Here is a 68,045-nt window from a genome sequence, read left to right as displayed (position 1 = left end):
ACGGACAGAGAGACACCAACGCGATCATAGCGACAGACACAGCAGCAGCAGCCTGCAATCATCTCAGGCACCATCATCAGCATTACCGCCACCATCATTACCACCACCATCATTACCGCCACACGGCAGTAGCAGCAGATGGCTCATGCACAGGGGCAGCTGCCACTGGGGGTGCCCCGAGGCTATAGGACCCACACAGCAGCTGACTCACACACAGGGACAGCTGCCTCTGGGGGTGCCCCCTAGGCTACGGCACCACACAGCAGCAGCAGACTCGCACACAGGGACAGCTGTCACTGGGGGTGCCCCCTAGGCTACGGCACCACACAGCAGCAGCACTCCCACACACGGACAGCTGTCACTGGGGGTACCTTTAGGCTATAGGATCCACACAGCAGCCTCGCACACAGGGACAGCTGCTACTTGGAGTGCCCCTAGGCTATAGGCACCACACAGCAGCAGACTCACACACAGGGACAGCTGTCACTGGGGGTGCCCCCTAGGCTACGGCACCACACAGCAGCAGCAGCAGACTCACACACAGGGACAGCTGTCACTGGGGGTGCCCCCTAGGCTACAGCACCCCACAGCAGCAGCAGACTCACACACAGGGACAGCTGCTGCTGGGGGTGCCCCCTAGGCTATAGGACCCACACAGCAGCAGCAGCAGACTCACAGGGACAGCTGCCACTGGGCGTGCCACAAGACCACACAGCAGCAGCTGACTCACAACACAGGGGCAGCTGCCGCTGGGGGTGCCCCCTATGCTACAGGACCACACAGCAGCAGCAGCAGACTCACACACAGGGACAGCTGCCCCCTCCCCGTGTGGCAGAGGAGGGGAACGCTGTAAAATTAAAGTGCAGTCCTCTCTAGTCACGTACACGCGCACGCACACACACACACCTGAGTTAAATTCCCGCTCGCCAGTATGGGTGGGAATCCAACGCGGGTCAGTGCCAGGTTCGTAGTAGTACCGGCACAGCGCAAACCACTACAGCACTCATGGAGACAGACACACACACAGAGATACACAGACACACACAACAACCGCCATTCGCCACTGGAGTGGAAAATATGGCATCTGTGCAGGACCGCCCTTTCCTGAAACCGCATTGGGGCTCCGCAAGCCTCTCCTGAGCGTGCCTGGCAAGGCGATGTTGAATAATCCTTGCCAGGACCTTTCCCGGCACACTGAGGAGTGAGATGCCCCTGTAGTTGTTACAGTCTGTGCGGTCCCCCTTCTTAAAGAGGGGGACCACCAGGGCATCATTCCAATCCTGCGGAACCCGTCCAGTGGTCCAGACTGTTGTTATGATGTCATATAGGGCAGTCTGTGCACAAACGCCACCCTCCCTCAGCATTTTGCTTGGGAGATCATCTCTGCCGGCTGCCTTTCCTGGTCTCAGACTCCGGATCGCCTTCAGTACTTCCTCAACAGATGGCACCTCAGCCAGCCACTCACAGGGGGGGACTTTGAGGCACCGAATATTTGAGGCACCGCAGCCTCAGCAGGGTCATCCCCACTTTGTGCCACGATGTTTTCCTGGCTGAGGGATTTTCCCTCCCCCAGGACCTCACAGAAATGCTCAGCAAATCTGCAAACCTGTTTCTGGGGGTCAGAGATTGGTTCACCGTTTTTTCCCCTAATGATGGTAATAGGTGTGGCGCTGCAGGTTACTTTTTGGATGGAGTTAAATAGAGATTTGTGATCACGGGCCACTGAGGCAGACTCCATCTCCTCAGCAACCCGCGACCACCACCCATCCTTGCAGCGCCTCACGGCTCTCCGAACCTCCGAGCGAAGGCTACGGTAAGCCTCCTCATTCTCTGACTTTGGATACTGTAGACAATTAGAATGGGCCTGTCGCTTTGTCTCAACTATCCTGAACACCTCCTCTGTCAGCCAGGGTCTCTGGGGAGGTCTGGACCGCACTCAAAGCAGCCATTGCAGCTGCATGAGTCACAGTCCTAAACCTCGCCCATTTACCCTCGACATCTGGAGGAGTGGGGGACGATGCCAAGCCCAGCCGCAAGCGATGACGAAATTCTCGATTGCAACTTTCATCAGATAATTGAGACCAGGCCACTTTAGGTTGGAATGGGGTCCTGGGTGTACACCCACCACCGGAGTGGAAGAATGGCAGGAGCATCTTACAGATGACTAGTCGATGGTCAGAGGGCAGATCAGCTCCACGGTAGGTCCTGGTGTCAAGGACATGGGCTCGCATCTGCTGGTCCGTCACTATGTAGTCCAGCAGATGTTCTTGCTTGGACCCGGCATGCATCCATGATGTTGTGTGGATGCGCCGATGCCGAAACAGCGTGTTTGTAATTACAAGCCCATGGGCTGCACAAAAATCTACCAGCCTCCTACCGAGACACACACAGAGATACACAGACTCACTCCCCACAGAGACACACAGACACGCAGAAACACAGACACATAAAACTCGCTCCCCACAGAGACACAGACACATAGACACACACAAAACTCGCTTCCCACAGACACACACAGACTTGCTCCCCACAGAGAGAGACAGACACACACAGAGACACACAAGATTCGCTCCCCATAGAGACACAGAGACTCGCTCCCCACAGACACAGACTCGCTCTCCACAGAGACACACGGAGACTTGCTCCGCACAGAGACACACACACAGAGAGACACACACAGAGACTCGCTCCCCACAGAGACACACACACAGACAGACACAGACACACACACACACAGAGACTCGCTCCCCACAGAGACACACGAAGACTTGCTCCGCACAGATACACAGACTTCCCACAGAGAGACACACACACAAGACTCGCTCCCCACAGAGACACACAGACACACACACAGAGAGACACAGACACACAGAGACACACACACACAGAGACACACACAGAGACTCGCTCCCCACAGAGACACACAGACACACACACAGATAGACACAGACACACACACAGACACACACAGAGAGACACAGACACACAGAGACTCGCTCCCCACAGAGACACACACACAGAGAGACACAGGCACTCGCTCCCCACAGAGAGACACACACACACAGAGACTCGCTCCCCACAGAGAGACACACACAGAGACTCGCTCCCCAGAGAGAGGCACACACACAGACACACACACAGACACGCACAGAGACTCGCTCCCCACAGAGAGAGACACACAGAGACTCGCTCCCCATAGAGACACACACAGACACACACAGAGACACACACAGAGACTCGCTCCCCACAGAGAGACACACACATAGACACTTTCTGCTGCTCCCACTTAAGAAGCCATCACAATCAAATAAATAACCCTCCCACCCACCCGCCCGATGCCCCGTCACACTACGTCAAGTATACTACCACTACTCACACCTCCCCCCGAAGCTACGAGACTACATCACGTCACCATCCCTACTCAACTCACCAGCTACCCCGACCCACCGACGCACACCACCACATCAAGTATACACTGGCCACACGCATCTTGTGGGGAGGGGTGGCGACGTGGATAATATTTACAAGTGGCAGGCGGGAATTGAGGAATCTGTGCGGCGTTTGAGAGGCGAGGGAGTTTCCGCCGCTTTGGGGTGATGTTCCAGGACGAGTGGGGGTGGTGGTGATGATGGCGATTGTGGTGATTGATGGTGGTGACGATGATGTTGATGGTGGTGATTGTGGTGACGATGGTGGTGATTATGATGGTGGTGATTGTGATGATGATGATGGTGATGATGATGATGGTGGTGATGATGGTGATGATGGTGGTGATGATGGTGGTGATGGGTTCAAATGGAACAGGCCCTGGCTAGCTCAGCTGATGCTCGTTAACCCCGAAACCCCCATATCGCTCAGGGGGCGGGGCCTAACAGTATAGGGGCGGGGCTAGCAGTTTAAGGGCGGACCTAAAGTTTGTGGGGGCGTGACTAGGATAGTTAGGGGGGTGGGGCTACTGTTTAGGGGAGGGGCTAGGGGAGTTGAGGGTGGGGCTAGTGTTTCAGGGAAGGGCCAGGGGAGTTGAGGGCGGGGTTAGGAGAGGGGCTCTGGGAGTTGAGGGTGGAGTCAGTGTTTGGGGGAGGGGCCGGGGGAGTTGAGGGCGGGGTTAGTGTTTGAGGGAGGGGCCAGGGGAGTCGAGGGCGGGGTTGGTGTTTGGGGGAGGAGCCATCGGGGTTAAGGGCGGGGTTAAGGGCAGGGTTAGTGTTTGGAGGCAGGGCCAGGGGAGTCTAGGGCGGGGTTAGTGTTTGGGGGAGGGGCCATCGGGGTTAAGGGCAGGGTTAGTGTTTGGAGGCAGGGCCAGGGGAGTCTAGGGCGGGGTTAGTGTTTGGGGGAGGGGCCATCGGGGTTAAGGGCGGGGTTAGTGTTTGGAGGCGGGGCCAGGGGAGTCTAGGGCGGGGTTAGTGTTTGGGGGAGTGGCCATCGGGGTTAAGGGCGGGGTTAGTGTTTGGAGGCGGGGCCAGGGGAGTCTAGGGCGGGATTAGTGTTTGGGGGAGTGGCCATCGGGGTTAAGGGCGGGGTTAGTGTTTGGAGGCGGGGCCAGGGGAGTCTAGGGCGGGGTTAGTGTTTGGGGGCGGGGTTAGGGGGGTTGGGGGAGGGGCCGCCTCAGGTGGAGAAGTCGCTGGAGCGACGGCGGCTGCCCATCTTGGACCTGGGGTGGGTGGGGGGGGTCACAGAGAGAGTTCAGAGGGGGCTAGACCACAGCGTGTCTCGTCACTGTTCTGGCGTGAGTCCACCCCCGTGAGTCTCTCACCGTTAGTCTCTCACCGTGAGTCTCTCACCGTGAGTCCACCCCCGTGAGTCTCCCCCCGTGAGTCCACCCCCGTGAGTCCACCCCCGTGAGTCTCTCACCGTGAGTCTCTCACCGTGAGTCTCCCCCCGTGAGTCTCTCACCGTGAGACTCTCCCCTGTGAGTCCACTCCCGTGAGTCTCCCACCGTGAGTCTCTCACCGTGAGTCTCTCACCGTGAGTCTCTCACCGTGAGTCTCTCACCGTGAGTCTCCCCCCGTGAGTCTCTCACCGTGAGTCTCTCACCGTGAGTCTCTCACCGTGAGTCCACCCCCGTGAGTCCACCCCCGTGAGTCTCTCCCCGTGAGTCTCTCACCGTGAGTCTCTCCCCGTGAGTCTCTCACCGTGAGTCACTCACCGTGAGTCTTTCACCGTGAGTCTCTCACCGTGAGTCTCTCACCGTGAGTCTCCCCCCATGAGTCTCTCACCGTGAGGCTCTCACCGTGAGACTCTCACTGTGAGTCTCTCACCGTGAGTCTCTCACCGTGAGTCTCTCACCGTGAGTCTCTCACCGTGAGTCTCTCCCCTGTGAGTCCACCCCCGTGAGTCTCTCACCGTGAGTCACTCACCGTGAGTCTCTCACCGTGAGTCTCTCCCCTGTGAGTCCACCCCCGTGAGTCTCTCACCGTGAGTCTCTCACCGTGAGTCTCTCCCCTGTGAGTCCACCCCCGTGAGTCTCTCACCGTGAGCCTCTCACCGTGAGTTTCTCCCCTGTGAGTCCACTCCCGTGAGTCTCCCACCGTGAGTCTCTCACCGTGAGTCTCTCACCGTGAGTCTCTCACCGTGAGTCTCCCCCCGTGAGTCTCTCACCGTGAGTCTCTCACCGTGAGTCTCTCACCGTGAGTCTCTCACCGTGAGTCCACCCCCGTGAGTCCACCCCCGTGAGTCTCTCACCGTGAGCCTCCCCCCGTGAGTCTCTCACCGTGAGTCACTCACCGTGAGTCTTTCACCGTGAGTCTCTCACCGTGAGTCTCTCACCGTGAGTCTCCCCCCGTGAGTCTCTCACCGTGAGTCTCTCACCGTGAGTCTCCCCCCGTGAGTCCACCCCCGTGAGTCTCTCACCGTGAGTCTCTCACCGTGAGTCTCTCACCGTGAGTCTCTCCCCTGTGAGTCCACCCCCGTGAGTCTCTCACCGTGAGTCTCTCACCGTGAGTCTCTCACCGTGAGTCTCTCCCCTGTGAGTCCACCCCCGTGAGTCTCTCACCGTGAGTCTCTCACCGTGAGTCTCTCCCCTGTGAGTCCACCCACGTGAGTCTCTCACCGTGAGTCTCTCACCGTGAGTCTCCCCCCGTGAGTCTCCCCCCGTGAGTCCCTCACCGTGAGTCTCTCACCGTGAGTCTCCCCCCGTGAGTCTCTCACCGTGAGGCTCTCACCGTGAGTCCACCCCCGTGAGTCTCTCACCGTGAGTCTCTCACCGTGAGTCTCTCACCGTGAGTCCACCCCCGTGAGTCTCCCCCCGTGAGCGCTCACCGTGAGTCTCTCACCGTGAGTCCACCCCCGTGAGTCTCTCACCGTGAGTCCACCCCTGTGAGTCTCTCACCGTGAGTCTCCCCCCGTGAGTCTCTCACCGTGAGTCTCTCACCGTGAGTCCACCCCCGTGAGTCTCTCACCGTGAGTCTCCCCCCGTGAGTCTCTCACCGTGAGTCTCCCACCGTGAGTCTCTCACCGTGAGACTCTCACTGTGAGTCTCCCACCGTGAGTCTCTCACCGTGAGACTCTCACTGTGAGTCTCTCACCGTGAGTCCACCCCCGTGAGTCCACCCCCGTGAGTCTCTCACCGTGAGTCTCCCCCCGTGAGACTCTCACCGTGAGTCTCCCCCCCCGTGAGTCTCTCACCGTGAGTCTCTCACCGTGAGTCCACCCCCGTGAGTCTCTCACCGTGAGTCTCTCACCGTGAGCCTCTCACCGTGAGTCCACCCCCGTGAGTCTCCCCCCGTGAGCTCTCACCGTGAGTCTCTCACCGTGAGTCCACCCCCGTGAGTCTCTCACCGTGAGTCCACCCCTGTGAGACTCTCACCGTGAGTCTCCCCCCGTGAGTCTCTCACCGTGAGACTCTCACCGTGAGACTCTCACTGTGAGTCTCCCACCGTGAGTCTCTCACCGTGAGACTCTCACTGTTAGTCTCTCACCGTGAGTCCACCCCCGTGAGTCCACCCCCGTGAGTCTCTCACCGTGAGTCTCCCCCCGTGAGTCTCTCACCGTGAGTCCCCCCCCCCGTGAGTCTCTCACCGTGAGTCTCTCACCGTGAGTCTCTCACCGTGAGTCTCTCACCGTGAGTCTCTCACCGTGAGTCTCTCACCGTGAGTCTCTCACCGTGAGTCTCTCACCGTGAGTCTCTCACCGTGAGTCTCTCACCGTGAGTCTCTCACCGTGAGTCTCTCACCGTGAGTCCACCCCCGTGAGTCTCTCACCGTGAGTCTCCCCCCGTGAGTCCCTCACCGTGAGTCTCTCACCGTGAGTCCACCCCCGTGAGTCTCTCACCGTGAGTCTCTCACCGTGAGTCCACCCCCGTGAGTCTCTCACCGTGAGTCTCTCACCGTGAGTCTCTCACCGTGAGTCCACCCCCGTGAGTCTCCCCCCGTGAGCTCTCACCGTGAGTCTCTCACCGTGAGTCCACCCCCGTGAGTCTCTCACCGTGAGTCCACCCCTGTGAGTCTCTCACCGTGAGTCTCCCCCCGTGAGTCTCTCACCGTGAGTCTCTCACCGTGAGTCCACCCCCGTGAGTCTCTCACCGTGAGTCTCCCCCCGTGAGTCTCTCACCGTGAGTCTCCCCCCGTGAGTCCACCCCCGTGAGTCTCTCACCGTGAGACCCTCACCGTGAGTCTCTCCCCGTGAGTCTCTCACCGTGAATCTCTCACCGTGAGTCTCTCCCCCGTGAGTCTCCCCCCGTGAGACTCTCCCCGTGAGTCTCTCCCCGTGAGTCCACCCCCGTGAGTCTCTCCCCGTGAGTCTCTCACCGTTAGTCCACCCCCCCCGTGAGTCCACCCCCGTGAGTCCACCCCCGTGAGTCCACCTGTAAGTCCCCCCGTGAGTCCACCCCCGTGAGTCCACCCCCGTGAGTCCACCTGTAAGTCCCCCCGTGATTCCACCCCCGTGAGTCCACCTGTAAGTCCCCCCGTGAGTCCACCCCCATGAGTCCACCCCCGTGAGTCCACCCCCCCCGTGAGTCCACCCCCGTGAGTTCACCCCCGTGAGGAGTCAACCTGTAAGTCCCCGCGGCCAGGGGGTTGAATGTGTAGAGCCAATCCTGCAGGTCACGGGAGCTGGAGGCCTGCAGCAGCAGCAGCCCGCGGTGCTGTGTGCAGAGCACAAACGTGAACGGGGTCTGGGTGGGGGGGGGTGAGGGGGGGTGAGGGGGGTGGGTGAGGGGGTGGGTGAGGGGGGGGGTGAGGGGGGGGGTGAGGGGGGGGGGTGAGGGGGGGGGGTGAGGGGGGGGGGGTGAGGGGGGGGGGTGAGGGGGGGGGGGTGAGGGGGGGGGGGTGAGGGGGGGGGGGTGAGGGGGGGGGTGAGGGGGGGGGTGAGGGGGGGGGTGAGGGGGGGGGTGAGGGGGGGGGTGAGGGGGGGGGTGAGGGGGGGGGGTGAGGGGGGGGGGTGAGGGGGGGGGGTGAGGGGGGGGGTGAGGGGGGGGGTGAGGGGGGGGGTGAGGGGGGGGGTGAGAAAACCATTACACTCCATCTTTCGCCAATCTCCCCTCTCCCTCACCTCTCTCTCCCCCTCCCCTCTCCCCCTCAACTCTCACCCCTCCCCCCCCACTCCACCCCTCCCCCCACCGTGCAGCCCGGAGGTCCAGGGCCCCACGCTCACAGCGGTCGCTCTCCGCGTTGGTGAGGAGCTCAAACGGCCACCGCACGCACAGCCAGCGGCGGGTCCAGACGCCCGCTGGGGACTCGTTCAGGGAGCCGCTCTTGGTCACCACGGTGGGTGGGTGGTGGGTGGGTGGTGGGGAGAGAGAGGTTCAGGTAGCCGCTCTTGGTCACCACGGTGGGTGGGTGGTGGGTGGGTGGTGGGGAGAGAGAGGTCCAGGTAGCCGCTCTTGGTCACCACGGGGCTGTGTGGATAAGTAAAGGTGCTTATGTCATGTAGGAAATGTGGCGGAAAGGCTGACGTAAATCCTATAGAAGTCTATGGGAGTAGCCAGTGAATGATTGCAATTTGTAGTGTGGATAGGTTAGGTAAGCCGTCCGTGCAGAACTCATTCAATGCAACTCAGTGACGTGCCCCCCTTGTGACGTCACCACGGCGCTTTGTATTGGCTAGGTGCATGCACTCTGAGGCCACGTGAAGTGTCAAAGGGTCGCTGCTGGCAGGTCACGTGACAGACCCAGCAGGTGCCATGGGTTGACTGCTGTGCCAGGCTAGGTGCAGGAGGAGGTCACGGGACAGACGCAGCGGGTGCCATGGGTTGTACTGCTGTGCCAGGCTAGGTGCATCTGACGACAAACACCTGGGCAGTTCACCACCATTGGTTCAAGCAGAGCCTGTCTCTTGCTTCTGCTGATGAGACACAGAGCTGGGCAGACTTCGAATACAGCAGCAGCAGCAGGCATCGTCAGGGTCGGGATGGAACCCACGACCTCCATGTACCAGGCGAGGTAGTTAACATCTCGTCAGGGTCGGGATCGAACCCACGACCTCCTGCGTACCAGGCGAGGTAGTCAACATCTCGTCAGGGTCGGGATCGAACCCACGACCTCCTGCGTACCAGGCGAGGTAGTCAACATCTGAACCCAAGTCACCTTAGACCCAGGCAGCAGCAACTCGCCACAACAAACACAATTGCAACGTTATGTTGAGTCCGCTTATTTATTAACAACAATCGATAATCAAACAAATGTCTAGATATATATGTACACATGATTACATTATAACTTATTTATAATATCTCTATCCTAACTCTTCACACGCGCGCGTGGCTAGGCAAGCTGTAGTCCATTGTGTGGTGAGTGTGGGTGGTGAGTGTGAGTGTTGTGTGGGTGGTGAGTGGGTGGTGAGTGTGGGTAGTGAGTGTGGGTGGTGAGTGTGGGTGGTGAGTGTGGTGAGTGTGAGTGTGGTGGGTGTGGTGAGTGTGGGTGGTGAGTGTGGTGAGTGTGAGTGTGGGTGGTGAGTGTGGGTGGTGAGTGTGGGTGGTGAGTGTGGGTGGTGAGTGTGGGTGGTGAGTGTGGTGAGTGTGGGTGGTGAGTGTGGGTGGTGAGTGTGAGTGTTGTGTGGGTGGTGAGTGTGGGTGGTGAGTGTGGGTGGTGAGTGTGGGTGGTGAGTGTGGGTGGTGAGTGTGGTGAGTGTGAGTGTGGTGGGTGTGGTGAGTGTGGGTGGTGAGTGTGGTGAGTGTGGGTGGTGAGTGTGGGTGGTGTGGGTGGTGAGTATGGTGAGTGTGGGTGGTGAGTGTGGTGAGTGTGGGTGGTGCGTGTGGGTGGTGCGTGTGGGTGGTGAGTGTGGTGAGTGTGGGTGGTGAGTGTGGTGAGTGTGAGTGTTGTGTGGGTGGTGAGTGTGGGTGGTGAGTGTGGGTGGTGAGTGTAGTGAGTGTGGGTGGTGAGTGTGGGTGGTGTGGGTGGTGAGTGTGGTGAGTCTGGTGAGTGTGGGTGGTAAGTATGGTGAGTGTGGGTGGTGAGTGTGGTAAGTGTGGTGAGTGTGGGTGGTGAGTGTGGTAAGTGTGGTGAGTGTGGGTGGTGAGTGTGGGTGGTGAGTGTGGTAAGTGTGGTGACGGTGGTGAGTGTGGGTGGTGAGTGTGGGTGGTGAGTGTGGTAAGTGTGGTGACGGTGGTGAGTGTGGGTGGTGAGTGTGGTAAGTGTGGTGACGGTGGTGAGTGTGGGTGGTGAGTGTGGTAAGTGTGGTGAGTGTGGGTGGTGAGTGTGGGTGGTGAGTGTGGTAAGTGTGGTGACGGTGGTGAGTGTGGTGTCCAGTCCAATCTCGGTATCAGTTCTGGCGTCCTCTCATCAGGCTTCTGCCACAGCTGGGCCCACGGTGGTGAGCGGTGATGATGACGATGGCGATGATGATGATGGTGATGACGGCGATGATGACGGCGATGGTGATTGGAGCTTCTCCTCCGGCTCCGCTCTGTGGAGAGAAGCAGCAGCACCACAGCAGCGCATCATCATCGTCATCATCGTCATCACCATCATCGTCGTCATCGTCATCATCGTCGTCATCGTCATCATCGTCATCATCACCGTGATGATATCGAGCCCACGACTTCCTGCGTACCAGGCAAGGGAGTTAACATCTCCTAGCCACCGTGATGATGATGAGAGAAAGAGAGAGACGCAGACTGCAAATATACAGCAGCAGCAGCAGCCAGGCATCGTCAGTCGGGATCGACCCCACGACCTCCTGCGTACCAGGCGAGGTAGTTAACATCTCATCAGGGTCAGGATTGAACCCACGACCTCCTGTGTACCAGGCGAGGTAGTTAACATCTCATCAGGGTCGGGATTGAACCCACAACCTCCTGCGTACCAGGCAAGGTACACAGAGAGAGAGGCTCACCGTGGCTCAGCAGCTGCAGAGCCCTGCACAGGAGTGGTGCCGCCGCTGCTGCTGATGGTGGTGGTGGCCCAGCTGGTGGTGTCGGCCCAGCTGGTGGTGGTGGCCCGGATGGTGGTGGTGGTGGTGGCCCAGCTGCTGGTGGTGGCCCAGTTGATGGTGATGGGCCGGATGTAGATGATGATGGGAGTGGTGGTGGCGGTGGTGGGGGAGGCCCTGCTGGTGGTGGCCTCGCTGGTGGTGGGGGTGGCCTCGCTGGCGGTGGGCGTGGCCTCGCTGGCGGTGGGTGTGGCCTCGCTGGCGGTGGGGGTGGCCTCGGTGTTGGTGGGGGTGGCCTCGCTGGTGGTGGGCGTGGCCTCGCTGGTAGTGGGGGTGGTCTCGATGGTGGTGGGGGTGGCCTCGTTGGTGGTGGGGGTGGACTCGGTGTGGGTGGGGGTGGCCTCGCTGGTGGTGGGGGTGGCCTCGGTGTGGGTGGCCTCGCTTGTGGTGGGGGTGGCCTCGGTGTGGGTGGGGGTGGCCTCGCTGGTGGTGGGGGTGGCCTAGGTGTGGGTGGCCCTACTGGTGGTGTGGGTGGCCCTGCTGGTGGTGAGGGTGGCCCTACTGGTGGTGGGGGGTTGCCCTGCTGGTGGTGGGGGTGGCCCTGCTGGTGGTGTGGGTGGCCCTGCTGGTGGTGGGGGTGGCCCTGCTGGCGGTGGGAGTGGCCCTGCTGGTGGTGGGCGTGGCCTTGCTGGCGGTGGGAGTGGCCTTGCTGGCGGTGGGAGTGGCCTTGCTGGCGGTGGGAGTGGCCCTGCTGGTGGTGGGAGTGGCCCTGCTGGCGGTGGGCGTGGCCCTGCTGGTGGTGGGGGTGGCCTTGCTAGCGGTGGGAGTGGCCTTGCTGGCGGTGGGCGTGGCCTTGCTGGCGGTGGGAGTGGCCCTGCTGGTGGTGGGCGTGGCCTTGCTGGCGGTGGGAGTGGCCTCGGTGTGGGTGGGGGTGGCCTCGGTGTGGGTGGGGGTGGCCTCGGTGGTGGTGGGGGTGGCCCTGCTGGCGGTGGGAGTGGCCTCGGTGTGGGTGGGGGTGGCCTCGGTGTGGGTGGGGGTGGCCTCGGTGTGGGTGGGGGTGGCCTCGGTGTGGGTGGGGGTGGCCTCGGTGGTGGTGGGGGTGGCCTCGCTGGTGGTGGGGGTGGCCTCGCTGGTGGTGGGGGTGGCCTCGCTGGTGGTGGGGGTGGCCTCGCTGGTGGTGGGGGTGGCCTCGCTGGTGGTGGGGGTGGCCTCGGTGTGGGTGGGGGTGGCCTCGGTGTGGGTGGGGGTGGCCTCGCTGGTGGTGGGGGTGGCCCTGCTGGTGGTGGGCGTGGCCCTGCTGGTGGTGGGAGTGGCCCTGCTGGTGGTGGGGGTGGCCCTGCTGGTGGTGGGCGTGGCCCTACTGGTGGTGGACGTGGCCCTGCTGGTGGTGGGCGTGGCCCTGCTGGTGGTGGGGGTGGCCTTGCTGGCGGTGGGAGTGGCCTTGCTGTCGGTGGGAGTGGCCCTGCTGGTGGTGGGCGTGGCCCTGCTGGTGGTGGGCGTGGCCCTGCTAGCGGTGGGCGTGGCCTTGTTGGCGGTGGGGGTGGCCCTGCTGGCGGTGGGAGTGGCCCTGCTGGTTGTGGGGGTGGCCCTGCTGGCGGTGGGAGTGGCCTTGCTGGCGTTGGGAGTGGCCTTGCTGGCGTTGGGAGTGGCCTTGCTGGCGGTGGGAGTGGCCCTGCTGGCGGTGGGCGTGGCCTTGCTGGCGGTGGGAGTGGCCTTGCTGGCGTTGGGAGTGGCCTTGCTGGCGTTGGGAGTGGCCTTGCTGGCGGTGGGAGTGGCCCTGCTGGCGGTGGGAGTGGCTTGCTGGCGGTGGGAGTGGCCTTGCTGGTGGTGGGCGTGGCCCTGCTGGTGGTGGGGGTGCTGCTCGTGGTGGTGGTGGTGGTGATGATGGTTTGGAGCCAGCTGTGAGCCAGCGCCTTCTTAGGCGTCATCCGGAGTTTCGGATCCCATCTGTTGGGAGGGACACGGGGAGGGAGGGAGGGAAGGAGGGAGGGAAGGAGGGAGGGGGGAGGCGCACAGGTGGTGAGAGGGGCATGGTGAGATGATTTGACAGTGCAACCGTTTCAATTCGGGCAGCAACAACAAAAAAATTCGTGTCCATTTGTGTTTGTGTTTCTCCCTTGCGATGGGACTTTGTAGGATGAACGCTGAGATTTATAAGGGGGCACGGGGGGTGACCGATGAGTTCTGAAATTGGGTCTGCAGCGAGGCAGGGCACCGATAAGCTGTTGACAGGTATGGGGTGGTGAGCGGGGGGGTGAGCGAGAGGGTGAGCGAGAGGGTGAGCGAGAGGGTGAGCGAGAGGGTGAGCGAGAGGGTGAGCGTGCTTCGTACTGCAGACAGCGGCTGACGAAGTCCACCAGCTGAGGGTGACGGCCCCACAGAGCGCGGTGCAGGGGGATACTTCCCGGTGGCCTCAGCTTGGACAGGTTGTCGGGGAGTCCCTCAGAGTCTCCAGAGAGACAGAGAGACAGAGAGACGCGCGCAGAGTCACCAACCACCACGTGGCCCACAGACCCCGCTCACCCACTTAACCACCCACCTTCCTATCCACCTACACACCCACTCACCCCACTTACACACCCCACTCATCCACTTAACCACCCACCTTCCTATCCACCTACACACCCACTCACCCACTTACGTACCCACTCACCCACTCACCCACTCACATACCCACTCACCCACTCACCCACAACCACCCACCTTCCTATCCACCTACACACCCACTCACCCACTTACATACCCACTCATCCACTTAACCACCCACCTTCCTATCCACCTACATACCCACTCACCCCACTTACATACCCGCTCATCCACTTAACCACCCACCTTCCTATCCACCTACACACCCACTCACCCCACTTACATACCCACTCACCCACTTAACCACCCACCTTCCTATCCACCTACACACCCACTCACCCACTTACATACCCACTCATCCACTTTATCCACTCACCTTCCTATCCACCTACACACCCACTCACCCCACTTACATACCCACTCACCCACTTAACCACCCACCTTCCTATCCACCTACACACCCACTCACCCCACTTACACACCCCGCTCATCCACTTAACCACCCACCTTCCTATCCACCTACACACCCACTCACCCACTTACATACCCACTCATCCACTTAACCACCCACCTTCCTATCCACCTACACACCCACTCACCCCACCTACATACACACTCACCCACCCTCTCACTCACCCACCCACCCACCCCTATAAGAGCCTCACTGCCACCACCCCCCCCACCCCACCTAACAAAACGGAATGGGTTACATCGCTAGCGTCAGCCTGCCCGAGCCCTTCAACTCACCAAAGTAATTTTTCCTGTAAGGGGCTTCGTCCACCATCTTCTTCGGGGGCATGCCCAGCATCTGCGCACGATTTCCGACGAAGACAAAAAGAGGAGGAGGTAGAGGAGGAGGAGGAGGAGGCGGGGGGGACAGTTACAGCCGGTGTAGCCTCAGCGGGCCCATTGGGGCAAGTGCCGTCAGTCAGCGGTGAGTAGTGGCGGAGGCAGCTCGTGTGGAGGCCAGCACTGTGGCCAAAGAACAGGTCCCTGCAGGGTGGGCTGGTAGGAACATTGGAATTTTGCGCAATTTTATTTTACACCCCAACAGCACGAGATTTCACTTTGTTAAAGTATTGAAAGGGGACGGACGGACGGACACATTAATCTATTGCAGGCTGGTACACTCAGTTTACAACTTCGTTCCTACCAGTATAACAATCCCCTCCCTCCTAGTCTTAGCCTTCTCTGATTGCTTGGGGAAAGTGCTGTTAGCAGCGAGCAGCACCTATGAAGGCCGGCACTGTGTACAAAGAGACATCAATTCCCCCGCTCCACGTATTAGCCTCATCTCATCGCTGGGGCAAGCGCTGCTAGTAGCGAGCGGCACCTATGAAGGCCGGAACGGCACACGAGGGGGTGGGTGCCCAGGGCCACGCCCGGCCACCTTTGTCTCCCCCAGTATAAAATGTTTACTACACACCGCTACGCCAGGTACTCGTTTGAGGCTGACTCAACCTATGATAGGCCCAGGACCAGTTCGGATATTCCTCGCTGGTGTTTGTGGCTATGGGAGGGAATACAACTCTATGAGTATGGTTCTCTATGGGTCTTTACGGGGTCTCTATGAGTATGGGTCTCTGTGCAGACCCACAGAGACCCGTACCCATAGAGACCTGCCCGCCCGCTCACCCACCATACAGACCCACCGTACCCACCCGCCATACCCACCGTACCCACCCGCCATACCCACCGTACCCACCCACCATACCCACCGTACCCACCCACCATACCCACCGTACCCATCCACCATACCCACCGTACCAACCCACCATACCCACCGTACCAACCCACCATACCCACCGTACCCACCCGCCATACCCACCGTACCCACCCACCATACCCACCGTACCCACCCACCATACCCACCGTACCCACCCACCGTACCCACCCACCCGCCCGTACCTCGATGCAGCGGTGCAGGTGGTCTTTGTAGGTCTGTGAATTGAAGAGCACCTTGCCGGTGGCCAACTCGGCCACAGTGCAGCCCAGGGCCCACATGTCCACGGCGCAGGTGACACGGTAGCCCAGCAGCAGCTCCGGGGCCATGTAGGGCAACGTCCCGCCCACGGTTTGGGCTGAGCAACAACAACAACAACAACGACGACGACGATGACTACAAAGTGGTCCCTCCGTCAACAGCGACGCGGGTGGAACAGTTTTTTCCTTCGGTCGGTTAAACGCGTGGTCGGCTTCTGCGACCAATACGTCACGGCGGATGGCGAGTGTTTTTTTTCGGGTTGGACCGCGTACTCTGGCTGCCCGCCCGCTGATGATGATGACGACGATGATGATGACGATGATGATGACGATGATGATGACGATGATGATGATGACGATGATGATGATGACGATGATGATGACGATGATGATGACGATGATGATGACGATGATGATGATGCTCGGCTGCAAGCGCTCGAATTGTAAACGTCGTAGCGGGTTTACAACTCCAGCGCACCGGTTAGCGCTGTGCAAGCGACGAATCGATTGGCCGCGTCCCGCCCGCGTGACGCTGAACCTCACCGGCCGGCTGCACTTTAGGTGTTCTGTCAGCTTAATGGACGCGACCTGGCTTGACTTTCTTAATTCCAATTCAAAACAACGTTTGCATTTCTAGATTTAAAGCTTTCGTGACTTGCAAGGATCCGTACTCTTTGGTTCTGTTCGGTAAAGTCACGTAGTAGGTAAAAAAATAAAACGACGAAAATCACGACGTTTCGGCCACAACACAAGCGGCCTTCATCAGGTGAAGGGATCAGGCTGTCTCGCGCCAACCGGTATGTGCACCCGCACGTACACCACCTCTATGCTAAGTCGGCCAATCAAATGCTAATTTGTTATGCTAATTCCTTTGTCAAGGCACCTTGTTTCCTCGCACACAGCTTAAAGGTCCGCGGTCTGAGCGTGGCTGTGTTCCACTCCAGCGCTGTCCTCCAGACAACCTGGTCCCTTCACTTGATGAAGGCCGCTTGTGTTGTGGCCGAAACGTCGTGATTTTTGTTGTTTTATTTTTTTTACCTACGTGACTTTACCGAATAGAACCAAAGAGTATGGATCCTTGCAGTCACGAAAGCTTCAAGTCTAGAATTACAAACGCAACGATGACGTTGACGCGAGATAACCCCCGAGCAATATATATATATAAAACTCCACGCACGCAAAAGCCCCACTCGCTCACTTTTATACTTCAGGTAGAAGCTGCATCCGAAGTCGTTGACCCTCACTTTGCCGTCCGCGGTGAGCAGAATGTTGTCCTGGAACAAAGAGCAGAGACGGGGGAAGGGATTCCACGCTCGGAGGTTACGGCAGGAGCGTCCAGCCAGCAGTGGGTCGATCACACAAGGTGACGCATTTACACCCACACGGGCAGCCCTCCCCGCCCGCCCCACCCCACCCCCCACCCCGACTTGTGACACGGGCCACGTGCCTGAGACCCGTTCGAAGTCAATGAAGAATTAAAGCTTTCGTGACCGTGTAAATCGCTCGTTGTTTGTTTCCGGTAAAGTCACGTGTGTAGGAATACCGTAAAATTATATTGAAATAAATCAATCGCGATGTTTCGACGCGCAGCACAAGCGATCCTCATCAGGTGTAAAGTAAAAAAAACAAATCACGGAGGTAAATACAACAAGAATATGAGAGACGAGAATTCAACAAACCTAGGAAAAAACATTACGTGAAGCACAACCAGTCAGGTCAACAACACAGTTAGACACTTACCTGGTGGACCACGAATTTCAGAAGAGTGTTAAATTTCGTGGTTCGCCAGGTAAGTGTCTAACTGTGTTGTTGGCCTGACTGGTCGTGCTTCTATTTAAAGCTTTCGTGACTGCAAGGATTCATCTTCTTTGGTTCTTTCGGTAAAGTCATGTAGAATGAGACTAAAATAATAAATTGATAAAATAAAATAACACAATAATATTCTCACGACGTTTCGGCCACAACGCAAGCGGCCGTCTTCAGGTGAAAGGTACGGACCCGTCGGGACGACAGAGCTTCAATGAACGATATTAAGATTCGTAGCGACTTCTCCCAACCAGCTTAAAAGTCGCTACGAATCTTAACATCGTTTATTGAAGCTCTGTCGTCCCGACAGGTCCGTACCTTTCACCTGAAGACGGCCGCTTGCGTTGTGGCCGAAACGTCGTGAGAATTTTATCGTGTTATTTTATTATTTTATTCTCATTCTACCTGGTGACTTTACCGAAAGAACCAAAGAAGATGGTTGTGCTTCGCGTGATTTTTTTCTTAGCTGTGTTGAATTCTCGTCTCTCATCTTCTTGTTGTATTTACCTCCGTGATTTGTTACTTTTTACACCTGATCAAGATCGCTTGTGTTGCCGTTCGAAGTCGTTTTAAGAAACCACAAAACCTATTTTTACTTCACTATCAGGGTGTAAGGGCCCGGCAGAGCTGCTGTGAAGCTCTTTCATCAGACACGACCTGGCCATCACGTAATGAGAGCAGCTCAACCAAGTGGCTGATATCATCATGTGCATCATCAGCAGCAGCATCATCATCGCATGGACATTTATCACAGCAGCCAAACACTCTAAACACGTGTTTCAACAGGCCCATAGAGACCCATACAGACCCACAGAGACACATACTGACCCACAGAGACCCATACTCATAGAGATCCATACAGACCCACAGAGACCCATACTCATAGAGACACATACAGACACACAGAGACCCATACAGACCCATACTCATAGAGACCCATACACACCCAGAGACCCATACTCATAGAGACCCATACAGACCTACAGAGACCCATACTCATAGAGACACATACAGACACACAGAGACCCATACTCATAGAGACCCATACACACCCAGAGACTCATACTCATAGAGACACATACAGACCTACAGAGACCCATACTCATAGAGACCCATAGACCCACAGAGACCCATACTCATAGAGACACATACAGACACACAGAGACCCATACTCATAGAGACCCATACACACCCAGAGACCCATACTCATAGAGACCCATACAGACCTACAGAGACCCATACTCATAGAGACCCATAGACCCACAGATACCCATACTCATAGAGACACATACAGAGACCCATACTCATAGAGACCCACAGAGACCCATACTCAGAGACCCACACAGAGACCCATACTCATAGAGACCCATACTCATAGAGACCCACAGAGACCCATACTCATAGAGACCCATACTCATAGAGACCCACAGAGACCCATACTCATAGAGACTCACACAGAGACCCATACTCATCGAGACCCACACAGAGACCCACAGACGGACGGGGCCCACGGTCGACCCCCCCGCGGGTCGACCGTGGGCCCCGGGGGTGGCCGCCTCCGCGCCAGCCGAGCGAGCGCCCCGGCGGGAGGTCGCCACCACCGCGGCCCGCCCCCCGCTCACCGGCTTGATGTCCGCGTGGACGACGCCCCGCCCCTTGGCGTACAGCAGGAAGTCAAGGATGGCCCCGGTGTACTCCCTCAGACGCCTCGGGTAGATCCGCCCGGCGCTCCCTTTTCTCACGACGTCTTTGAGGCTCCTCCTGAGGCCACAACGACAACAACGACGACGTTAAATAAAAACCCCTTTGCCGTTCCGATGACGTCCGCAGGGCCCCAAACGGACTGTACCACTTGGTTAGTTTTGCGGGGGGGTTGGGGGGGGGTGGTGTAAAGCCTCGTCGCTCCGCCGGTGTTCATCCGCGGCCTCGCCACGCCCCACTGCTTGCGCTGACGGAGCCAACGCCCACAAAACGACGTTGAGTATTTTACGACGGTGATTTCGTTAAATTTCTATTTGAAGCTTTCGTGACTGGCAGTGATTCATATTGTTGGTTCTTTCGGTAAAGTGACGTCGTGAGAGTTTTATTGTTTTACGTGTATATATATTTTTATAGTTTTTATTGTTTCCCTTTCAACGTGGTGACTTTACCGAAAGAACCAAGAATATAATGATTTAATGATTTTATTGTAATTTCAACTATTTTATAATTTTTTTATTTAAAGCTTTCATGACTGCAGTAATTCATATTCTTAGTTCTTTCGGTAAAGTCACGTTGAAGGGAAACAATAAAATAATAAAAAATATATAAAACAATTAAAAAAAAAATTTTAATACAATTATTTTTATACAATATTTTTTATTGTTTTATGTATATTTTATTATTTTATTGTTTCCCTTCAACGTGACTTTACCGAAAGAACTAAGAATAATTTATTATTTTGTCACCATCGTTTTATCGCTACGATTTCATCGCAATTTAATCAACGCATTATTTTCATTATTGCTTTATTATCAGCGTTTCACGATTTTGATTTCTACGAGCGGTATATTTTAATTTCATCACAATATCCTCGTTGCTGTTTTACAATTGTTCCGTCATTTTATTACCATCTTATCACGCGTTATTTTTTTGTGTTGCATCATTACCCACCTATTAATAATGTATCATTTCATAATTTTCTCACTAACCTTTCAGTGGAAATATTTTATTACTATATTATATATATTTAAAAAAAAAATTTGAACGTGTAATTCGTGGGGAGCGTTTCCGTTGAATCGCGAGGACTTCCTGCGTCCATCTAAACAAACTGTCAAATCGCTCTCCGTGGTGCTAACGTTTAAAAATAAATAAACACAAAGCGCCACTCCTTTAAAATGTTTCTTGCCGTTGGATTTCGCACCTGATGATGACTGCTTGCGTTGCGGTCGAAACGTCGTGGGAATTTTATTGTTTATATATATTTGATTATTTTCATTGTTTCCCTATGTAATTATTATTCTTGGTTCTTTCGGTTAAAGTCACCGCCACGTAGATACGTAAATACATGGTGGTGACTTTAACCGAAAGAACCAAGAATAATAATTTTATTGTTTTACAATAATTTTATTGTTTTACAATAATTTTATTGTTTTATATATTTTATATATTTTATTATTCCCCTATCTACGTGGCGGTGACTTTACCGAAAGAACCAAGAATAATAATTTAATTGTTTTACAATAATTTTATTGTTTTATATTTTTATTATTTTATTGTTTCCCTATCTACGTGACGGCGGTGGCTTTACCGAAAGAACCAAGAATAATAATTTTATTGTTTTATATTTTTATTATTTTTTTGCTTCCCCTATCTACGTGGCGGTGACTTTACCGAAACAACCAATAATATGAATAGCTGCAGTCGCGAAAGCTTTAAATAGAAAAATAAAAATAGTTTATAGTTTAGTGATTTTTCGATTTAAAGCTTTCGTGACTGCAGGGATTCATATTCTTGGTTCTTTTGGTAAAGTCACCACGTAGTAGAAGGGAAACAATAAAATAATAAAAATATAAAACAATAAAATTATTGTAAAACAATAAAATTATTATTCTTGGTTCTTTCGGTAAAGTCACCACCACGTAGATAAGGAAACAATAAAATAATAAAAATATAAAACAATTAAATTATTGTAAAACAATAAAATTATTATTCTTGGTTCTTTCGGTAAAGTCACCCCCGCGTAGTAGAAGGAAAACAATAAAATAATAAAAATATAAAACAATAAAATAATAAACAAAAACATGTAACGTACACTACACTATACACTACACTATACACTACACTACTACACACTACACTTTACACTACACACTACTATACACTACACTATACACTACACTATACACTACACTATACACTACACTCTACACTACTATACACTACACTATACACTACTATACACTACACTACTACACACTACACTTTACACTACACTACACACTACTATACACTACACTGTACACTACACTATACACTACTACACACTACACTACTACACACTACACTTTACACTACACTACACTGTACACTACACTATACACTACACTACACACTACACTATACACTACACACTACACTATACACTACACACTACTATACACTACACTCTACACTACACTACACACTACACTATACACACTACACTTTACACTACACTATACACTACACTATACACTACACTTTACACTACACACTAGTTTCAGTTTCATTTATTTTGGTATAGCCCCGTGAGCCATCCGGCTCTTGAATCGGGTGCAACCGCAACAAACAAAAACCAAAAACACGACCAAGAAAAACATCTTAAGGTGACTTTGTGTGTGTTGACTGTGCAAAACAGAAAATCCATGGGGAAAAAACAGCAAAAATATTCCAGAAAAAGCACCGTGCACACCACCAACGCTGCGTGCAAAAATCCCAGTGTGGGATGCAAAGTCAAACAACAACCACAAGACAACTTTAGATTAAGGCCGTCAGTCTAACGCCGTACTACAACAAAACAAACATGTCCAAACCAAAAAAAACGTTTACAAAATCACCAAAATAAAGTCATAAAAGCAATGTAACAGTGATCATAGAAACTGTGACCGAATTTTTTTACAATAAACTACATAAACAACATGTACCACCAAACCCTAGAGCCATAGCTGGCTGCATGAGTCACTCCACAATAGCAGGAGCATCGGTCGGAGTATCACATTTTAAAATGCACCTTTAAGATCAGCGCGCTAAATCAAAATACAGATAATACTTTGCAGCGGTCATCCGGAGCGAAACATTTTATTTTATTTTAGGCCACTGAATAGCAGTGGCAGCTAGGGGTGTACAACTCCTCTAGAGCAGTTTTGAGTGAAGATCTCATAAGCAGTGATTCAAGTTGCAGTTTATTGGCAGGGCCTTTGCATCGATAGCAAAGGCCCTTCCTCCAGTATTTGCACGGCAATAGGGAATGTGAAAGCTGGTAAATGAGCGAAGACCTTAGGTCAAATTTGTTCTTTGAAGCAGAGAGGAGATCCAGCAGGTAGTCTGCGGATTTTTTCGTAAGTACATCGTGAATGAATAATATCTGGTGCACAATCCGTCGAACATTAAGAGATGTTCAGTTTGACCCAATGTAGAGATCACAGTGGTGAGTCCTATACGGGCAGTTCAATGTCAATCTTAAGGCCGAGTGATAGATGGAATCAAGCTTCTTCAGTACAGTACTTGGGGCTGATTTATACACGATGTCACAGTAGTCAAGTAGAGGCGGTATGGTAGCTTTCATCAATTCCAAACGGAACATTGGCGGGTAAGCAGTGCCTGTGTCGATACAGAAAACCAATCTTTTATTTTTGTCTTTTTACCAATATAATCAATGTGCCCTTCAAAATTCAGTCTTGAATCCAGGATGACCCCAACGAATTGCCACGTTCTGTCTGCGTGACAACAAGCTGTAAACGTTGTGGGTTCACTCTTCAACACACCGGTGGGCTAAAGCAGTGAACGAATTTTGCCTTTTGTCAACGTGACACTTTATTTTTGCCGATTGGCCGTGTCGGGTGGTGGAGGGTTAACGACACGTTTATAAATAACGGCGATCTAATCCACAAAAAAACCTTCATCACTGAACCCTTACTAGTCGGCCGTGTCGGGTGGTGGCGGATTTCACGACACGACATTGATGCATTTACGCGATCCAACCCCCCCCAAAAAACAAACCAAACCTATTAAGGATGACATTGGCCGCGACAGCCCTGCGAGTGAAACTCATTCAAAGTGATAAATCGACGAATTGAGTTGCTTGATTAACCGTTAAATCAATATTAATTCCGAAATAAAGAAACCATCGAGCGGAGCAATGGACACGCACGTGGGTGGGCGGGGTGGGTGGGTGGGGTGGGTGGGGTGGGTGGGTGGGTGGGGGTAAGCGGAGGTTCGCGTACTTCAAGAGCTCGACGACGAGGCAATTGTGCCCGCGGAATTGGAACGTGTCGAGGACCCGGATGACTCCGTAGCGCTCATCGCTGGCCCTGCCCTGCAGCTCCTTGGCCATCTTCAGCTCCCTTCTCTGGCAGGCCGCTATCGAGGGGCTGTGGAGCGGGAGGTGGAAGGTCGCGAAATTGATGACGGTGACTCTGCGTGGGTGACTCTGTGTGGGTGACTCTGTGTGGGTGACTCTGCGTGGGTGACTCTGTGTGGGTGTCTCTGTGTGGGTGTCTCTGCGTGGGTGACTCTGTGTGGGTGTCTCTGTGGGTGTCTCTGTGTGGGTCCGGGTGTCTCTGTGGGTCCGGGTGTCTCTGTGGGTCTGGGTGTCTCTGTAGCTCTCTGTGGGTCTCTGTGTGGGTATCTTTGTGTGGGTATCTCTGTGTGGGTCTGGGTGTCTCTGTGGGTGTCTCTGTGTGGGTGTCTCTGTGGGTATCTCTGTGTGGGTGTCTCTGTGGGTCTCCATAGGTCTGTTGGTTACACTTCACGTAGCCTCAAGGTGCACATGGCCTGGCAGAAGCAACGTGGTGACGTCACCGCCACCTAGTGGCCAATGGCGATTGTTGTTGTTAGTTTGTAGTTAGCAATAGTGGTACGGCAGTTATTATTCTGTTGGTTAACTTTGATTCACAGCAGTAGTCTTACGGCAGGTTATTATTTAGTGAGTTAGTTGATATTTACCAGTAAGTTTTACGGCGGTAAAATTTTGTTTGTGAGTTTTATAGTTAGCAGCAGTTTTATGGCAGTTAGTATTTTGTTAGTTTATAGTTAGCAGCAGTTTTACAGCAGTTAGTATTTTGTTAGTTCATAGTTAGCAGCAGTTTTATGGCAGTTAGTATTGTGTTAGTTTATAGTTAGCAGCAGTTTTATGGCAGTAAGATTTTGTTAGTTTATAGTTAGCAGCAGTTTATGGCAGTTAGTATTTTGTTAGTTCATAGCAGCAGTTTTACAGCAGTTAGTATTTTGTTAGTTCATAGTTAGCAGCAGGTTTACGGCAGTTAGTATTTTATTAGTTTATAGTTAGCAGCAGTTTTACGGCAGTTAGTATTTTGTTAGTTTATAGTTAGCAGCAGTTTTACTGCAGTTTGCATTTTGTTAGTTTATAGTTAGCAGAAGTTTTATGTCAGTTAGTATTTTGTTAGTTTATAGTTAGCAGAAGTTTTTCGGCAGTTAGTATTTTGTTCGTTTATAGTTAGCGGCAGTTTTACGTCAGTTAGTATTTTGTTAGTTTATAGTTAGCAGAAGTTTTACGGCAGTTAGTATTTTGTCGGCGAGTCCACAGTTGGTGGCAGTTTCACGGCGGTGCCTCCGATCATTTGATGATTATTTCCCGAGAATCGCGGGCCACCGCGGAAGGCCCTCCCGGCTCACCGCGAGGCCATCGACAGCATCTTGACGGCCACGAGCGTTTTGGTTTTGTGGTCGAGGCACTGCAGCACCAGGCCCTGGCCTCCCTTGCCGATCTTCTTCTGCACCTCGTAGCGGTACTGGAGCTGTTCCTTGCGGACCTAGGGAGGCGGAGGAGGCGGAGGCCGGTGGTCAGAGCCGTCGCGAACGGAGCGCCTGACGCTCGGTGGTGGCGGCGACGGCGGCAGTCGGGGATTCCACGACCGCCATTCTCCACCACGAAGGTTTGTTTTTGCTCGGGTATCGGATCGCGGAAACGTTTAAATGTTGCGTTAAACTTGCCGAACGCTGCTTGACTTGAAGCTTTCGTGACTGCAGGAATTCACATTCTTGGGTCCGTCGGTAAAGCCACCACGTGGATAGGCTCAAAGGAAATAATCAAAGATAACGGAAAACTCCGACGTTTCCATCGCAACGCAAGCGGTCGTCTTCCCGTTACTTTTATTATTGTCTTTGAACCTATCTACGCGACTTTACCGACGGACCCAAGAAGGCCGAATGATGTTAAAACTTGGGGGGGGTTGTTCGCCTTTTTGCGTTTATCCATCTAACACTGGGTAGTGAGACGCTGGTAGTGAGACACTGGTGGTGAGACACTGGTAGTGAGACGCTGCTAGTGAGACACTGGTAGTGAGACACTGGTGGTGAGACACTGGGTAGTCAGACACTGTGTAATGAGACACTGGTGGTGAGACACTGGGTAGTGAGACACTGGTGGTGAGACACTGGGTAGTGAGACACTGGTGGTGAGACACTGGGTAGTGAGACACTGGGTAGTGAGCCACAGGTGGTGAGACACAGGTGGTGAGACACTGGATAGTGAGACACTGGGTAGTGAGACACTGGTGGTGAGACACTGGGTAGTGAGACACCGCTAGTGAGACACTGGGTAGTGAGACACTGGGTAGTGAGACACTGGTAGTGAGACACAGGTAGTGAGACACTGGGTAGTGAGACACTGGGTAGCGAGACACAGGGTAGTGAGACACTGGTAGTGAGACACTGGTGGTGAGACACTGGTGGTGAGACACTGGTAATGAGACACTGGGTAGTGAGACACTGGGAAGTGAGACACTGTGTGGTGAGACACTGGGTAGTGAGACACTGGTGGTGAGACACTGCTGGCGAGACAGGTAGTGAGACACTGGTAGTGAGACACTGGGTAGTGAGACACTGGGTAGTGAGACACTGTGTAATGAGACACTGGTGGTGAGACACTGGTGGTGAGACACTGGGTAGTGAGACACTGTGTAATGAGACACTGGTGGTGAGACACTGGTGGTGAGACACTGGGTAGTGAGACACTGGGTAGTGAGACACAGGTGGTGAGACACAGGTGGTGAGGCACTGGGTAGTGAGACACTGGGTAGTGAGACACTGGTGGTGAGACACTGGGTAGTGAGACACCGCTAGTGAGACACAGGTAGTGAGACACTGGGTAGTGAGACACTGGGTAGTGAGACACTGGTAGTGAGACACTGGTGGTGAGACACTGGTAATGAGACACTGGGTAGTGAGACACTGGGTAGTGAGACACTGGGTAGTGAGACACAGGGTAGTGAGACACTGGTGGTGAGACACTGGTGGTGAGACACTGGTAATGAGACACTGGGTAGTGAGACACTGGGTAGTGAGACACTGTGTGGTGAGACACTGGGTAGTGAGACACTGGTGGTGAGACACTGCTGGCGAGACACTGGTAGTGAGACACTGGGTAGTGAGACACTGGTAGTGAGCCACTGGGTAGTGAGACACTGGTAGTGAGACACTGGTAGTGAGACAATGGGTAGTGAGACACTGGTAGTGAGACACTGGGTAGTGAGACACTGGTAGTGAGACACTGGTAGTGAGACAATGGGTAGTGAGACACTGGTAGTGAGACACTGGTAGTGAGACATTGCTAGTGAGACACTGGTACTGAGACACTGGTGGTGATACACTGCTAGTGAGACACTGGGTAGTGAGACACTGGTAGTGAGACATTGCTAGTGAGACACTGGGTAGTGAGACACTGGTAGTGAGACACTGGGTAGTGAGATACTGGTAGTGAGACACTGGGTAGTGAGACACTGGTAGTGAGACAATGGGTAGTGAGACACTGGGTAGTGAGACACTGCTAGTGAGACACGGGTGGTGAGACACTGGTAGTGGGACAGGTTGTGAGACACTGGTAGTGAGACACTGGTGGTGAGACACTGGTGGTGAGACACTGGGTAGTGAGACACTGGTGGTGAGACACTCGGTAGTGAGACACTGTTAGTGAGACACTGGTAGTGAGACACTGGTAGTGAGACACTGGTGGTAAGACACTGCTAGTGAGACACTGGGTAGTGAGACACTGGTAGTGAGACACTGGTGGTGAGACACTGCTAGTGAGACACTGGGTAGTGAGACACTGGGTAGTCAGACACTGCTAGTGAGACACTAGGTAGTGAGACACTGGGTAGTGAGACACTGCTAGTGAGACACAGGTAGTGAGACACTGGGTAGTGAGACACTGGGTAGTGAGACACAGGTAGTGAGACACTGGGTAGTGAGACACTGGGTAGTGAGACACAGGTAGTGAGACACTGCTAGTGAGACACTGGGTAGTGAGACACTGGGTAGTGAGACACTGGGTAGTGAGACACTGGGTAGTGAGACACAGGTTGTGAGACTAGGGCCTAAAGAAGGACGCTCTCTCTGGTGCAGACCAATTAGTGTCAAAGGCAATGCCACTTATTACCAGAGCCTGTTTTTGTTTGCATGTTCACCACAAGGTTGTGTTTTTATTTACAGAAATGGTACAGCCTATTGTTATGCTGTTAAAGACCCCACCACTTGAACTGCCTATGTAGCTCTTCTATCTCAAAAGCGACCTGGCTATCGCAAACCGTAGCTCAACGAAGTGGCCTCATCATTACCACCGTGTGGCAATGATGAGGCCCGTGGGTTCTAAATGTGCGGTGACATCGTCTCTAAATGTCTCTAAGGAAAAACGACGGAGGGAGGACCCCGGCGGAAAGAAATCCACGCCACCCACGAGGAGAGAGATCGAGACGTAAACTCCGCATATGCAACAGCTAACAGCAGCGGCATCAGCGGGTGTCAGGGCCGGTATCGAACCCACGACCTCCTGCACACCGGGCGAGGGAGCTAACATCTTCTGGCCACCGCGGCCGACGTCCTCGTCGTCGTGAGTGGATTGGCCAAAGTTCGCGACAAAACGGTGCGAAATAACTTTAACGCGATGTGTGGCGGCGCCATAGATGGAGCAAGGGGCATCAAAGGGGACCTCCCCAGGTCGATCTGGACCAGTTGAAGACCGAAAGCCTAAGACCAGCAGCTAGACAGGAAGGCCCAAGCCCAGCTAGATAGGAGACCCCCCTAGCCCCCGCTGCCCTTAGCAGGGCCGGGGGACTTTGTGCGGCTCGGCCGTGAGACTCCGGGAACCCCTGGTCCCCTGACGTCCTCGTGAGGGCCGCGTCCAGTGGGTCAGTGGTCGGAACTCGGAACCGTGGCTAGGGCCGAGTTAGAACGGCCTCCCCCCTAGGCACCCATAGCCGGAGGACCCTGAGTGTAGCCCTGTGTTACAGGGCACGTTAGCCCGGAGGCAGTACCCTCACTAGACAGTGGTGTAGGAGGACCCTGAGTGTAGCCCTGTGTTACAGGGCACGTTAGCCCAGAGGCAGTACCCTCCCTAGACAGTGGTGTAGGAGGACCCTGAGTGTAGTTCTGTGTTATAGGGCACGTTAGCCCGGAGGCAGTACCTCCCTAGAGAGTGGTGTAGGAGGACCCTGAGTGTATCCCTGTGTTATAGGGCACGTTAGCCTGGAGGCAGTACCCTCCCTAGACAGTGGTGTAGGAGGACCCTGAGTGTAGTTCTGTGTTATAGGGCACGTTAGTCCAGAGGCAGTACCCACCCTAGACAGTGGTGTAGGAGGACCCTGAGTGTAGCCCTGTGTTATAGGGCACGTTAGCCCAGAGACAGTACCCTCCCTAGACAGTGGTGTAGGAGTACCCTGAGTGTAGTTCTGTGTTACAGGGCACGTTAGCCCGGAGGCAGTACCCTCCCTAGACAGTGGTGTAGGAGGACCCTGAGTGTAGCCCTGTGTTATAGGGCACGTTAGCCCGGAGGCAGTACCCTCCCTAGACAGTGGTGTAGGAGGACCCTGAGTGTAGTTCTGTGTTATAGGGCACGTTAGCCCAGAGGCAGTACCCTCCCTAGACAGTGGTGTAGGAGGACCCTGAGTGTAGCCCTGTGTTAGGGCACGTTAATCCTAGGTGTAGAGGACAGTAACCCTGAGTGTACTGGGACTGTACTGCCGAGCGAGGTGGTTTAATGAACAGTGTTGCCTCCAAGAACCGACTCCGACGTCTCCTGAATCCACAACACTACACGTGCACAGAGACCCAGATCCCGAGAGACCCACAGAGACCCACAGACACCCAGACCAATCAAGGCTCACACAGATCATTAGAGACCCACAGAGACCCCCAGAAACCCGTAGCACAAAACCTTAACCGACTGTCTGTGTCTGGTGGTGGTGGCAGGTTTAACCATTGCACATTTATACTCGTGCCTTCTAACCCAACAAAAAGCTCTGTGGGTGTCTAATGGTGTTTCTTTGGGTGCCTGAGTGGGTCTCAATGGGAGTGGGTCTCTGTGGATGTCTCTGTGGGTGTCTCTTTGGGTCTCTGTGGATCTCTGTGGGTGTCTCTGTGGGTGTCTCTGTGGGTGTCTCTGTGGCTGTCTCTTTGGGTCTCTGTGGGTCTCTATGGGTTTCTCTGTGGGTGTCTCTTTGGGTCTCTGTGGGTGTCTCTATGGGTGTCTATGGGTGTCTCTGTGGGTGTCTCTGTGGGTTTCTCTTTGGGTCTCTGTGGGTCTCTATCGATGTCTCTGTGGGTGTCTCTTTGGGTCTCTGTGGGTCTTTGTGGGTCTCTATGGGTGTCTCAATGGGAGTGGGTCTCTGTGGGTGTCTCTGTGGGTGTCTCTGTGGGTGTCTCCGTGGGTGTCTATGGGTGTCTCTGTGGGTCTCTGTGGGTCTCTGTGGGTGTCTCTGGGTGTCTCTGTGGGTCTCTGTGGGTGTCTCTGTGGGTGTCTCTGTGGGTCTCTGGGTGTCTCAATGGGAGTGGCTCTCTGTGGGTGTCTCTGTGGGTGTCTCTGTGGGTGTCTCTGTGGGTGTCTCTGTGGGTGTCTCTTTGGGTGTCTCTTTGGGTGTCTCTTTGGGTGTCTCTTTGGGTGTCTCTTTGGGTGTCTCTTTGGGTCTCTGTGGGTCTCTGTGGGTCTCTGTGGGTCTCTTTGGGTCTCTGTGGGTCTCTGTGGGTGTCTCAATGAGAGTGGGTCGCTGTGGGTGTCTCTGTGGGTGTCTCTGTGGGTCTCTATGGGTGTCTCAATGGGAGTGGGTCTCTGTGGGTGTCTCTGTGGGTGTCTCTGTGGGTATCTCTGTGGGTGTCTCTGTGTCTCTGTGAGCCTCACAGGGATGTAGTTGTTGTTATCGTCGTCGTAGCCGTCGTTGTTGTTGCCGCCCCGGGGTTTGCCGACCTTGTCCAAAGTGAAGAACCAAATTTGTTTCATGGCCGCCAGCTCCAGCTTTTGGCGATGACTCAGCTGAGGTCCAAAGAGTTCCAGGATCGCTAAACACGTGACAACAACAACAACAGCTTAAACTTTGAACTATCTCTGTTTTGTTTACATGCCAGGTAAGGCCCCCATGAAACATGACCATCATGACATCCCTCATGCAACATGGCCACAATGAAGTCCCCTTGCAAAATGGTCACAATGAAGTCCCCCATGCAACATGGCCACCATGACAACCCCCATGCAACATGGCCATCATGACATCCCTCATGCAACATGGCCGCAATGAAGTCCCCCTTGCAAAATGGCCACAATGAAGTCCCCCATGTAACATGGCCACCATGACGACCCCCATGTAACATGGCCGCTGTGATATCCCCCATGCAACATGGCCATCATGACATCCCTTATGCAACATTACTGCAATGATGTCCCCCTTGCAAAATGGCCACAATGAAGTCCCCCATGCAACATGGCCATCATGACATCCCTCATGCAACATGGCCGCAATGAAGTCCCCCTTGCAAAATGGCCGCAATGAAGTCCACCATGCAACATGGCCACTCTAACGACCCCCATGCATCATGGCCACCGTGAAATCCCCCACGTAACATGGCCATAGTGATGTCCCCCATGCAAAATGGCTGCCGTGACATCCCCCATGCAACGTGGCCATCGTGAAGACCCCTATGCAACATGGCCACCGTGAAGTCCCCCATGCAAAATGGCGGTAGTGACTTCCCCCCCATTCACCGTGGCCACGTTCCGCTCACTGCTGTTCTCACCTCGAGGCGATTTACAGCGGATAGGTCCGGTGCCGGCTGCGGACAGCGCGCTCCACGTGTTGCCACAGACTCCCTCCCTCCTTCTCGCTGCAGCTTGGCTCGTCTACACGCACACACACACACAAAAACAATATTGCAGTAGGCTCCTCTACACACACAGACTTCACGTGAACAGTAGGCGTTAGTGCCGGGGTCGAACCCACGACCTCCTGTATACAAAGTGAGGTTGTTAACATCTCCTAGCCACCGTGGTGCCACAGAGTAGTGTACGGGCATCACAAACACACTCACTACATCTGGCGGAGGATCGTTCCCAGGTTCGGATCGCGAGTGCGAGTTGCAAGTCGATGTCAAACAAATACATATTTCATGGAAGCTCGTTCGTAAGTGTGGGTGGTGTTCGTAAGTGAGGGTGGTGTTGGTAAGTGATGGTGGTGTTGGTAAGTGAGGGTGGTGTTGGTAAGTGATGGTGGTGTTGGTAAGTGAGGGTGGTGTTGGTAAGTGTGGGTGGTGTTGGTAAGTGTGGGTGGTGTTGGTAAGTGAGGGTGGTGTTGGTAAGTGTGGGTGGTGTTGGTAAGTGCTGGTGATGTTGGTAAGTGAGGGTGGTGTTGGTAAGTGTGGGTGGTGTTGGTAAGTGAGGGTGGTGTTGGTAAGTGTGGGTGGTGTTGGTAAGTACTGGTGGTGTTGGTAAGTGAGGGTGGTGTTGGTAAGTGTGGGTGGTGTTGGTAAGTATTGGCGGTGTTGGTAAGTGTGTGTGGTGTTGGTAAGTGCGGGTGGTGTTGGTAAGTGTGGGTGGTGTTGGTAAGTGTGGGTGGTGTTGGTAAGTGTGTGTGGTGTTGGTAAGTGAGGGTGGTGTTGGTAAGTGTGGGTGTTGTTGGTAAGTGAGGGTGGTGTTGGTAAGTGAGGGTGGTGTTGGTAAGTGTGGGTGGTGTTGGTAAGTGAGGGTGGTGTTGGTAAGTGAGGGTGGTGTTGGTAAGTGAGGGTGGTGTTGGTAAGTGAGGGTGGTGTTGGTAAGTGTGGGTGGTGTTGGTAAGTGTGGGTGGTGTTGGTAAGTGTGGGTGGTGTTGGTAAGTGTGGGTGGTGATCGTAAGTGAGGGTGGTGTTGGTAAGTGTGGGTGGTGTTGGTAAGTGAGGGTGGTGTTGGTAAGTGTGGGTGGTGGTCGTAAGTGAGGGTGGTGTTGGTAAGTGTGGGTGGTGTTGGTAAGTGAGGGTGGTGTTGGTAAGTGAGGGTGGTGTTGGTAAGTGTGGGTGGTGTTGGTGAGGGTGGTGTTGGTAAGTGCGGGTGGTGTCGGTATGTGAGGGTGGTGTTGGTAAGTGTGGGTGGTGTTGGTAAGTGCTGGTGATGTTGGTAAGTGAGGGTGGTGTTGGTAAGTGTGGGTGGTGTTGGTAAGTGAGGGTGGTGTTGATAAGTGTGGGTGGTGTTGGTAAGTACTGGTGGTGTTGGTAAGTGAGGGTGGTGTTGGTAAGTGTGGGTGGTGCTGGTAAGTATTGACGGTGTTGGTAAGTGTGTGTGGTGTTGGTAAGTGAGGGTGGTGTTGGTAAGTGTGGGTGTTGTTGGTAAGTGAGGGTGGTGTTGGTAAGTGAGGGTGGTGTTGGTAAGTGTGGGTGGTGTTGGTAAGTGTGGGTGGTGTTGGTAAGTGTGAGTACTGTTGGTAAGTGTGAGTGCTGTTGGTAAGTGTGGGTGGTGTTGGTAAGTGAGGGTGGTGATCGTAAGTGTGGGTGGTGTTGGTAAGTGAGGGTGGTGTTGGTAAGTGAGGGTGGTGTTGGTAAGTGTGGGTGGTGTTGGTAAGTGTGGGTGGTGTTGGTAAGTGAGGGTGGTGTTGGTAAGTGAGGGTGGTGTTGGTAAGTGTGGGTGGTGTTGGTGAGGGTGGTGTTGGTAAGTGCGGGTGGTGTCGGTATGTGAGGGTGGTGTTGGTAAGTCGAGTGTAGGGGCCCATGCGTTACCTGCATGGTGTTGATGCTCAGAGTGGCTTCGCTCACGCAGCAGTCCCCAAGGTCTCTGTGTGGGTGGGGGGGTGGAGATGATGTAGAGAGTCACAACACGAACTCACATCCTCACCACTGTCCCACATTCCCCCCACCAGGAACCCACCATTCTCACAACGAACCCCAATCCTCACCAGGAACTCCCAATACAGACTCACATCCTCACCACGAACTCACATGGACTCACATCCTCACCACGGACCCAACCTCACCACGAACCCACAACACGAACCCACACACCACGAACCCACAACACTCACCACGAACCCACAACACTCACCACGAACCCACAACACGGACCCACACACTCACCACGATCCCACAACACTCACCACGAACCCACAACACGGATCCACACACTCACCACGAACCCACAACACGGACCCACACACTCACCACGATCCCACACCACGAACCCACAACACGGACCCACAACACTCACCACGAACCCACAACACTCACCACGAACCCACAACACGGACCCACACACTCACCACGAACCCACAACACGGACCCACAACACTCACTACGAACCCACAGCACGGACCCACACACTCACCACGAACCCACAACACTCACCACGAACCCACAACACGGACCCACAACACTCACCACGAACCCACAACACTCACCACGAACCCACAACACGGACCCACACACACACCACGAACCCACAACACGGACCCACACACTCACCACGAACCCACAACACTCACCACGAACCCACAACACGGACCCACAACACTCACCACGAACCCACACACTCAGCACGAACCCACAACACTCACCACGAACCCACAACACGGACCCACACACTCACCACGAACCCACAACACTCACCACGAACCCACAACACGGACCCACACACTCACCACGAACCCAAAACACTCACCACGAACCCAAAACAGGGACCCACACACTCACCACGAACCCACAACACTCACCACGAACCCACAACACGGACCCACACACTCACCACAGACCCACAACACTCACCACGGACCCACAACACTCACACGAACGAACAACACGGACCCACAGCAATCACCACGAACCCACAACACGGACCTACACACTCACCAAGAACCCACAACACGGACCCACAACACTCACCACGAACCCACAACACGGACCCACACACTCACCACGGACCCACAACACTCACCACGGACCCACAACACTCACCACGAACCCACAACACGGACCCACAACACTCACCACGAACCCACAACACGGACCCACACACTCACCACGGACCCACAACACTCACCACGAACCCACAACACTCACCACGAACCCACAACACGAACCCACGACACTCACCACGGACCCACAACACGGACCCACAACACTCACCACGAACCAACAACACTCACCACGCACCCACAACACTCACCACGAACCCACAACACGGACCCACAACACTCACCACGAACCCACAACACGGACCCACACACTCACCACGGACCCACAACACTCACCACGGACCCACAACACTCACCACGAACCCACAACACGGACCCACAACACTCACCACGAACCCACAACACGGACCCACACACTCACCACGGACCCACAACACTCACCACGAACCCACAACACTCACCACGAACCCACAACACGAACCCACAACACTCACCACGGACCCACAACACGGACCCACAACACTCACCACGAACCAACAACACTCACCACGCACCCACAACACTCACCACGAACCCACAACACGGACCCACAACACTCACCACGAACCCACAACACTCACCACGAACCCACAACACGGACCCACACACACACCACGAACCCACAACACGGACCCACACACTCACCACGAACCCACAACACTCACCACGAACCCACAACACGGACCCACAACACTCACCACGAACCCACACACTCAGCACGAACCCACAACACTCACCACGAACCCACAACACGGACCCACACACTCACCACGAACCCACAACACTCACCACGCACCCACAACACTCACCACGAACCCACAACACGGACCCACACACTCACCACGAACCCACAACACTCACCACGAACCCACAACAGGGACCCACACACTCACCACGAACCCACAACACTCACCACGAACCCACAACACGGACCCACACACTCACCACAGACCCACAACACTCACAACGGACCCACAACACTCACACGAACCAACAACACGGACCCACAACACTCACCACGAACCCACAACACGGACCTACACACTCACCAAGAACCCACAACACGGACCCACAACACTCACCACGAACCCACAACACGGACCCACACACTCACCACGGACCCACAACACTCACCACGAACCCACAACACTCACCACGAACCCACAACACGAACCCACAACACTCACCACGGACCCACAACACGGACCCACAACACTCACCACGAACCAACAACACTCACCACGCACCCACAACACTCACCACGAACCCACAACACTCACCACGAACCCACAACACGAACCCACAACACTCACCACGGACCCACAACACGGACCCACACACTCACCACGAACCCACAACACTCACCACGCACCCACAACACTCACCACGAACCCACAACACGGACCCACACGCTCACCACGAACCCACAACACTCACCACGAACCCACAACAGGGACCCACACACTAACCACGAACCCACAACACTCACCACGAACCCACAGCACGGACCCAGACACTCACCACGAACCCACAACACTCACCACGAACCCACAACACTCACCACGAACCCACAACACGGACCTACACACTCACCAAGAACCCACAACACGGACCCACACACTCACCACGAACCCACAACACTCACCACGAACCCACAACACGGACCTACACACTCACCAAGAACCCACAACACGGATCCACACACTCACCACGAACCCACAACACTCACTACGAACCCACAACACGGACCCACAACACTCACCACGAACCCACAACACGGACCCACACGCTCACCACTAAACCCACAAAACTCACCTCGTCAAAAGTTTCTCTAGGATGGCTTCAACAGAAGTTGTTTGAAAAACGACGATGATGAAGCTGAGTCAGCTGACGTTTAAGAACCTGCCGACTCCTTCACGCCAGTCTCGTACCGAGGGAGCTCGTGATGATTGCAGCGTCACCGGTGATGTCAGAGTCCGAGTGACGTGACCACGCCCCCTTCAGCCACACCCCTCCGAGTGACGTGGCAATGCGAGACCACGCCCCCGGAAGCCGCCTTCCGCCCCGAGTCTATGGGCGCCCCCCCCCACCTCCACCCCCAACTTCTACTTCCGCTTCCGGTCGTGGCGAATTGCGGCGATGGCGGGAAAAATCTGAACCCTGACTGGGCCTCCTCGTGGTCGACTCAGCCTGAAGATGCCGACACGGGGCTCTGTGTGAGGTGAGTCTGTGGGTCTCTGTGTGTGTCTGTGTGTGGTGAGTTTGTGTGGTGAGTTTGTGTGGTGAGTCTGTGGGTCTCTGTGTGGTGAGTCTGTGGGTCTCTGTGTGGTGAGTCTGTGGGTCTCTGTGTGAGGTGAGTCTGTGGATGTCTGTGTGAGGTGAGTCTGTGGGTCTCTGTGTGGTGAGTCTGTGGGTCTCTGTGTGGTGAGTCTGTGGGTCTCTGTGTGGTGAGTCTGTGGGTCTCTGTGTAAGGTGAGTCTGTGGGTCTCTGTGTGAAGTGAGTCTGTGGGTGTCTGTGTGGTGAGTTTGTATTTATCTGTGAGGTGAGTCTGTGCGTCTTTGTGTGAGGTGAGTGTAGGTGTCTGTGTGTGGTGAGTCTGTGGGTCTCTGTGTGTGTCTGTGTGAGGTGAGTGTGTGTGTCTGTGTGAGGTGAGGGTGTGTGTCTGTGTGAGGTGAGTCAGTGGGTCTCTGTGTCGTTAGTCTGTGTGAGGTGAGTCTGTGGGTGTCTGTGTGAGGTGAGGGTGTGTGTCTGTGTGAGGTGAGTCTGGGTCTCTGTGTGAGGTGAGTTTGTGGGTCTCTCTGTGTGGTGAGTTTGTGGGTCTCTCTGTGTGGTGAGTCTGTGGGTCTCTGTGTGAGGTGAGTCTGTGGGTGTCTGTGTGAGCTGAGTCTGTTGGTGTCTGTGTGAGGTGAGTTTGTGGGTCTCTGTGTGTGGTGAGTCTGTGGGTCTCTGTGTGTGTCTGGGTGAGGTGAGTCTGTGGGTGTCTGTGAGGTCAGTCTGTGGGTGTCTGTGTGAGGTGAGTTTGTGGGTCTCTGTGTCGTGAGTCTGTGTGAGGTGAGTCTGTGGGTCTCTGTGTGAGGTGAGTCTGTGGGTGTCTGTGTGAGGTGAGTCTGTGGGTGTCTGTGTGAGGTGAGTTTGTGGGTCTCTGTGTGTAGTGAGTCTGTGGGTCTCTGTGTGTGTCTGTGTGAGGTGAGTTTGTGGGTGTCTGTGAGGTGAGTCTGTGGGTTTCTGTGTGAGGTGAGTTTGTGGGTTTCTGTGTAAGGTGAGTCTGTGGGTCTCTGTGTGAGGTGAGTCTGTTCGTGTCTGTGTGAGGTGAGTTTGTGGGTCTCTGTGTGGTGAGTCTGTGTGAGGTGAGTCTGTGGGTGTCTGTGTGAGGGGAGTCTGTGCGTCTCTGTGTGAGGTGAGTCTGTGGGTCTCTGTGTGGTGAGTCTGTGTGAGGTGAGTCTGTGGGTGTCTGTGTGAGGTGAGTGTGTGTGTCTGTGTAAGGTGAGTTTGTGGGTATCTGTGAGGTGAGTTTGTGGGTCTCTGTGTGTGTCTGTGTGAGGTGAGTCTGTTGTTCTCTATGTGGTAAGTCTGTGGGTCTGTGTGCGTGTGAGGTGAGTTTGTGGGTATCTGTGAGGTGAGTCTGTCGGTTTCTGTGTGAGGTGAGTTTGTCGGTTTCTGTGTAAGGTAAGTCTGTGGGTCTCTGTGTGAGGTGAGTCTGTGGGTGTCTGTGTGAGGTGAGTTTGTGGGTGTCTGTGTGGTGAGTTTGTAGGTATCTGTGAGGTGAGTCTGTGCGTCTTTGTGTGAGGTGAGTGTAGGTGTCTGTGTGGTGAGTCTGGGTCTCTGTGTGTGTCTGTGTGAGGTGAGTGTGTGTGTCTGTGTGAGGTGAGGGTGTGTGTCTGTGAGGTGAGTCTGTGGGTCTCTGTGTCGTTAGTCTGTGTGAGGTGAGTCTGTGGGTGTGTGTGTGAGGTGAGGGTGTGTGTCTGTGTGAGGTGAGTCTGGGTCTCTGTGTGAGGTGAGTTTGTGGGTCTCTCTGTGTGGTGAGTTTGTGGGTCTCTGTGTGTGGTGAGTCTGTGGGTCTCTGTGTGTGTCTGGGTGAGGTGAGTCTGTGGGTGTCTGTGAGGTGAGTCTGTGGGTGTCTGTGTGAGGTGAGTTTGTGGGTCTCTGTGTCGTGAGTCTGTGTGAGGTGAGTCTGTGGGTCTCTGTGTGAGGTGAGTCTGTGGGTGTCTGTGTGAGGTGAGTCTGTGGGTGTCTGTGTGAGGTGAGTTTGTGGGTCTCTGTGTGTGGTGAGTCTGTGGGTCTCTGTGTGTGTCTGTGTGAGGTGAGTTTGTGGGTGTCTGTGAGGTGAGTCTGTGGGTTTCTGTGTGAGGTGAGTTTGTGGGTTTCTGTGTAAGGTGAGTCTGTGGGTCTCTGTGTGAGGTGAGTCTGTGGGTGTCTGTGTGAGGTGAGTTTGTGGGTCTCTGTGTGGTGAGTCTGTGTGAGGTGAGTCTGTGGGTGTCTGTGTGAGGGGAGTCTGTGCGTCTCTGTGTGAGGTGAGTCTGTGGGTCTCTGTGTGGTGAGTCTGTGTGAGGTGAGTCTGTGGGTGTCTGTGTGAGGTGAGTGTGTGTGTCTGTGTAAGGTGAGTTTGTGGGTATTTGTGAGGTGAGTTTGTTGGTCTCTGTGTGTGTCTGTGTGAGGTGAGTCTGTTGTTCTCTATGTGGTAAGTCTGTGGGTCTGTGTGCATGTGAGGTGAGTTTGTGGGTATCTGTGAGGTGAGTCTGTCGGTTTCTGTGTGAGGTGAGTTTGTCGGTTTCTGTGTAAGGTGAGTCTGTGAGCCTCTGTGTGAGGTGAGTCTGTGGGTGTCTGTGTGAGGTGAGTTTGTGGGTGTCTGTGTGGTGAGTTTGTGGGTATCTGTGAGGTGAGTCTGTGCATCTTTGTGTGAGGTGAGTGTAGGTGTCTGTGTGTGGTGAGTCTGGGTCTCTGTGTGTGTCTGTGTGAGGTGAGTGTGTGTGTCTGTGTGAGGTGAGGGTGTGTGTCTGTGTGAGGTGAGTCTGGGTCTCTGTGTGAGGTGAGTTTGTGGGTCTCTCTGTGTGGTGAGTCTGTGGGTCTCTGTGTGTGTCTGTGTGAGGTGAGTGTGTGTGTCTGTGTGAGGTGAGTCTGGGTCTCTGTGTGACTGAGTTTGTGGGTTTCTGTGTAAGGTGAGTCTGTGGGTCTCTGTGTGAGGTGAGTGTGGGTGTCTGTGTGAGGTGAGTTTGTGGGTCTCTGTGTCGTGAGTCTGTGTGAGGTGAGTCTGTGGGTCTCTGTGTGAGGTGAGTCTGTGGGTGTCTGTGTGAGGTGAGTTTGTGGGTCTCTGTGTGGTGAGTCTGTGTGAGGTGAGTCTGTGGGTGTCTGCGTGAGGTGAGTTTGTGAGTCTCTGTGTGTGTCTGTGTGAGGTAAGTCTGTGGGTCTCTGTGTGGTGAGTCTGTGTGAGGTGAGTCTGTGGGTGTCTGTGTGAGTTGAGTGTGGGTGTATGTGTAAGGTGAGTTTGTGGGTATCTGTGAGGTGAGTTTGTGGGTCTCTGTGTGTGTCTGTGTGAGGTGAGTCTGTTGTTCTCTATGTGGTAAGTATGTGGGTCTGTGTGCATGTGAGGTGAGTTTGTGGGTCTCTGTGTGTGTCTGTGTGAGGTGAGTCTGTTGTTCTCTATGTGGTAAGTATGTGGGTCTGTGTGCATGTGAGGTGAGTTTGTGGGTATCTGTGAGGTGAGTCTGTCGGTTTCTGTGTGAGGTGAGTTTGTGGGTTTCTGTGTAAGGTGAGTCTGTGGGTCTCTGTGTGAGGTGAGTCTGTGGGTGTCTGTGTGAGGTGAGTTTGTGGGTGTCTGTGTGAAGGGAGTCTGTTTCTCTCTGTGTGAGGTGAGTGTGGGTGTCTGTGTGAGGTGAGTTTGTGGGTTTCTGTGTAAGGTGAGTCTGTGGGTCTCTGTGTGAGGTGAATCTGTGGGTCTCTGTGTGGTGAGTCTGTGTGAGGGTGAGTCTGTGGGTGTCTGTGTGAGGTGAGTGTGGGTGTCTGTGTAAGGTGAGTTTGTGGGTATCTGTGAGGTGAGTTTTTGGGTCTCTGTGTGTGTCTGTGTGAGGTAAGTCTGTTGTTCTCTATGTGGTAAGTCTGTGGGTCTGTGTGCGTGTGACGTGAGTTTGTCGGTTTCTGTGTGAGGTGAGTTTGTGGGTGTCTGTGTGAGGGGAGTCTTTGGGTCTCTGTGTGGTGAGTTTGTGGGTCTCTGTGTGAGGCGAGTCTGTGGATCTCTGTGTGTGTCTGTGTGAGATGAGTCTGTGGGTCTCTGTGTGTGTCTGTGTGTGGTGAGTCTGTGTGTCTCTGTGTGAGGTGAGTCTGTGGGTGTCTGCGTGAAGTGAGTGTGGGTAAATGTGTGAGGTGTGTTTGTGGGTCTCTGTGTGGTGTGTTTGTGGGTCTCTGTGTGGTGTGTTTGTGGGTCTCTGTGTGATGAGTGTGTGGGTCTCTGTGTGTGTCTGTGTATGATGAGTCTGTGGGTGTCTGTGTGAGGTGAGTCTGTGGGTCTCTGTGTGAGGTGAGTATGTGGTTCTCTGTGTGAGGTGGGTCTGTGGGTCTCTGTGTTTGTGTGTGTGAGGTGAGTCTGTGGGTCTCTGTGTGTGTCTGTGTGTGGTGAGTCTGTGGGTCTCTGTTTGTGGTGAGTCTGTGGGTCTCTGTGTGGTGAGTTTGTGTGTATGTGTGTGGCGAGTGTGTGGGTCTCTGTGTGATGAGTCTGTGGGTGTGTGTGTGAGGTGATTGTGGATCTCTGTGTGAGGTGAGTTTGTGGGTCTCTTTGTCTTCAGCAGAAGTTGTTTGAAAGGCGACGATGATGAAGCTGAAGCAGCTGAAGTTTGAGAAGCTGCCGTCTCCTTCATGTCTCGTACTCTGAGGAAGCACGTGGTGATTGCGACGTCACCGGTGATATCACAGTGCGAGGGACGTGACCACGCCCCCTTCAGCCACGCCCCTCCAAGTGACGTGACAGTGCGAGTCCACACCCCCGGAAGCCGCCTCCCGCCCCTCCTTTTTGGGCGTCCCCTCCACTTCCACCCCCAGCTTCGACTTGCGCTTCCGGTCGGGGCGAATGGTGGCGATGGCGGGAAAATTCTGAACCCTGTCTGGGGCTCCTCGAGGTCGACTCAGCCTGAAGATGCCGATACGAGGTTCTGTGTGAGGTGAGTTTGTGGGTGTCTGTGTGAGGTGATTCTGTGGGTCTCTGTGTGTGTCTGTGTGAGATGAGTCTGTGTGTGTCTGTGTGAGGTGAGTCTGTGCGTGTCTGTGAGGTGATTCTGTGGGTTTCTGTGTGAGTTGAGTCTGTGGGTCTCTGTGTGAGGTGAGTCTGTGGGTCTCTTTGTGAGGTGAGTTTGTGGGTGTCTGTGTGAGGGGAGTCTGTGCGTCTCTGTGTGAGGTGAGTGTGGGTGTCTGTGTGAGGGGAGTCTGTGCGTCTCTGTGTGAGGTGAGTGTGGGTGTCTGTGTGAGGTGAGTCTGTGGTTCTCTATGTGGTGAGTCTGTGGGTCTCTGTGTGAGGTGAGTCTGTGGGTTTCTGTGTCGTAAGTCTGTGTGAGGTGAGTCTGTGGGTGTCTGTGTGAGGTGTGTGTTGGTGTCACTGTAAGGTGAGTTTGTGGGTATCTGTGAGGTGAGTTTGTGGGTCTCTGTGAGGTGAGTCTGTCGGTTTCTGTGTGAGGTGAGTTTGTGGGTTTCTGTGTAAGGTGATTCTGTGGGTCTCTGTGTGAGGTGAGTCTGTGGGTGTCTGTGCGAGGTGAGTTTGTGGGTGTCTGTGTGAGGGGAGTCTGTGGGTCTCTGTGTGGTGAGTTTGTGTGTCTGTGTGAGGTGAGTTTGTGGGTTTCTGTGTAAGGTGAATCTGTGTATCTCTGTGTGAGGTGAGTCTGTGTGTGTCTCTGTTAGGTGAATCTGTGGTTCTCTATGTGGTGAGTCTGTGGGTCTCTGTGTAAGGTGAGTCTGTGGGTCTCTGTGTGGTGAGTCTGTGTGAGGTGAGTCTGTGGGTGTCTGTGTGAGGTGAGTGTGTGTGTCTGTGTGAGGTGAGTGTGTGTGTCTGTGTGAGGTGAATTTGTGGGTCTCTGTGTGTGGTGAGTCTGTTGGTCTCTGTGTGTGTCTGTGTGAGGTGAGTCTGTGGGTCTCTGTGAGGTGAGTCTGTGGGTCTCTTTGTGAGGTGAGTTTGTGGGTATCTGTGAGGTGAGTCTGTGCGTCTCTGTGTGAGGTGAGTGTGGGTGTTTTGTGTGAGGTGAGTCTGTGGGTCTCTTTGACTCCAGCAGAAGTTGTTTGAAAGGCGACGATGATGAAACTGAAGCAGCTGAAGTTTGAGAAGCTGCCGTCTCCTTCACGTCTCGTACTCTGAGGAAGCACGTGGTGATTGCGACGTCACCGGTGATGTCACAGTGCGAGGGACGTGACCACGCCCCCTTCAGCCACGCCCCTCCGAGTGACGTGACAGTGCGAGACCACACCCCCGGAAGCCGCCTCCCGCCCCTCCTTTTTGGGCGTCCCCCCCACCTCCACCCCCAGCTTCGACTTCCGCTTCCGGTCGGGGCGAATGGCGGCGATGGCGGGAAAATTCTGAACCCTGTCTGGGGCTCCTCGAGGTCGACTCAGCCTGAAGATGCCGATACGGGGCTCTGTGTGAGGTGAGTTTGTGGGTGTCTGTGTGAGGTGATTCTGTGGGTCTCTGTTTGTGTCTGTGTGAGATGAGTCTGTGTGTGTCTGTGTGAGGTGAGTCTGTGGGTCTCTGTGTGTGTCTGTGTGAAGTGAGTCTGTGGGTGTCTGTGTGTGGTAAGTCTGGGTCTCTGTGTGTGTCTGTGTGAGGTGAGTTTGTGGGTATCTGTGAGGTGAGTCTGTCGGTTTCTGGGTGAGGTGAGTTTGTGGGTTTCTGTGTAAGGTGAGTCTGTGGGTGTCTGTGTGAGGTGAGTCTGTGGGTTTCTGTGTGGTAAGTCTGTGTGAGGTGAGTCTGTGGGTGTCTGTGTGAGGTGAGTTTGTGGGTGTCTGTGTGAGGGGAGTCTGTGGGTCTCTGTGTGGTGAGTTTGTGTGTCTGTGTGAGGTGAGTTTGTGGGTATCTGTGAGGTGAGTCTGTGCGTCTCTGTGTGAGGTGAGTGTGGGTGTCTGTGTGAGGTGAGTTTGTGGGTTTCTGTGTAAGGTGAATCTGTGTATCTCTGTGTGAGGTGAGTCTGTGTGTGTCTGTGTGAGGTGAGTCTGTGGTTCTCTATGTGGTGAGTCTGTGGGTCTCTGTGTAAGGTGAGTCTGTGGGTCTCTGTGTGGTGAGTCTGTGTGAGGTGAGTCTGTGGGTGTCTGTGTGAGGTGAGTGTGTGTGTCTGTGTGAGGTGAGTGTGTGTGTCTGTGTGAGGTGAATTTGTGGATCTCTGTGTGTGGTGAATCTGTTGGTCTCTGTGTGTGTCTTGTGTGAGGTGAGTCTGTGGGTGTCTGTGAGGTGAGTCTGTGGGTCTCTGTGAGGTGAGTCTGTGGGTCTCTTTGTGAAGTGAGTTTTGTGGGTATCTGTGAGGTGAGTCTGTGCATCTCTGTGTGAGGTGAGTGTGGGTGTTTTGTGTGAGGTGAGTCTGTCGTTCTCTATGTGGTGAGTCTGTGTGTGATGAGTCTGTGCGTCTCTGTGTGTGGTGAGTCTGTGGGTCTCTGTGTGATTTGAGTGTGGGTGTCTGTGTGTGGTGAGTCTTTGGGTCTCTGTGTGAGGTGAGTCTGTGGGTCTCTGTGTGAGGTGAGTCTGTGGGTCTCTGTGTGGTGAGTCTGTGGGTCCCTATGTGGTGAGTCTGTGGGTCTGTGTGTGTGTGTGTGAGGTGAGTCTGTTGGTCTCTGTGTGAGGTGAGTGTGGGTGTCTGTGTGAGGTGAGTCTGTGGTTTCGCTATGTGGTGAGTCTGTGGGTCTCTGTGTGGTGAGTTTGTGGGTCTCTGTGTGGTGAGTCTGTGTGTGTCTGTGTGTGGTGAGTCTGTGGGTCTCTGTGTGAGGTGAGTCTGTGGGTCTCTGTGTGGTGAGTTTGTGGGTCTCTGTGTTTGTCTGTGTGAGGTGAGTCTGTGGGTATCTGTGTGTGTCTGTGTGTGGTGAGTCTGTGGGTCTTTGTGTGTGTCTGTGTGTGGTGAGTCTGTGGGTGTCTGTGTGTTGAGTGTTGGTAAATGTGTGAAGTGTGTTTGTGGGTCTCTGTGTGGTGAGTCTGTGGGTCTCTGTGTGAGGTGAGTCTGTGGATCTCTGTGTGTGTCTTTGTGTGGTGATTCTGTGTGTCTCTGTGCGAGGTGAGTCACTGGGTGTCTGTGTCAAGTGAGTGTGGGTGTCTGTGTGTGGTGAGTCTGTGGGTGTCTGTGTGTGATGAGTTTGTGGGTCTCTGTGTGTGGTGAGTCTGTGGGTCTCTGTGTGGTGAGTTTGTGGGTCTCTGTGTGGTGAGTCTGTGTGTGTCTGTGTGTGGTGAGTCTGTGGGTCTCTGTGTGAGGTGAGTCTGTGGGTCTCTGTGTGGTGAGTTTGTGGGTCTCTGTGTTTGTCTGTGTGAGGTGAGTCTGTGGGTATCTGTGTTTGTCTGTGTGTGGTGAGTCTGTGGGTCTTTGTGTGTGTCTGTGTGTGGTGAGTCTGTGGGTCTCTGTGTGAGGTGAGTCTGTGGGTCTCAGTGTGATGAGTCTGGGTCTCTGTGTGAGGTGGGTCTCTGTATTTGTCTCTGTGAGGTGGGTCTGTTGGTCTCTGTGTGTGTCTGTGTGTGGTGAGTCTGTGCGTCTCTGTGTGAGGTGAGTCTGTGGGTGTCTGTGTGAGTTGAGTTTGGGTAATTGTCTGAGGTGTGTTTGTGGGTCTCAGTGTGATGAGTCTGGGTCTCTGTGTGAGGTGAGTCTTTGTGTGTGTCTGTGTGTGGTGAGTCTGTGGGTCTCTGTGTTTGTCTGTGTGAGGTGAGTCTGTGGGTCGCTGTGTTTCTGTGTGTGTTGAGTCTGCGCGTCTCTGTGTGTGGTGAGTCTGTGGGTGTCTGTGTGATTTGAGTGTGGGTGTCTGTGTGTGGTGAGTCTGTGGGTCTGTGTTTGTCTGTGAGTTGAGTATGTGGTTCTCTGTGTGATGAGTCTGTGGATGTCTGTGTGAGTTGAGTTTGGGTAAATCTGTGAGGCAAATTTGTGGGTCTCTGTGTGGTAAGTCTGTGGGTCTCTGTGTGAGGTGAGTCTGTGGGTCTCTGTGTGATGAGTATGTTGGTTTCTGTGTGATGAGTGTGTGGGTCTCTGTGTGTGTCTGTGTATGATGAGTCTGTGGATGTCTGTGTGAGGTGAGTCTGCGGTTCTCTGTGTGAGGTGGGTCTGTGGGTCTCTGTGTTTGTCTGTGTGAGGTGAGTCTGTGGGTCTCTGTGTGGTGAGTCTGTGGGTCTCTGTGTGAGGTTAGTCAGTGGGTCTCTGTTTTAGTTGAGTTTGTGGGTCTCTGTGTGTGTCTGTGTGAGGTGAGTTTGTGGGTCTCTTTGTGTGTCTGTGTGAGGTGAGTCTGTGGGTCTCTGTGTGAGGTGAGTCTGTGGGTCTCTGTGTTTGTCTGTGTGTGGTGAGTCTGTGGGTCTCTGTTTGTGGTGAGTCTCTGGGTGTCTGTGTGAGGTAAGTGTGGGTGTCTGTGTGTTGTGAGTCTGTGGGTCTCAGTGTGATGAGTCTGGGTCTCTGTGTGAGGTGGCTCTCTGTATTTGTCTCTGTGAGGTAGGTCTGTTGGTCTCTGTGTGTGTCTGTGTGTGGTGAGTCTGTGCATCTCTGTGTGAGGTGAGTCTGTGGGTGTCTGTGTGAGTTGAGTTTGGGTAAATGTCTGAGGTGTGTTTGTGGGTCTCAGTGTGATGAGTCTGGGTCTCTGTGTGAGGTGAGTCTTTGTGTGTGTCTGTGTGTGGTGAGTCTGTGGGTCTCTGTGTTTGTCTGTGTGAGGTGAGTCTGTGGGTCGCTGTGTTTCTGTGTGTGTTGAGTCTGCGCGTCGCTGTGTGTGGTGAGTCTGTGGGTGTCTGTGTGATTTGAGTGTGGGTGTCTGTGTGGTGAGTCTGTGGGTCTCTGTGTTTGTCTGTGAGTTGAGTATGTGGTTCTCTGTGTGATGAGTCTGTGGATGTCTGTGTGAGTTGAGTTTGGGTGAATCTGTGAGGCAAATTTGTGGGTCTCTGTGTGGTGAGTCTGTGGGTCTCTGTGTGAGGTGAGTCTGTGGGTCTCTGTGTGATGAGTATGTTGGTCTCTGTGTGATGTGTGTGTGGGTCTCTGTGTGTGTCTGTGTATGATGAGTCTGTGGATGTCTGTGTGAGGTGAGTCTGCGGTTCTCTGTGTGAGGTGGGTCTGTGGGTCTCTGTGTTTGTCTGTGTGAGGTGATTTTGTGGGTCTCTTTGTGTGTCTGTGTGAGGTGAGTCTGTGGGTCTCTGTGTGGTGAGTCTGTGTGTGTCTGTGTGTGGTGAGTCTGTGGGTCTCTGTGTGAGGTGAGTCTGTGGGTCTCTGTGTGGTGAGTTTGTGGGTCTCTGTGTTTGTCTGTGTGAGGTGAGTCTGTGGGTATCTGTGTTTGTCTGTGTGTGGTGAGTCTGTGGGTCTTTGTGTGTGTCTGTGTGTGGTGAGTCTGTGGGTGTCTGTGAGTTGAGTGTTCGTAAATGTGTGAAGTGTGTTTGTGGGTCTCTGTGTGGTGAGTCTGTGGGTCTCTGTGTGAGGTGAGTCTGTGGGTCTCAGTGTGATGAGTCTGGGTCTCTGTGTGAGGTGGGTCTCTGTATTTGTCTCTGTGAGGTGGGTCTGTTGGTCTCTGTGTGTGTCTGTGTGTGGTGAATCTGTGCGTCTCTGTGTGAGGTGAGTCTGTGGGTGTCTGTGTGAGTTGAGTTTGGGTAATTGTCTGAGGTGTGTTTGTGGGTCTCAGTGTGATGAGTCTGGGTCTCTGTGTGAGGTGAGTCTTTGTGTGTGTCTGTGTGTGGTGAGTCTGTGGGTCTCTGTGTTTGTCTGTGTGAGGTGAGTCTGTGGGTCGCTGTGTTTCTGTGTGTGTTGAGTCTGCGCGTCTCTGTGTGTGGTGAGTCTGTGGGTGTCTGTGTGATTTGAGTGTGGGTGTCTGTGTGTGGTGAGTCTGTGGGTCTGTGTTTGTCTGTGAGTTGAGTATGTGGTTCTCTGTGTGATGAGTCTGTGGATGTCTGTGTGAGTTGAGTTTGGGTAAATCTGTGAGGCAAATTTGTGGGTCTCTGTGTGGTAAGTCTGTGGGTCTCTGTGTGAGGTGAGTCTGTGGGTCTCTGTGTGATGAGTATGTTGGTTTCTGTGTGATGAGTGTGTGGGTCTCTGTGTGTGTCTGTGTATGATGAGTCTGTGGATGTCTGTGTGAGGTGAGTCTGCGGTTCTCTGTGTGAGGTGGGTCTGTGGGTCTCTGTGTTTGTCTGTGTGAGGTGAGTCTGTGGGTCTCTGTGTGGTGAGTCTGTGGGTCTCTGTGTGAGGTTAGTCAGTGGGTCTCTGTTTTAGTTGAGTTTGTGGGTCTCTGTGTGTGTCTGTGTGAGGTGAGTTTGTGGGTCTCTTTGTGTGTCTGTGTGAGGTGAGTCTGTGGGTCTCTGTGTGAGGTGAGTCTGTGGGTCTCTGTGTTTGTCTGTGTGTGGTGAGTCTGTGGGTCTCTGTTTGTGGTGAGTCTCTGGGTGTCTGTGTGAGGTAAGTGTGGGTGTCTGTGTGTTGTGAGTCTGTGGGTCTCAGTGTGATGAGTCTGGGTCTCTGTGTGAGGTGGCTCTCTGTATTTGTCTCTGTGAGGTAGGTCTGTTGGTCTCTGTGTGTGTCTGTGTGTGGTGAGTCTGTGCATCTCTGTGTGAGGTGAGTCTGTGGGTGTCTGTGTGAGTTGAGTTTGGGTAAATGTCTGAGGTGTGTTTGTGGGTCTCAGTGTGATGAGTCTGGGTCTCTGTGTGAGGTGAGTCTTTGTGTGTGTCTGTGTGTGGTGAGTCTGTGGGTCTCTGTGTTTGTCTGTGTGAGGTGAGTCTGTGGGTCGCTGTGTTTCTGTGTGTGTTGAGTCTGCGCGTCGCTGTGTGTGGTGAGTCTGTGGGTCTCTGTGTTTGTCTGTGAGTTGAGTATGTGGTTCTCTGTGTGATGAGTCTGTGGATGTCTGTGTGAGTTGAGTTTGGGTGAATCTGTGAGGCAAATTTGTGGGTCTCTGTGTGGTGAGTCTGTGGGTCTCTGTGTGAGGTGAGTCTGTGGGTCTCTGTGTGATGAGTATGTTGGTCTCTGTGTGATGTGTGTGTGGGTCTCTGTGTGTGTCTGTGTATGATGAGTCTGTGGATGTCTGTGTGAGGTGAGTCTGCGGTTCTCTGTGTGAGGTGGGTCTGTGGGTCTCTGTGTTTGTCTGTGTGAGGTGATTTTGTGGGTCTCTTTGTGTGTCTGTGTGAGGTGAGTCTGTGGGTCTCTGTGTGAGGTGAGTCTGTGGGTCTCTGTGTTTGTCTGTGTGTGGTGAGTCTGTGGGTCTCTGTTTGTGGTGAGTCTCTGGGTGTCTGTGTGAGGTAAGTGTGGGTGTCTGTGTGTGGTGAGTCTGTGGGTCTCTGTGTGAGGTGAGTCTGTGGGTCTCTGTGTGTGTCTGTGTGAGGTGAGTCTGTGGGTCTCTGTGTGTGTCTGCGTGTGGTGAGTCTGGGTATCTTTGTGTGGTGAGTCTGTGGGTGTTTGTGTGTTCTGAGTCTGTGGGTGTCCGTGTGTGGTGAATCTGTGTGTCTCTCTGTGAGGTGAATCTGTGGGTCTCTGTGTGAGGTGAGTCTGTGGATCTCTGTGTGTGTCTTTGTGTGGTGATTCTGTGTGTCTCTGTGCGAGGTGAGTCACTGGGTGTCTGTGTCAAGTGAGTGTGGGTGTCTGTGTGTGGTGAGTCTGTGGGTGTCTGTGTGAGTTGAGTTTGGGTAAATGTGTGAGGTGTGTTTGTGGGTCTCCGCGTGGTGAGTCTGTGAGTCTCTGTCTAAGGTGAGTCTGTGGGTCTCTGTGTGAGGTGAGTCCGTGGGTCTCTGTGTGAGGTGAGTCTGTGGGTCTCTGTGTGAGGTGTGTATGTGGTTCTCTGTTTGAGGTTGGTCTGTTGGTCTCTGTGTGTGCTGAGTCTGTGGGTCTCTGTGTGATGAGTATGTGGGTCTCTGTGTGATGAGTGTGTGGGTCTCTGTGTGTGTCTGTGTATGATGAGTCTGTGGATGTCTGTGTGAGGTGAGTCTGCGGTTCTCTGTGTGAGGTGGGTCTGTGGGTCTCTGTGTTTGTCTGTGTGAGGTGATTTTGTGGGTCTCTTTGTGTGTCTGTGTGAGGTGAGTCTGTGGGTCTCTGTGTGAGGTGAGTCTGTGGGTCTCTGTGTTTGTCTGTGTGTGGTGAGTCTGTGGGTCTCTGTTTGTGGTGAGTCTCTGGGTGTCTGTGTGAGGTAAGTGTGGGTGTCTGTGTGTGGTGAGTCTGTGGGTCTCTGTGTGAGGTGAATCTGTGGGTCTCTGTGTGTGTCTGTGTGAGGTGAGTCTGTGGGTCTCTGTGTGTGTCTGCGTGTGGTGAGTCTGGGTATCTTTGTGTGGTGAGTCTGTGGGTGTTTCTGTGTTCTGAGTCTGTGGGTGTCCGTGTGTGGTGAATCTGTGTGTCTCTCTGTGAGGTGAATCTGTGGGTCTCTGTGTGAGGTGAGTCTGTGGATCTCTGTGTGTGTCTTTGTGTGGTGATTCTGTGTGTCTCTGTGCGAGGTGAGTCACTGGGTGTCTGTGTCAAGTGAGTGTGGGTGTCTGTGTGTGGTGAGTCTGTGGGTGTCTGTGTGAGTTGAGTTTGGGTAAATGTGTGAGGTGTGTTTGTGGGTCTCCGTGTGGTGAGTCTGTGAGTCTCTGTCTAAGGTGAGTCTGTGGGTCTCTGTGTGAGGTGAGTCCGTGGGTCTCTGTGTGAGGTGAGTCTGTGGGTCTCTGTGTGAGGTGTGTATGTGGTTCTCTGTTTGAGGTTGGTCTGTTGGTCTCTGTGTGTGCTGAGTCTGTGGGTCTCTGTGTGATGAGTATGTGGGTCTCTGTGTGATGAGTGTGTGGGTCTCTGTGTGTGTCTGTGTATGATGAGTCTGTGGATGTCTGTGTGAGGTGAGTCTGCGGTTCTCTGTGTGAGGTGGGTCTGTGGGTCTCTGTGTTTGTCTGTGTGCGGTGAGTCTGTGGGTCTCTGTGTGGCGAGTCTGTGGGTCTCTGTGTGATGAGTATGTGGGTCTCTGTGTGATGAGTGTGTGGGTCTCTGTGTGTGTCTGTGTATGATGAGTCTGTGGATGTCTGTGTGAGGTGAGTCTGCGGTTCTCTGTGTGAGGTGGGTCTGTGGGTCTCTGTGTTTGTCTGTGTGAGGTGAGTCTGTGGGTCTCTGTGTGGTGAGTCTGTGGGTCTCTGTGTGAGGTTAATCAGTGGGTCTCTGTTTGAGTTGAGTTTGTGGGTCTCTGTGTGTGTCTGTGTGAGGTGAGTTTGTGGGTCTCTTTGTGTGTCTGTGTGAGGTGAGTCTGTGGGTCTCTGTGTGAGGTGAGTCTGTGGGTCTCTGTGTTTGTCTGTGTGTGGTGAGTCTGTGGGTCTCTGTTTGTGGTGAGTCTCTGGGTGTCTGTGTGAGGTAAGTGTGGGTGTCTGTGTGTGGTGAGTCTGTGGGTCTCTGTGTGAGGTGAGTCTGTGGGTCTCTGTGTGTGTCTGTGTGAGGTGAGTCTGTGGGTCTCTGTGTGTGTCTGCGTGTGGTGAGTCTGGGTATCTTTGTGTGGTGAGTCTGTGGGTGTCTGTGTGTTCTGAGTCTGTGGGTGTCTGTGTGTGGTGAGTCTGTGTGTCTCTCTGTGAGGTGAATCTGTGGGTCTCTGTGTGAGGTGAGTCTGTGGATCTCTGTGTGTGTCTTTGTGTGGTGATTCTGTGTGTCTCTGTGCGAGGTGAGTCACTGGGTGTCTGTGTCAAGTGAATGTGGGTGTCTGTGTGTGGTGAGTCTGTGGGTGTCTGTGTGAGTTGAGTTTGGGTAAATGTGTGAGGTGTGTTTGTGGGTCTCCGTGTGGTGAGTCTGTGAGTCTCTGTGTAAGGTGAGTCTGTGGGTCTCTGTGTGAGGTGAGTCTGTGGGTCTCTGTGTGAGGTGAGTCTGTGGGTCTCTGTGTGAGGTGTGTATGTGGTTCTCTGTTTGAGGTGGGTCTGTTGGTCTCTGTGTGTGCTGAGTCTGTGGGTCTCTGTGTGATTAGTCTGTGGGTCTCTGTGTGGCGAGTCTGTGGGTCTGTGTGTGTATGTGTGTGGTGAGTCTGTGGGTGTCTGTTTGAGTTGAGTTTGGATAAATGTGTGAGGTGTGTTTGTGGGTCTCTGTGTGGCGAGTCTGTGAGTCTCTGTGTAAGGTGAGTCTGTGGGTCTCTGTGTGAGGTGAGTCTGTGGGTCTCTGTGTGAGGTGAGTATGTGGCTCTCTGTGTGAGGTGGGTCTGTTGGTCTCTGTTTGTCTGTGTGAGGTGAGTCGGTGGGTCTCTGTGTGGTGAGTCTGTGCGTCTCTGTGTGAGGTGAGTCTGTGGGTGTCTGTGAGTTGAGTTTGGGTAAATGTGTGAGGTGTGTTTGTGGGTCTCTGTGTGGTGAGTCTGTGTGTGTCTGTGTGTGGTGAGTCTGTGGGTTTCTGTGTGATGAGTCTGTGGGTTTCTGTGTGATGAGTCTGTGGGTCTCTGTGTGATGAGTTTGTGGGTCTCTGTGTGTGTCTGTGTATGATGAGTCTGTGGGTGTCTGTTTGAGGTGAGTGTGGGTCTCTGTGTGACGTGAGTCTGTGGGTCTCTGTGTGAGGTGTGTATGTGGTTCTCTGTGTGAGGTGGGTCTGTTGGCCTCTGTGTTTGTTTGTGTGAGGTGAGTCTGTGGGTCTCTGTGTGTGTCTGTGTGTGGTGAGTCTGTGGGTCTCTGTGTGTGTATGTGTGTGGTGAGTCTGTGGGTCTCTGTGTGTGTATGTGTATGGTGAGTCTGTGGGTGTCTGTGTGAGTTGAGTTTGGGTAAATGTGTGATGTCTGTTTGTGGGTCTCTGTGTGGTGAGTCTGTGGGTCTCTGTGTGAGGTGAGTCTGTGGGTCTCTGTGTGTGTCTGTGTATGATGAGTCTGTGGCTGTCTGTGTGAGGTGAGTCTGTGGGTCTCTGTGTGAGGTGAGTCTGTGGGTGTCTGTGAGTTGAGTTTGGGTAAATGTGTGCGGTGTGTTTGTGGGTCTCTGTGTGGTTAGTCTGTGTGTGTCTGTGTGTGGTGAGTCTGTGGGTCTCTGTGTGTGTATGTGTGTGGTGAGTCTGTGGGTGTCTGTGTGAGTTGAGTTTGGGTAAATGTGTGAGGTGTGTTTGTGGGTCTCTGTGTGGTGAGTCTGTGGGTCTCTGTGTGTGGTGAGTCTGTGGGTCTCTGTGTGTGTATGTGTGTGGTGAGTCTGTGGGTGTCTGTGTGAGTTGAGTTTGGGTAAATGTGTGAGGTGTGTTTGTGGGTCTCTGTGTGGTGAGTCTGTGCATCTCTGTATGAGGTGAGTCTGTGGGTGTCTGTGTGAGTTCAGTTTGGGTAAATGTGTCTGAGGTGTGTTTGTGGGTCTCTGTGTGGTGAGTCTGTGGGTCTCTGTGTGAGGTGAGTCTGTGGGTGTCTGTGAGTTGAGTTTGGGTAAATGTGTGAGGTGTGTTTGTGGGTCTCTGTGTGGTGAGTCTGTGTGTGTCTGTGTGTGGTGAGTCTGTGGGTTTCTGTGTGATGAGTCTGTGGGTCTCTGTGTGAGGTGTGTATGTGGTTCTCTGTGTGAGGTGGGTCTGTTGGCCTCTGTGTTTGTTTGTGTGAGGTGAGTCTGTGGGTCTCTGTGTGTGTCTGTGTGTGGTGAGTCTGTGGGTCTCTGTGTGTGTATGTGTGTGGTGAGTCTGTGGGTCTCTGTGTGTGTCTGTGTATGATGAGTCTGTGGCTGTCTGTGTGAGGTGAGTCTGTGGGTCTCTGTGTGTGTCTGTGTGTGTCTGTGTGTGGTGAGTCTGTGCGTCTCTGTGTTAGGTGAGTCTGTGGGTGTCTGTGTGAGTTCAGTTTGGGTAAATGTCTGAGGTGTGTTTGTGGGTCTCTGTGTGGTGAGTCTGTGGGTCTCTGTGTGAGGTGAGTCTGTGGGTGTCTGTTTGAGGTGAGTGTGGGTCTCTGTGTGACGTGAGTCTGTGGGTCTCTGTGTGAGGTGTGTATGTGGTTCTCTGTGTGAGGTGGGTCTGTTGGCCTCTGTGTTTGTTTGTGTGAGGTGAGTCTGTGGGTCTCTGTGTGTGTCTGTGTGTGGTGAGTCTGTGGGTCTCTGTGTGTGTATGTGTGTGGTGAGTCTGTGGGTCTCTGTGTGTGTATGTGTATGGTGAGTCTGTGGGTGTCTGTGTGAGTTGAGTTTGGGTAAATGTGTGATGTCTGTTTGTGGGTCTCTGTGTGGTGAGTCTGTGGGTCTCTGTGTGAGGTGAGTCTGTGGGTCTCTGTGTGTGTCTGTGTATGATGAGTCTGTGGCTGTCTGTGTGAGGTGAGTCTGTGGGTCTCTGTGTGTGTCTGTGTGTGTCTGTGTGTGGTGAGTCTGTGCGTCTCTGTGTTAGGTGAGTCTGTGGGTGTCTGTGTGAGTTCAGTTTGGGTAAATGTCTGAGGTGTGTTTGTGGGTCTCTGTGTGGTGAGTCTGTGGGTCTCTGTGTGAGGTGAGTCTGTGGGTGTCTGTGAGTTGAGTTTGGGTAAATGTGTGCGGTGTGTTTGTGGGTCTCTGTGTGGTTAGTCTGTGTGTGTCTGTGTGTGGTGAGTCTGTGGGTCTCTGTGTGTGTATGTGTGTGGTGAGTCTGTGGGTCTCTGTGTGTGTATGTGTATGGTGAGTCTGTGGGTGTCTGTGTGAGTTGAGTTTGGGTAAATGTGTGATGTCTGTTTGTGGGTCTCTGTGTGGTGAGTCTGTGGGTCTCTGTGTGAGGTGAGTCTGTGGGTCTCTGTGTGTGTCTGTGTATGATGAGTCTGTGGCTGTCTGTGTGAGGTGAGTCTGTGGGTCTCTGTGTGAGGTGAGTCTGTGGGTGTCTGTGAGTTGAGTTTGGGTAAATGTGTGCGGTGTGTTTGTGGGTCTCTGTGTGGTTAGTCTGTGTGTGTCTGTGTGTGGTGAGTCTGTGGGTCTCTGTGTGTGTATGTGTGTGGTGAGTCTGTGGGTGTCTGTGTGAGTTGAGTTTGGGTAAATGTGTGAGGTGTGTTTGTGGGTCTCTGTGTGGTGAGTCTGTGGGTCTCTGTGTGTGGTGAGTCTGTGGGTCTCTGTGTGTGTATGTGTGTGGTGAGTCTGTGGGTGTCTGTGTGAGTTGAGTTTGGGTAAATGTGTGAGGTGTGTTTGTGGGTCTCTGTGTGGTGAGTCTGTGCATCTCTGTATGAGGTGAGTCTGTGGGTGTCTGTGTGAGTTCAGTTTGGGTAAATGTGTCTGAGGTGTGTTTGTGGGTCTCTGTGTGGTGAGTCTGTGGGTCTCTGTGTGAGGTGAGTCTGTGGGTGTCTGTGAGTTGAGTTTGGGTAAATGTGTGAGGTGTGTTTGTGGGTCTCTGTGTGGTGAGTCTGTGTGTGTCTGTGTGTGGTGAGTCTGTGGGTTTCTGTGTGATGAGTCTGTGGGTCTCTGTGTGAGGTGTGTATGTGGTTCTCTGTGTGAGGTGGGTCTGTTGGCCTCTGTGTTTGTTTGTGTGAGGTGAGTCTGTGGGTCTCTGTGTGTGTCTGTGTGTGGTGAGTCTGTGGGTCTCTGTGTGTGTATGTGTGTGGTGAGTCTGTGGGTCTCTGTGTGTGTCTGTGTATGATGAGTCTGTGGCTGTCTGTGTGAGGTGAGTCTGTGGGTCTCTGTGTGTGTCTGTGTGTGTCTGTGTGTGGTGAGTCTGTGCGTCTCTGTGTTAGGTGAGTCTGTGGGTGTCTGTGTGAGTTCAGTTTGGGTAAATGTCTGAGGTGTGTTTGTGGGTCTCTGTGTGGTGAGTCTGTGGGTCTCTGTGTGAGGTGAGTCTGTGGGTGTCTGTGAGTTGAGTTTGGGTAAATGTGTGCGGTGTGTTTGTGGGTCTCTGTGTGGTTAGTCTGTGTGTGTCTGTGTGTGGTGAGTCTGTGGGTCTCTGTGTGTGTATGTGTGTGGTGAGTCTGTGGGTGTCTGTGTGAGTTGAGTTTGGGTAAATGTGTGAGGTGTGTTTGTGGGTCTCTGTGTGGTGAGTCTGTGGGTCTCTGTGTGAGGTGAGTCTGTGGGTCTCTGTGTGTGTCTGTGTATGATGAGTCTGTGGCTGTCTGTGTGAGGTGAGTCTGTGGATCTCTGTGTGTGTCTGTGTGTGTCTGTGTGTGGTGAGTCTGTGCGTCTCTGTGTGAGGTGAGTCTGTGGGTGTCTGTGTGAGTTCAGTTTGGGTAAATGTGTCTGAGGTGTGTTTGTGGGTCTCTGTGTGGTGAGTCTGTGGGTCTCTGTGTGAGGTGAGTCTGTGGGTGTCTGTGAGTTGAGTTTGGGTAAATGTGTGAGGTGTGTTTGTGGGTCTCTGTGTGGTGAGTCTGTGGGTCTCTGTGTGAGGTTAATCAGTGGGTCTCTGTTTGAGTTGAGTTTGTGGGTCTCTGTGTGTGTCTGTGTGAGGTGAGTTTGTGGGTCTCTTTGTGTGTCTGTGTGAGGTGAGTCTGTGGGTCTCTGTGTGAGGTGAGTCTGTGGGTCTCTGTGTTTGTCTGTGTGTGGTGAGTCTGTGGGTCTCTGTTTGTGGTGAGTCTCTGGGTGTCTGTGTGAGGTAAGTGTGGGTGTCTGTGTGTGGTGAGTCTGTGGGTCTCTGTGTGAGGTGAATCTGTGGGTCTCTGTGTGTGTCTGTGTGAGGTGAGTCTGTGGGTCTCTGTGTGTGTCTGCGTGTGGTGAGTCTGGGTATCTTTGTGTGGTGAGTCTGTGGGTGTCTGTGTGTTCTGAGTCTGTGGGTGTCTGTGTGTGGTGAGTCTGTGTGTCTCTCTGTGAGGTGAATCTGTGGGTCTCTGTGTGAGGTGAGTCTGTGGATCTCTGTGTGTGTCTTTGTGTGGTGATTCTGTGTGTCTCTGTGCGAGGTGAGTCACTGGGTGTCTGTGTCAAGTGAGTGTGGGTGTCTGTGTGTGGTGAGTCTGTGGGTGTCTGTGTGAGTTGAGTTTGGGTAAATGTGTGAGGTGTGTTTGTGGGTCTCCGTGTGGTGAGTCTGTGAGTCTCTGTGTAAGGTGAGTCTGTGGGTCTCTGTGTGAGGTGAGTCTGTGGGTCTCTGTGTGAGGTGAGTCTGTGGGTCTCTGTGTGAGGTGTGTATGTGGTTCTCTGTTTGAGGTGGGTCTGTTGGTCTCTGTGTGTGCTGAGTCTGTGGGTCTCTGTGTGATTAGTCTGTGGGTCTCTGTGTGGCGAGTCTGTGGGTCTGTGTGTGTATGTGTGTGGTGATTCTGTGGGTGTCTGTGTGAAGTGAGTGTGTGTGTATGTGTGTGGTGAGTCTGTGGGTGTCTGTTTGAGTTGAGTTTGGATAAATGTGTGAGGTGTGTTTGTGGGTCTCTGTGTGGCGAGTCTGTGAGTCTCTGTGTAAGGTGAGTCTGTGGGTCTCTGTGTGAGGTGAGTCTGTGGGTCTCTGTGTGAGGTGAGTATGTGGCTCTCTGTGTGAGGTGGGTCTGTTGGTCTCTGTTTGTCTGTGTGAGGTGAGTCGGTGGGTCTCTGTGTGGTGAGTCTGTGCGTCTCTGTGTGAGGTGAGTCTGTGGGTGTCTGTGAGTTGAGTTTGGGTAAATGTGTGAGGTGTGTTTGTGGGTCTCTGTGTGGTGAGTCTGTGTGTGTCTGTGTGTGGTGAGTCTGTGGGTTTCTGTGTGATGAGTCTGTGGGTTTCTGTGTGATGAGTCTGTGGGTCTCTGTGTGATGAGTTTGTGGGTCTCTGTGTGTGTCTGTGTATGATGAGTCTGTGGGTGTCTGTTTGAGGTGAGTGTGGGTCTCTGTGTGACGTGAGTCTGTGGGTCTCTGTGTGAGGTGTGTATGTGGTTCTCTGTGTGAGGTGGGTCTGTTGGCCTCTGTGTTTGTTTGTGTGAGGTGAGTCTGTGGGTCTCTGTGTGTGTCTGTGTGTGGTGAGTCTGTGGGTCTCTGTGTGTGTATGTGTGTGGTGAGTCTGTGGGTCTCTGTGTGTGTATGTGTATGGTGAGTCTGTGGGTGTCTGTGTGAGTTGAGTTTGGGTAAATGTGTGATGTCTGTTTGTGGGTCTCTGTGTGGTGAGTCTGTGGGTCTCTGTGTGAGGTGAGTCTGTGGGTCTCTGTGTGTGTCTGTGTATGATGAGTCTGTGGCTGTCTGTGTGAGGTGAGTCTGTGGGTCTCTGTGTGAGGTGAGTCTGTGGGTGTCTGTGAGTTGAGTTTGGGTAAATGTGTGCGGTGTGTTTGTGGGTCTCTGTGTGGTTAGTCTGTGTGTGTCTGTGTGTGGTGAGTCTGTGGGTCTCTGTGTGTGTATGTGTGTGGTGAGTCTGTGGGTGTCTGTGTGAGTTGAGTTTGGGTAAATGTGTGAGGTGTGTTTGTGGGTCTCTGTGTGGTGAGTCTGTGGGTCTCTGTGTGTGGTGAGTCTGTGGGTCTCTGTGTGTGTATGTGTGTGGTGAGTCTGTGGGTGTCTGTGTGAGTTGAGTTTGGGTAAATGTGTGAGGTGTGTTTGTGGGTCTCTGTGTGGTGAGTCTGTGCATCTCTGTATGAGGTGAGTCTGTGGGTGTCTGTGTGAGTTCAGTTTGGGTAAATGTGTCTGAGGTGTGTTTGTGGGTCTCTGTGTGGTGAGTCTGTGGGTCTCTGTGTGAGGTGAGTCTGTGGGTGTCTGTGAGTTGAGTTTGGGTAAATGTGTGAGGTGTGTTTGTGGGTCTCTGTGTGGTGAGTCTGTGTGTGTCTGTGTGTGGTGAGTCTGTGGGTTTCTGTGTGATGAGTCTGTGGGTCTCTGTGTGAGGTGTGTATGTGGTTCTCTGTGTGAGGTGGGTCTGTTGGCCTCTGTGTTTGTTTGTGTGAGGTGAGTCTGTGGGTCTCTGTGTGTGTCTGTGTGTGGTGAGTCTGTGGGTCTCTGTGTGTGTATGTGTGTGGTGAGTCTGTGGGTCTCTGTGTGTGTCTGTGTATGATGAGTCTGTGGCTGTCTGTGTGAGGTGAGTCTGTGGGTCTCTGTGTGTGTCTGTGTGTGTCTGTGTGTGGTGAGTCTGTGCGTCTCTGTGTTAGGTGAGTCTGTGGGTGTCTGTGTGAGTTCAGTTTGGGTAAATGTCTGAGGTGTGTTTGTGGGTCTCTGTGTGGTGAGTCTGTGGGTCTCTGTGTGAGGTGAGTCTGTGGGTGTCTGTTTGAGGTGAGTGTGGGTCTCTGTGTGACGTGAGTCTGTGGGTCTCTGTGTGAGGTGTGTATGTGGTTCTCTGTGTGAGGTGGGTCTGTTGGCCTCTGTGTTTGTTTGTGTGAGGTGAGTCTGTGGGTCTCTGTGTGTGTCTGTGTGTGGTGAGTCTGTGGGTCTCTGTGTGTGTATGTGTGTGGTGAGTCTGTGGGTCTCTGTGTGTGTATGTGTATGGTGAGTCTGTGGGTGTCTGTGTGAGTTGAGTTTGGGTAAATGTGTGATGTCTGTTTGTGGGTCTCTGTGTGGTGAGTCTGTGGGTCTCTGTGTGAGGTGAGTCTGTGGGTCTCTGTGTGTGTCTGTGTATGATGAGTCTGTGGCTGTCTGTGTGAGGTGAGTCTGTGGGTCTCTGTGTGTGTCTGTGTGTGTCTGTGTGTGGTGAGTCTGTGCGTCTCTGTGTTAGGTGAGTCTGTGGGTGTCTGTGTGAGTTCAGTTTGGGTAAATGTCTGAGGTGTGTTTGTGGGTCTCTGTGTGGTGAGTCTGTGGGTCTCTGTGTGAGGTGAGTCTGTGGGTGTCTGTGAGTTGAGTTTGGGTAAATGTGTGCGGTGTGTTTGTGGGTCTCTGTGTGGTTAGTCTGTGTGTGTCTGTGTGTGGTGAGTCTGTGGGTCTCTGTGTGTGTATGTGTGTGGTGAGTCTGTGGGTGTCTGTGTGAGTTGAGTTTGGGTAAATGTGTGAGGTGTGTTTGTGGGTCTCTGTGTGGTGAGTCTGTGGGTCTCTGTGTGTGGTGAGTCTGTGGGTCTCTGTGTGTGTATGTGTGTGGTGAGTCTGTGGGTGTCTGTGTGAGTTGAGTTTGGGTAAATGTGTGAGGTGTGTTTGTGGGTCTCTGTGTGGTGAGTCTGTGCATCTCTGTATGAGGTGAGTCTGTGGGTGTCTGTGTGAGTTCAGTTTGGGTAAATGTGTCTGAGGTGTGTTTGTGGGTCTCTGTGTGGTGAGTCTGTGGGTCTCTGTGTGAGGTGAGTCTGTGGGTGTCTGTGAGTTGAGTTTGGGTAAATGTGTGAGGTGTGTTTGTGGGTCTCTGTGTGGTGAGTCTGTGTGTGGTGAGTCTGTGGGTTTCTGTGTGATGAGTCTGTGGGTCTCTGTGTGAGGTGTGTATGTGGTTCTCTGTGTGAGGTGGGTCTGTTGGCCTCTGTGTTTGTTTGTGTGAGGTGAGTCTGTGGGTCTCTGTGTGTGTCTGTGTGTGGTGAGTCTGTGGCTGTCTGTGTGAGGTGAGTCTGTGGGTCTCTGTGTGTGTCTGTGTGTGTCTGTGTGTGGTGAGTCTGTGCGTCTCTGTGTTAGGTGAGTCTGTGGGTGTCTGTGTGAGTTCAGTTTGGGTAAATGTCTGAGGTGTGTTTGTGGGTCTCTGTGTGGTGAGTCTGTGGGTCTCTGTGTGAGGTGAGTCTGTGGGTGTCTGTGAGTTGAGTTTGGGTAAATGTGTGCGGTGTGTTTGTGGGTCTCTGTGTGGTTAGTCTGTGTGTGTCTGTGTGTGGTGAGTCTGTGGGTCTCTGTGTGTGTATGTGTGTGGTGAGTCTGTGGGTGTCTGTGTGAGTTGAGTTTGGGTAAATGTGTGAGGTGTGTTTGTGGATCTCTGTGTGGTGAGTCTGTGGGTCTCTGTGTGTGGTGAGTCTGTGGGTCTCTGTGTGTGTATGTGTGTGGTGAGTCTGTGGGTGTCTGTGTGAGTTGAGTTTGGGTAAATGTGTGAGGTGTGTTTGTGGGTCTCTGTGTGGTGAGTCTGTGCATCTCTGTATGAGGTGAGTCTGTGGGTGTCTGTGTGAGTTCAGTTTGGGTAAATGTGTCTGAGGTGTGTTTGTGGGTCTCTGTGTGGTGAGTCTGTGGGTCTCTGTGTGAGGTGAGTCTGTGGGTGTCTGTGAGTTGAGTTTGGGTAAATGTGTGAGGTGTGTTTGTGGGTCTCTGTGTGGTGAGTCTGTGTGTGTCTGTGTGTGGTGAGTCTGTGGGTTTCTGTGTGATGAGTCTGTGGGTCTCTGTGTGAGGTGTGTATGTGGTTCTCTGTGTGAGGTGGGTCTGTTGGCCTCTGTGTTTGTTTGTGTGAGGTGAGTCTGTGGGTCTCTGTGTGTGTCTGTGTGTGGTGAGTCTGTGGGTCTCTGTGTGTGTATGTGTGTGGTGAGTCTGTGGGTCTCTGTGTGTGTCTGTGTATGATGAGTCTGTGGCTGTCTGTGTGAGGTGAGTCTGTGGGTCTCTGTGTGTGTCTGTGTGTGTCTGTGTGTGGTGAGTCTGTGCGTCTCTGTGTTAGGTGAGTCTGTGGGTGTCTGTGTGAGTTCAGTTTGGGTAAATGTCTGAGGTGTGTTTGTGGGTCTCTGTGTGGTGAGTCTGTGGGTCTCTGTGTGAGGTGAGTCTGTGGGTGTCTGTTTGAGGTGAGTGTGGGTCTCTGTGTGACGTGAGTCTGTGGGTCTCTGTGTGAGGTGTGTATGTGGTTCTCTGTGTGAGGTGGGTCTGTTGGCCTCTGTGTTTGTTTGTGTGAGGTGAGTCTGTGGGTCTCTGTGTGTGTCTGTGTGTGGTGAGTCTGTGGGTCTCTGTGTGTGTATGTGTGTGGTGAGTCTGTGGGTCTCTGTGTGTGTATGTGTATGGTGAGTCTGTGGGTGTCTGTGTGAGTTGAGTTTGGGTAAATGTGTGATGTCTGTTTGTGGGTCTCTGTGTGGTGAGTCTGTGGGTCTCTGTGTGAGGTGAGTCTGTGGGTCTCTGTGTGTGTCTGTGTATGATGAGTCTGTGGCTGTCTGTGTGAGGTGAGTCTGTGGGTCTCTGTGTGTGTCTGTGTGTGTCTGTGTGTGGTGAGTCTGTGCGTCTCTGTGTTAGGTGAGTCTGTGGGTGTCTGTGTGAGTTCAGTTTGGGTAAATGTCTGAGGTGTGTTTGTGGGTCTCTGTGTGGTGAGTCTGTGGGTCTCTGTGTGAGGTGAGTCTGTGGGTGTCTGTGAGTTGAGTTTGGGTAAATGTGTGCGGTGTGTTTGTGGGTCTCTGTGTGGTTAGTCTGTGTGTGTCTGTGTGTGGTGAGTCTGTGGGTCTCTGTGTGTGTATGTGTGTGGTGAGTCTGTGGGTCTCTGTGTGTGTATGTGTATGGTGAGTCTGTGGGTGTCTGTGTGAGTTGAGTTTGGGTAAATGTGTGATGTCTGTTTGTGGGTCTCTGTGTGGTGAGTCTGTGGGTCTCTGTGTGAGGTGAGTCTGTGGGTCTCTGTGTGTGTCTGTGTATGATGAGTCTGTGGCTGTCTGTGTGAGGTGAGTCTGTGGGTCTCTGTGTGAGGTGAGTCTGTGGGTGTCTGTGAGTTGAGTTTGGGTAAATGTGTGCGGTGTGTTTGTGGGTCTCTGCGTGGTTAGTCTGTGTGTGTCTGTGTGTGGTGAGTCTGTGGGTCTCTGTGTGTGTATGTGTGTGGTGAGTCTGTGGGTGTCTGTGTGAGTTGAGTTTGGGTAAATGTGTGAGGTGTGTTTGTGGGTCTCTGTGTGGTGAGTCTGTGGGTCTCTGTGTGTGGTGAGTCTGTGGGTCTCTGTGTGTGTATGTGTGTGGTGAGTCTGTGGGTGTCTGTGTGAGTTGAGTTTGGGTAAATGTGTGAGGTGTGTTTGTGGGTCTCTGTGTGGTGAGTCTGTGCATCTCTGTATGAGGTGAGTCTGTGGGTGTCTGTGTGAGTTCAGTTTGGGTAAATGTGTCTGAGGTGTGTTTGTGGGTCTCTGTGTGGTGAGTCTGTGGGTCTCTGTGTGAGGTGAGTCTGTGGGTGTCTGTGAGTTGAGTTTGGGTAAATGTGTGAGGTGTGTTTGTGGGTCTCTGTGTGGTGAGTCTGTGTGTGTCTGTGTGTGGTGAGTCTGTGGGTTTCTGTGTGATGAGTCTGTGGGTCTCTGTGTGAGGTGTGTATGTGGTTCTCTGTGTGAGGTGGGTCTGTTGGCCTCTGTGTTTGTTTGTGTGAGGTGAGTCTGTGGGTCTCTGTGTGTGTCTGTGTGTGGTGAGTCTGTGGGTCTCTGTGTGTGTATGTGTGTGGTGAGTCTGTGGGTCTCTGTGTGTGTCTGTGTATGATGAGTCTGTGGCTGTCTGTGTGAGGTGAGTCTGTGGGTCTCTGTGTGTGTCTGTGTGTGTCTGTGTGTGGTGAGTCTGTGCGTCTCTGTGTTAGGTGAGTCTGTGGGTGTCTGTGTGAGTTCAGTTTGGGTAAATGTCTGAGGTGTGTTTGTGGGTCTCTGTGTGGTGAGTCTGTGGGTCTCTGTGTGAGGTGAGTCTGTGGGTGTCTGTGAGTTGAGTTTGGGTAAATGTGTGCGGTGTGTTTGTGGGTCTCTGTGTGGTTAGTCTGTGTGTGTCTGTGTGTGGTGAGTCTGTGGGTCTCTGTGTGTGTATGTGTGTGGTGAGTCTGTGGGTGTCTGTGTGAGTTGAGTTTGGGTAAATGTGTGAGGTGTGTTTGTGGGTCTCTGTGTGGTGAGTCTGTGGGTCTCTGTGTGAGGTGAGTCTGTGGGTCTCTGTGTGTGTCTGTGTATGATGAGTCTGTGGCTGTCTGTGTGAGGTGAGTCTGTGGATCTCTGTGTGTGTCTGTGTGTGTCTGTGTGTGGTGAGTCTGTGCGTCTCTGTGTGAGGTGAGTCTGTGGGTGTCTGTGTGAGTTCAGTTTGGGTAAATGTGTCTGAGGTGTGTTTGTGGGTCTCTGTGTGGTGAGTCTGTGGGTCTCTGTGTGAGGTGAGTCTGTGGGTGTCTGTGAGTTGAGTTTGGGTAAATGTGTGAGGTGTGTTTGTGGGTCTCTGTGTGGTGAGTCTGTGGGTCTCTGTGTGAGGTTAATCAGTGGGTCTCTGTTTGAGTTGAGTTTGTGGGTCTCTGTGTGTGTCTGTGTGAGGTGAGTTTGTGGGTCTCTTTGTGTGTCTGTGTGAGGTGAGTCTGTGGGTCTCTGTGTGAGGTGAGTCTGTGGGTCTCTGTGTTTGTCTGTGTGTGGTGAGTCTGTGGGTCTCTGTTTGTGGTGAGTCTCTGGGTGTCTGTGTGAGGTAAGTGTGGGTGTCTGTGTGTGGTGAGTCTGTGGGTCTCTGTGTGAGGTGAATCTGTGGGTCTCTGTGTGTGTCTGTGTGAGGTGAGTCTGTGGGTCTCTGTGTGTGTCTGCGTGTGGTGAGTCTGGGTATCTTTGTGTGGTGAGTCTGTGGGTGTCTGTGTGTTCTGAGTCTGTGGGTGTCTGTGTGTGGTGAGTCTGTGTGTCTCTCTGTGAGGTGAATCTGTGGGTCTCTGTGTGAGGTGAGTCTGTGGATCTCTGTGTGTGTCTTTGTGTGGTGATTCTGTGTGTCTCTGTGCGAGGTGAGTCACTGGGTGTCTGTGTCAAGTGAGTGTGGGTGTCTGTGTGTGGTGAGTCTGTGGGTGTCTGTGTGAGTTGAGTTTGGGTAAATGTGTGAGGTGTGTTTGTGGGTCTCCGTGTGGTGAGTCTGTGAGTCTCTGTGTAAGGTGAGTCTGTGGGTCTCTGTGTGAGGTGAGTCTGTGGGTCTCTGTGTGAGGTGAGTCTGTGGGTCTCTGTGTGAGGTGTGTATGTGGTTCTCTGTTTGAGGTGGGTCTGTTGGTCTCTGTGTGTGCTGAGTCTGTGGGTCTCTGTGTGATTAGTCTGTGGGTCTCTGTGTGGCGAGTCTGTGGGTCTGTGTGTGTATGTGTGTGGTGATTCTGTGGGTGTCTGTGTGAAGTGAGTGTGTGTGTATGTGTGTGGTGAGTCTGTGGGTGTCTGTTTGAGTTGAGTTTGGATAAATGTGTGAGGTGTGTTTGTGGGTCTCTGTGTGGCGAGTCTGTGAGTCTCTGTGTAAGGTGAGTCTGTGGGTCTCTGTGTGAGGTGAGTCTGTGGGTCTCTGTGTGAGGTGAGTATGTGGCTCTCTGTGTGAGGTGGGTCTGTTGGTCTCTGTTTGTCTGTGTGAGGTGAGTCGGTGGGTCTCTGTGTGGTGAGTCTGTGCGTCTCTGTGTGAGGTGAGTCTGTGGGTGTCTGTGAGTTGAGTTTGGGTAAATGTGTGAGGTGTGTTTGTGGGTCTCTGTGTGGTGAGTCTGTGTGTGTCTGTGTGTGGTGAGTCTGTGGGTTTCTGTGTGATGAGTCTGTGGGTTTCTGTGTGATGAGTCTGTGGGTCTCTGTGTGATGAGTTTGTGGGTCTCTGTGTGTGTCTGTGTATGATGAGTCTGTGGGTGTCTGTTTGAGGTGAGTGTGGGTCTCTGTGTGACGTGAGTCTGTGGGTCTCTGTGTGAGGTGTGTATGTGGTTCTCTGTGTGAGGTGGGTCTGTTGGCCTCTGTGTTTGTTTGTGTGAGGTGAGTCTGTGGGTCTCTGTGTGTGTCTGTGTGTGGTGAGTCTGTGGGTCTCTGTGTGTGTATGTGTGTGGTGAGTCTGTGGGTCTCTGTGTGTGTATGTGTATGGTGAGTCTGTGGGTGTCTGTGTGAGTTGAGTTTGGGTAAATGTGTGATGTCTGTTTGTGGGTCTCTGTGTGGTGAGTCTGTGGGTCTCTGTGTGAGGTGAGTCTGTGGGTGTCTGTGAGTTGAGTTTGGGTAAATGTGTGCGGTGTGTTTGTGGGTCTCTGTGTGGTTAGTCTGTGTGTGTCTGTGTGTGGTGAGTCTGTGGGTCTCTGTGTGTGTATGTGTGTGGTGAGTCTGTGGGTGTCTGTGTGAGTTGAGTTTGGGTAAATGTGTGAGGTGTGTTTGTGGGTCTCTGTGTGGTGAGTCTGTGGGTCTCTGTGTGTGGTGAGTCTGTGGGTCTCTGTGTGTGTATGTGTGTGGTGAGTCTGTGGGTGTCTGTGTGAGTTGAGTTTGGGTAAATGTGTGAGGTGTGTTTGTGGGTCTCTGTGTGGTGAGTCTGTGCATCTCTGTATGAGGTGAGTCTGTGGGTGTCTGTGTGAGTTCAGTTTGGGTAAATGTGTCTGAGGTGTGTTTGTGGGTCTCTGTGTGGTGAGTCTGTGGGTCTCTGTGTGAGGTGAGTCTGTGGGTGTCTGTGAGTTGAGTTTGGGTAAATGTGTGAGGTGTGTTTGTGGGTCTCTGTGTGGTGAGTCTGTGTGTGTCTGTGTGTGGTGAGTCTGTGGGTTTCTGTGTGATGAGTCTGTGGGTCTCTGTGTGAGGTGTGTATGTGGTTCTCTGTGTGAGGTGGGTCTGTTGGCCTCTGTGTTTGTTTGTGTGAGGTGAGTCTGTGGGTCTCTGTGTGTGTCTGTGTGTGGTGAGTCTGTGGGTCTCTGTGTGTGTATGTGTGTGGTGAGTCTGTGGGTCTCTGTGTGTGTCTGTGTATGATGAGTCTGTGGCTGTCTGTGTGAGGTGAGTCTGTGGGTCTCTGTGTGTGTCTGTGTGTGTCTGTGTGTGGTGAGTCTGTGCGTCTCTGTGTTAGGTGAGTCTGTGGGTGTCTGTGTGAGTTCAGTTTGGGTAAATGTCTGAGGTGTGTTTGTGGGTCTCTGTGTGGTGAGTCTGTGGGTCTCTGTGTGAGGTGAGTCTGTGGGTGTCTGTTTGAGGTGAGTGTGGGTCTCTGTGTGACGTGAGTCTGTGGGTCTCTGTGTGAGGTGTGTATGTGGTTCTCTGTGTGAGGTGGGTCTGTTGGCCTCTGTGTTTGTTTGTGTGAGGTGAGTCTGTGGGTCTCTGTGTGTGTCTGTGTGTGGTGAGTCTGTGGGTCTCTGTGTGTGTATGTGTGTGGTGAGTCTGTGGGTCTCTGTGTGTGTATGTGTATGGTGAGTCTGTGGGTGTCTGTGTGAGTTGAGTTTGGGTAAATGTGTGATGTCTGTTTGTGGGTCTCTGTGTGGTGAGTCTGTGGGTCTCTGTGTGAGGTGAGTCTGTGGGTCTCTGTGTGTGTCTGTGTATGATGAGTCTGTGGCTGTCTGTGTGAGGTGAGTCTGTGGGTCTCTGTGTGTGTCTGTGTGTGTCTGTGTGTGGTGAGTCTGTGCGTCTCTGTGTTAGGTGAGTCTGTGGGTGTCTGTGTGAGTTCAGTTTGGGTAAATGTCTGAGGTGTGTTTGTGGGTCTCTGTGTGGTGAGTCTGTGGGTCTCTGTGTGAGGTGAGTCTGTGGGTGTCTGTGAGTTGAGTTTGGGTAAATGTGTGCGGTGTGTTTGTGGGTCTCTGTGTGGTTAGTCTGTGTGTGTCTGTGTGTGGTGAGTCTGTGGGTCTCTGTGTGTGTATGTGTGTGGTGAGTCTGTGGGTGTCTGTGTGAGTTGAGTTTGGGTAAATGTGTGAGGTGTGTTTGTGGGTCTCTGTGTGGTGAGTCTGTGGGTCTCTGTGTGTGGTGAGTCTGTGGGTCTCTGTGTGTGTATGTGTGTGGTGAGTCTGTGGGTGTCTGTGTGAGTTGAGTTTGGGTAAATGTGTGAGGTGTGTTTGTGGGTCTCTGTGTGGTGAGTCTGTGCATCTCTGTATGAGGTGAGTCTGTGGGTGTCTGTGTGAGTTCAGTTTGGGTAAATGTGTCTGAGGTGTGTTTGTGGGTCTCTGTGTGGTGAGTCTGTGGGTCTCTGTGTGAGGTGAGTCTGTGGGTGTCTGTGAGTTGAGTTTGGGTAAATGTGTGAGGTGTGTTTGTGGGTCTCTGTGTGGTGAGTCTGTGTGTGGTGAGTCTGTGGGTTTCTGTGTGATGAGTCTGTGGGTCTCTGTGTGAGGTGTGTATGTGGTTCTCTGTGTGAGGTGGGTCTGTTGGCCTCTGTGTTTGTTTGTGTGAGGTGAGTCTGTGGGTCTCTGTGTGTGTCTGTGTGTGGTGAGTCTGTGGGTCTCTGTGTGTGTATGTGTGTGGTGAGTCTGTGGGTCTCTGTGTGTGTCTGTGTATGATGAGTCTGTGGCTGTCTGTGTGAGGTGAGTCTGTGGGTCTCTGTGTGTGTCTGTGTGTGTCTGTGTGTGGTGAGTCTGTGCGTCTCTGTGTTAGGTGAGTCTGTGGGTGTCTGTGTGAGTTCAGTTTGGGTAAATGTCTTAGGTGTGTTTGTGGGTCTCTGTGTGGTGAGTCTGTGGGTCTCTGTGTGAGGTGAGTCTGTGGGTGTCTGTGAGTTGAGTTTGGGTAAATGTGTGCGGTGTGTTTGTGGGTCTCTGTGTGGTTAGTCTGTGTGTGTCTGTGTGTGGTGAGTCTGTGGGTCTCTGTGTGTGTATGTGTGTGGTGAGTCTGTGGGTGTCTGTGTGAGTTGAGTTTGGGTAAATGTGTGAGGTGTGTTTGTGGGTCTCTGTGTGGTGAGTCTGTGGGTCTCTGTGTGAGGTGAGTCTGTGGGTCTCTGTGTGTGTCTGTGTATGATGAGTCTGTGGCTGTCTGTGTGAGGTGAGTCTGTGGATCTCTGTGTGTGTCTGTGTGTGTCTGTGTGTGGTGAGTCTGTGCGTCTCTGTGTGAGGTGAGTCTGTGGGTGTCTGTGTGAGTTCAGTTTGGGTAAATGTGTCTGAGGTGTGTTTGTGGGTCTCTGTGTGGTGAGTCTGTGGGTCTCTGTGTGAGGTGAG

At 53.3% G+C, this 68,045-nt stretch overlaps 2 protein-coding genes across 2 annotated transcripts; both read right to left on the bottom strand.

The window, feature by feature from the left end:
• Positions 1 to 9,569: 9,569 nt before the first annotated feature.
• LOC116958320 (uncharacterized) lies at positions 9,570 to 23,785 on the bottom strand. Its single transcript, XM_076056469.1, has 8 exons — positions 23,643 to 23,785; positions 19,302 to 19,440; positions 17,072 to 17,147; positions 15,781 to 15,971; positions 14,638 to 14,698; positions 13,629 to 13,753; positions 11,269 to 11,804; positions 9,570 to 10,839 (listed from the first exon to the last, which is right to left on the bottom strand). The coding sequence occupies exons 1-8, from the start codon at positions 23,750 to 23,752 to the stop codon at positions 10,716 to 10,718; spliced, it is 1,362 nt and encodes a 453-aa protein (XP_075912584.1). The 5' UTR covers positions 23,753 to 23,785; the 3' UTR covers positions 9,570 to 10,715.
• A 1,046-nt stretch (positions 23,786 to 24,831) lies between these two features.
• On the bottom strand, positions 24,832 to 36,514 carry LOC142907174 (dual specificity tyrosine-phosphorylation-regulated kinase 2-like). The gene is made up of 5 exons (XM_076056425.1): positions 36,423 to 36,514; positions 33,382 to 33,436; positions 31,438 to 31,540; positions 30,548 to 30,705; positions 24,832 to 25,190 (listed from the first exon to the last, which is right to left on the bottom strand). Exons 2-5 carry the CDS (start codon positions 33,385 to 33,387, stop codon positions 25,050 to 25,052), a joined length of 408 nt encoding a protein of 135 aa, XP_075912540.1. The 5' UTR covers positions 33,388 to 33,436; positions 36,423 to 36,514; the 3' UTR covers positions 24,832 to 25,049.
• Between the last annotated feature and the right edge of the window lie 31,531 nt (positions 36,515 to 68,045).

This window comes from Petromyzon marinus, chromosome 75, assembly GCF_048934315.1.
Source record: "Petromyzon marinus isolate PM22_M1 ecotype Great Lakes invasive population chromosome 75, UKy_Petmar_22M1.pri1.0, whole genome shotgun sequence".
NCBI lineage: Eukaryota > Metazoa > Chordata > Hyperoartia > Petromyzontiformes > Petromyzontidae > Petromyzon > Petromyzon marinus.
The sequence above is the reverse complement of the archived record's forward strand: the minus strand, read 5'-3'. Positions and strand labels throughout refer to the sequence as shown.

Bases quoted from the DNA above. Each gene is read 5' to 3' on its own strand.
- LOC116958320 (XM_076056469.1), bottom strand. From the start codon at position 23,752: ATGGCCAAGGAGCTGCAGGGCAGGGCCAGCGATGAGCGCTACGGAGTC. The intron at 19,441-23,642 runs GTACGCGAACCT...TTGTGGCCTCAG, and splicing joins CTCGTCGTCGAGCTCTTGAA to GAGGAGCCTCAAAGACGTCG. The intron at 13,754-14,637 runs GTGAGTTGAAGG...GTCTCTCTGGAG, and splicing joins TTACAGGAAAAATTACTTTG to ACTCTGAGGGACTCCCCGAC.
- LOC142907174 (XM_076056425.1), bottom strand. The intron at 30,706-31,437 runs GTGAGAACAGCA...TCACGTGTTTAG, and splicing joins CCGCTGTAAATCGCCTCGAG to CGATCCTGGAACTCTTTGGA. The intron at 25,191-30,547 runs GTGAGGCTCACA...CCGCCTCCCTAG, and splicing joins ATAACAACAACTACATCCCT to GTCCGCAAGGAACAGCTCCA.